Source organism: Manis javanica, chromosome 4, assembly GCF_040802235.1.
Source record: "Manis javanica isolate MJ-LG chromosome 4, MJ_LKY, whole genome shotgun sequence".
Lineage (NCBI taxonomy): Eukaryota > Metazoa > Chordata > Mammalia > Pholidota > Manidae > Manis > Manis javanica.
Window position 1 is genome coordinate 69,000,276 of NC_133159.1, and position 72,089 is coordinate 69,072,364.

The 72,089-nt window shown below is 37.1% G+C and overlaps 1 pseudogene; it reads right to left on the reverse strand.

The window, feature by feature from the left end:
* Positions 1–24,419: 24,419 nt before the first annotated feature.
* Positions 24,420–57,312, reverse strand: LOC108393036 (importin subunit alpha-8-like; annotated as a pseudogene).
* Between the last annotated feature and the right edge of the window lie 14,777 nt (positions 57,313–72,089).

Consider the following 72,089-nt stretch of genomic DNA (forward strand, 5'->3'; position numbering starts at 1 on the left):
GGAGGACGGGTGGGAAGGGAGGGATAAGGGCGGGAAAAAAGAAAGGGGGCATAACGATTACCATGTATAGTGTGGGGAGGGCATGGGGAGGGTTGTGTAACACAGAGAAGACAAGTAGTGATTTTACAGCATCATACTATGTTGATGGACAGTGACTGTGAATGGGTATGTGGGGGGGACTTGGTGAAGGGGGGAGCCTAGTAAACATAATGCCCTTCATGTAATTGTAGATTAATGATACCAAAATAAAACTAATAAAAAGAAAAAGAATGCAGGAGCCCAGTTTGATAAAGACATATGCACCCCTATGTTTATTGCAACACTATTTACAATAGCCAAGAAATGGGAGCAACCTAAGTGTTCACCAGTAGATGAATGGATAAAGAAGAGGTGGTACATATATACAATGGAGTATTATTCAGCCATAAGAAGAAAACAAATCTCACCATTTGCAACAACATGGATGGAGCTAGAGGGTATTATGCTCAGTGAAATAAGTGAGGTGGAGAAAGACAAGTACCAAATGATTTCACTCATCTGTGGAGTATAAGAACTAAGAAAAAAACTGAGGGAACAAAACAGCAGCAGACTCACAGATCCCAAGAATGAACTAACAGTTACCAAAGGGAAGGGGACTGGGGAGGATGGGTGGGAAGGGAGGGATAAGGGAAAAAAGGAGCATTATAATTAGCACACATAATGTGGGGGGGGGGGCACGGGGAAGGCAGTATAGCACAGAGAAGACAAGTAGTGATTGTATAGCATCTTACTATGCTGATGGACAGTGACTGTAATGGGGTATGTGTTGCAGACCTGATAATGGGGGGCATCTAGTAACCACAATGTTGTTCATATAAGTGTGTATTAATGATTCCAAAAAAAAAATCTTAACTTTAGAGAAAGTTTATTATGTAACATAAAAAAATTATAATATAGGATGTCTCCAAAAGTTGAGTAGTTCAGCAACTCAGCATCACCAGAGATTAAGATTCTGTCCATCTTCCCATTGCCACAACTTCCGGGAATTACCTTGGTCCTCAGGCCAGCTGCTCTTACTTTTGTAGTATGGCTATCACAGTTCAGTAGTTATCTCCACATATGTCAACATCTAGAGGAATAAAATGCAGTCTCTTCTTTGTATTTCTATAGGCTTCTCCCCTTACAGTCAGGAGATCCCTGTTTAGACCTCATTGGCCAGAACAGGTCATATGCCCATTTGTAAGACAATTATTATTAAGGAGAATGGTATAAACTTGATAGAGTTAAAATGGATCAAGCTATGCTTCTGAGCTGAGAACAAAATTCTATTTCCTGAGGTATAGTATGTGGATAAAATTGGTGTTTCTTCAGTGAAGAAGAGTGGGAAAATTGTGGGTAGGCAACCATTAATTTCCCTTGAGGAGTTGAATAAAAATCTGAAAGAAAATATTTTTCTTAGAAAAATGGGGTTGTTGAGAGTATGTGTCTACAACACTGGCTTCAGTGGGTGTTGGCTGGAAGAAAAAATGTTATGAGATCATTAGCTTCATAGAAGTTGATTAGTGTTTATTGAATATTAATTGAAGCAATAATGGCTTTATCAGAAATATTAGTTAATTTTGAAAGGCATTATGTTGCAATATATTATGTATTTACCTTGGATAAATCATTTAACTGATTTCCCATTTGTAAAATGTGAATAAAGCAGCTTGCCCTTCCTATCTCACAGAATTCCTTTGGGATCCAAAATGGTCACCTATGTGAAAGTTAATTGTAAATTTTGAAGGATATGGTTTGAAAGTTCTTACTTAATAGGAAGGAGGAAGCTATGCTGTGAAATTTATGAGCTAAGGAAGAGTTGTTTTAGATAACTCAGACATATTTTTCCAAAAGTTAAACAAATTCATGTGATATTTTTTATAGTCTATTTCTCTCAGATTTTAAAGCACTTTATATAGTGGCCTTATTAAATTGATATTCATAGTGTAGTTTACAAGTGCTGTATGTTCCATGTTTAGAAATAAAGCCATTTCAAACTCTTGACTTGCACAGGAAACCTTGCACAGGAAATATATGAGTAAGAAAACTAGAAATAGAATCCTATCTTTTGATATCTGACCCAGTTTTCTTCATAGAATTTGACCACTTTGACATTAAGAATAAATTCTAATAAATTCTATTCCACTATTAAGAATAAGTTTTAATTTTTACCATCTACAACTGTGGTTTCAAAATTTTTTCACTGTGAAAGAAAAGTTAATTTTATATTATAAACCACTGTACATTACACCTTTAATATAAATCATATGAAACACTTTCATATAAATCATATGAAACTTTTAAAAACCATACTTATTCTTCTATGTGCAATTAGTTCTGATATTTTCTATTTTGCTAAGTTTCACTAAAACATTTATTGCAACCTACTACTAAACTGATTTCATGAGCGACCAATAGGTTGTGACCCATAGTTCATAACACACTGTCTACCAAAGCAGTGGAACAGTGGTAAGCAGAGACTTTGGGGCTCTATCCACCCAGAGAGGTCTTACAGAGGTATTTTGTTAGGGCAGGGAAGATTTTTGGTGTTGTTGGCTTATTTTTTTTAGTAGTCTAAGCTTTATCTCAGAATTACTGAATCACAGTATCTAAGGTAAAACCTGGGTATACATATTTTAGAAAATCCTCACAGTTGAGAACATTACTTTTTATTTTTGGGGGGAACAATTGCATCCAATCCCATGATCTTCAACCATCAGTATTCTACTGGACTGGATGTATCCCTCAAACTCAACATATACCAAGTTGAATTTAAGGTCTCCAAACAAACTCATCCAGCCCTCCCTCCCTTATTTCAATGTCCCTACCCCTATAAATACATGTTTTCTTCTGTAACAGTCTCTGGGTTCTACATTTCTACCCCAATGGAGGACATCACCATAATCTCAGTTAGCAATGAGCTGCTCTCCCTTTAACTCATCTCCCCTACACAAGGGCATTACTTAGCATTACACATCATTTCTGCACTCACTGCCCCTGCCTCAGTTCAAGGCCTCTTCATTCTTTACCCAGACTGTTGCATAATCCCTCTTAGCGGGCTTCTTCATCTCTCCTTATTCTCTTCAAATCAGTTCTTAAAGTTATAAGCCACAGAGATTCCCTAGTCTTTGTGGTCTTGAGTGACTGTTTTCCAATAGATAAACTCTAAATTCGTTTTGGCAAAAAAGAACAAGGTCTTTATGACAAGGCTTCTGTTTATTGTTTCCAGTGTATTCACTGCAGTTTCCCATCATGCCTATATCCAATTTGTCACTTTTCCAATATGTACCACAGTACTGTACCACTGTGCATATCTGGGCTACCAACAGGGCTCCCTTATTCTGCCTCTGGCTCTGATATTTTCTTCTTTCAACTCCTATTTTACATATCCTGCCAGATGTTGGGGAGCTACAACTGTATTCTGATTCTGTCTCTGTCCTTTAACCTTTTTTGTGACCTTAAGCAAGTCGCCTCCCTTCCCTTAGTTTGCACCTTTGACTTGCAGGAATCTTGCAAGGTTTAGATTTAATGCACGTAAATTGCACAGCACAATTTCTGGATATCCTCACAGGCATTTTCTAACCCTGTATTTCATGTTTTTAAGGTTAAAGCTAAATATTTTAGGCAGCAAAATTAGCACACTTAAAATTATTTGACTTTGAACAATTAATGTGCTATCTAAAAATACAGGTTTAATTCTGAATTTACTGAACATCTATTTTATGCCAGATCTGGAGTTAAAAAATGAATAAACAATTGGCAGTTGCAATCTGTATCTTTTTGCATCAATGATGCAGACTCTAAAATATGTTTTAGATATTTACTTATTTTTGGTAATGATAATGACCAGCAAAATATTTCATAGCATGATATTTTCTTTTTTCTTCTTTTTTGGGGGTAGCCTCAAAGCCAGCAACTTGAGAACTGGCTTAGTTTTTGCAATCAAACCATCACAATGCTTTAAAATGGCACAAAGTGATCAATTTGGAGAGATAGTAAACTATAGCATTAACTTCACTGACAATGAAAGAAATCTCTAATGATCTATTAGAGGGAGTAAATAACACTTTGATGAAATTTGAAAACAATGCCAATATTTGTAAGAAAAGAAGAGTAATAAAAATGGACCACACTGTCTTGGGATAGAAACAGGGCTTACTGCTAAGTAAGATTTAAGTGTAAAATGGGACAAATAAATCAGACATATAAATGTGCAAAAGGCAGAAATGGCTGCTGGGGTGAAGAGAGATAGCTGCAGGGGCCTGTAAGTAAATCTCTCCCCAGTTTAGCGAGTGCTAGAAGCAGGGTGTCTGAGGGGCAGCACTTTTTTTTGCAAAGATCTTCTGGACATTGTCCTAATCTCACCCTCCTGGGAAAACAGTACTCACAAAACAGTTGGCATGGGGAGATGATGTATATTTCCTAGGGGCAGACTCTCAGGAAAGAAGAAGAACCAGCCCCCAGATTTATCTGGATGAGTAATAGGAACCAGGGAATAATCCAAGGAATATTAGAAGAGTGTAAATAAACATAGCAGAGGAAATGTTTATACAGGGTCTGGGAATTCGAATGAGAAAGGGGGTGAGAAAATGAGCAAAGCCAAATTTCAGTTCTGGTTTTACAGGGAAAAAACCCTGAAGTCTAAGAACTCGTTATTCAGAACTAAACGGCTAAGAAAAGTGGTTGAAAGCTATGACACAGAGAATGCACTCATTTCCAGATGACAAAACCTAAGATGTATTACTCTAGACCGATCCTCTGTCAGAGCAAGATTGAATGGATAACCTATTCGGTCTTTTCCATCTCCAGGATGTTTTTTTTCATTTCCACTTCCATTATTCTATGAATATACAAGAAAGGGAAATACAATGTTGTTAAAACTCAGGTGTGATTTATTAACTTGCTGTATCTTTAAGATAACACATGTACATTGTGTTGTTATGCTTGATAGCACCTTTTTTTCATGAATAGTCGTGAATAGAGTAAACAGACTCATAAAGCCTGTTTAAAGTGTCAGCGCATAAGTTACTGCTCGTGGTGTCTTGGGGCTGCATTAACTTAGACAAGTAATTTTTTTCCCTTCCTCTTCCCTTTCTCCTCCCCTTACTAATTAATAGATTTTTCTCAGTCATGACCATTTAACATAGCCCTGTTTGCTTGAGGCAGTTCCTTTTGGGGGTTTCCCCTTGTGGGTGTAGTAGAAGGACATGGGGGAAATTGTTTGATGAATCATAGTTTGTTGAAGGCAGTTATGGTAGCAGCGATAGAGAAATGGAATATTTGCAAAATGCCAGAGGTAAAGGAATAGGACACACATGATTAAAGTTGCCATAAAATCAAAGCCATCAAAGCAACAAAAGCTGTAAAAAAGAAATATTCTGGCAATGTCAGTCTCCGCACACATCCAGGGGTGCCATGAAGCACATTACTGAAGGAAGTCCGTTAGGAGTAGAGGAAGGAATTTTTCCCATTGACTATGAAAACATTTGATGATCTATGAATGTTCTCTGCCCCAGGAAATTTTAGCTTGAGCACCTGGGGACTGCAACCTTAAAACGCCATTCAGCGAGCAAACACAGGCAGTCCTGCCTGAACGGGCTGTAGCACGGGCCTGCGGGAGGGGAGGATGACCTAGGAACGGGGGATTGAGGAAGGAGGTTCAAAGGCTGAGGTGGACGTTGGGGAGCTGTGGTAGAAGATCTGGAATCCTGCACTGAAAATCACCTGTGGTGTCCTTTCATAAAGACAGCATTCCCATGGAACCAAAAGTATGGAAAATGCCTCCATTTCCTCCCAAGCATCTGCAACTACAGAGCAGGTAGAATCTGCTGAGTGATATGTGAAATGCGTGTTTAGAAAACAAAATGAAATTTATTCCTTAGCCAATGAGATCCAAACTACTGTGGCAGAAGTAGTTGGTTAGAAAGGGAAACAATTTACAAACTTCAGAGTGACGTAAGTACCTAGAGAGGTAGCAGGAAGGGGCTACAGTGATTGCTTTTGACTCCGGGGATGGAAAACTCTGCCTGATTGCCACATAGACTCCTAATGTGAGAGAAGTTCTGACATTATGGCCATGGTTTGAGTGGGAGATTAGAGAAGAAGGAGGGGCTAAAAAAAGGACAGATACGGAGTTCAGCTAAAATAGAAACAAATTGTGTTGTATATCTCCTTGTGTGGGAAATACACACACAATTTTAAAAAATCGCATTTCTGTCAGGCTACTAGTAGAATAATATACATAAAAGTAGAGCAGTTCCCTCTATTCACCGGGAGTATTTTCCAAGACACCTGGTGAATGCCTGAAACCGTGGATAGCATCAAACCCTATATAGCTATGTTTTTCCCTAACATACCTATCAATGATAAAGTTTAATTTATAAATTAGGCACAGTAAGAGATTAACAATACTGAATAATAAAATAGAACAATTTAAAAAATATACTGTTATAAAAGGTATGTGGATGTGGTTACTCTCTCTCCCAAAATATCTTACTGTGCTGTACTCATCTTTCTTCTATTGATGGGAGATGATAAAATGCCTGTGTAATGAGAAGTGAAGTGAATGACTTAGACATCATGACATACGGTAGGGTACTGCTGACCTCCTGAGGACTTGCTAGAAGGAGGATCATCTGCTTCTGGGCTGTGGCTGAACTTAGGTCACTGAAAACAGCAGAAAATGAAACCATGGATAAGGGAGGACTATCGTATTCCTTGGATGCATGTGGAATATGATTGCATGCAAATGGCCTGCTGACCCCATGAATCCATGACCATTTTCCAATGAGGAGCTCATTTTCCTTTCCTACAAAATTTCTGAAATCTCCAGTGGGAGGAGGATGAGGGAGTGGAGTAAAGATGCAAAACTGGAGGAAATTAAAAACCCACTTGTAGTACATGTGCTCTCATCCCTGATGGACATCCCTGAAGACTGCAAAGCAGGAAATACTGTGTTGAAAACCAGATAGCAGAGACACTGAAAAGGCCTCTAAAGATGCTTTATCTTTCATGCTCATCTGTCATGCCTTCTATAATTAAAAAATTAAGCAAATCAACTTCTATAATTAAAAAATTAAGCAAATCTTATCTGTGAAATGGGGATATTAAAATTATCCTTCTCTCTTCTCAGGGTTGTTTGTAAACCAGCCTGTTGCAAACGTTACAATATTATATAATGATAAGGAATCAGCACCAGCACTATTATCTCTGTTTTTAACACTTTCTTGTAAATATGAAAAATCCCACATGGGAACCAGTTCAATTTCTTTGAGTGGATTAAAAGAAAGAAACAAAATGTATTTTAAAATACATTTTGCATGAGTTTGCTTTAATTTTTTTCTTTTTAAGTATCTGACCTCAACTTGCAATGAAATATGCACTTGTGTGATTGGAGTCATTGCCATGGTAGCAGACTGGGGATCACACACAAATGTCTGAGGCTTGACTACAGGTTCAAGTGGCAGGAGAAACTGGTCTGGGACCAAATAAGCTCTTCTTCAAGTAGAAGTGTCAAAAAACTCTGCAAGAGAATACAGAAAATAACTGGGGAAGGAAATTGCTTTTGGAATAAATGTTCTGTTCTTTCAAGTTTTCTCTGGTAGAAAAGTGCCCCTTTGAAGAGACTTAATAGAACCATTAGAAGGACCAAACATGAAATATCTTATGAAATCTTAAAAGGTCTATTTCATAACTATTTTCCTAAAGGTTTATGTGGAGGAAAAAGAAACCAAGGAGATGCAGTTTGTACTGTTACATAAATGCACATGGCTATTTGATGTAGAACAATTACTTATGTCTATGTCTATCCCAAATACGCTGTCTGATCTGTGCTTTGCTATGTTTCTTGTTATTGTTTATGTATGCTGTGCTACCCATATGTCTGGACATCAAACTGAAGTGCTTGATTTTCCCACTACTTGTTCATCCATTGAACTTTTGTGATGACTCCTAGCTCTTTAATTACAGTCAATGAATTTTCTCTTCCATTTTGGTGAAACCTGACATAACTTGTCTTACTTTTATTTATCAGTTATTGAACATCTATGAACTAGATACTGTTCATTCATTTGTTCAACAAATTTGACTTGAGTACATTCCCTGATCACAAATAATTTGTACTTAGGTGGGATTTTAAATCTAGGCCATTTAAATATAATAATGAGGGGCTACCATGTCTGTCTTCTAGGAGGAGCAGCTAATCCTGTGTTGCCTGGAGGAGGGTGTGTCAAGATTGTTAGATGTATTAATAGTTTCACTGAGGCATGAAACACCAGCAAAAATTCACCTGTTTGCTGAAGGGAGCATGGAGGTGATGCAGGAAAGTAGAAGCGGGGTATTTCTAGGCTCAGAAGGGAAGGAGGGTGGCCATAAAAGAATACCACAGACTAAGTGGCTTAAGCAACATGAATTTATTTGTTCACCTCTCTGGAGGCTGCAAGTCCACAATCATGACATCATTAGGGTGGTTTCTATGAGGCCTCTCTCCTTGACTTGCAGATGGTCACCTGCTTGATGGGATCACACACCCTTTCCTCCTCTGTGCATGTGAGCTTCTTGTGTCTCCTCCTCTTCTTATAAGGACATCAGTCCTACTGGTTTCGGGCACTACCCTGATAACCTCATTTCACCTCAGCTATCTTACTGAAGGTCTTATGTACAGTCCCACCAGGACTTCAACATATGGATTTGAGGAGAACATGATTCAGTCTACAACAGAGAATAATGGACTTCTTTCAGCAGTTCATTATCACTTAAGTTTAGTCACTAATATAAAGGAATGGGAAAGATGAAGAAATAATTGTCTGTGGGTCAAGTTAATAAATCTTAGGGCACTGGGGATCCATTGAAAGATTCTGTCTGATGGGCTACAGTGATTAGATTTGCCCTTTGTAAGGATCATTCTGGCTGCAGGGAAAAGGGAGAATGGAGGAGGGGTCAGGGGCAGAATTAAGATCAGATGCAGAAAGACTGGTTAACAGGGTGTGGCAGTTGACCTGCCCAGGGACAATGATGGCCTGAATCAGAAGTGGATAAAGTAGAGAACTTCCAGAGGTAGAATTGATGATTAAAGTGTGAACAGAGATTAAGGAACGGAAAGTGGTTGGAGTTGACTTTGCACTATTTGCAGTAACTAAGTAGATAGTGAGATACGAAATATAGGAAGAAGAGTGGGATTTAGGGGTTAGGCAGGAGATGATGAGGCCAGATTCAACATGGTAAGTTTAAAGCGATACAGATAAGCCTAAATCACAGACAAGAAATCTTGGATGAGATCCATTTGAAATTATTTAGGAATATGGGCAAGTGAAATTAAATTCAATTACCCAGATTAATGTAAAATGAAGAGAGCAAAAAACATCTACAAATAAAAGTTAAGAAGCATTGACACTTAAGTATGAGTAGAGGAAGACAATTCTGTCCCTCTTATTGTGGATATAAGAAATGTAATTAAATAATACCCTAACTGTGAAGTTGATTTAATGTTCTAAATAAGCATCAAATTATATTTGTATTGTGATTACTAAATAAATTGCATTACAAAGGTATTTTTAGGTTTTGCTTAAATATTTGTATTCTCCTTGATTTATAGTCCAGTCTATGATTTGACTTTCAGCTTAAGGTCTTTTAAAATCTAATTATTATTTTGGTTTCAATAATTTCCCAGGTCTTCCTATTAGTACAGGGATTAAAACCTAAATCCATAATGGAATTTTGAAATTTTGAATATTCCAATAATACACTCAAATCTGGGAAAATTTGACCTTCTAAACATTACATTGTTCTGTGCTTCTGATTTCAAGTTGCATAACTTTAACAGCTGTATCTTAAAGCACTATCAGGAGATGCTAATTCATATTTTTGGCTGGGATATTCATCACTGCTACATCCCTTTCATAATAGTCACACACACACACACATAAGCACATATGCACACACATAGACACCGGCATATCTACCTAAGGATATTTACTGTGGTTGTACAGTTGGTTTCAGGAAATTGGCAAGACTATCAGAGGAAGAAAGAGACCCAAACAACTGGAATCCGTGATTCCTAAGCCTTGGCCTATTCACTTTCGGAGCATCTATTTACTCTTATCAGCCAGCGAGCTAGGTACAGTCAATACTCAAAACAACCATGAACAGAATTTACAGGAAATCCTGATCTGTCAGAATTTACAGCATGTCTGTTTTGTGAATGTGCCTGAAAAGGCTGCTATAAAGCCCCTTCCCCTACAATGTACGAATGTGATGGTGCAGCCCTTCTGCTTGCAGTTCTTTATGGAGCAGACCATTATAACTTGACTTTTCAAGTCTGTCATCTGCTTGTTGAAAGCAGCTCTTCTGTCTTACGGATCTTGCCTCAAAACGGTGTAAGTAATGACTTAGACTGAGATCAGCAGCCATGGAATCATTTTTATTGGGCCAATATGGTAGGATTAACAATAGTTCTTGGGTTCTTAGAATCGTTATTGCTTCCAAATCTCTGTTCACGGTTCCACCTCTCCAGTACTCAAGAATACAGGAAGCATTAGCTGAAGCAAGAAGGAAGCACGTGTGAGGTTGATTTTAGTTAATGAAAAGTGATGGCTCTCTGAACCCAGAAAACCCTGGTAAGAATTCCAAGGCATCCATTGCCCCTCGAATGTTTATTTTCACAGATATTTGCACCGTTTTAAAATACTAGACTAACTTAAGGCAAGCAACACTTTTGTACATTACCTAGATTACATGTTTGTCTTTAGGGAAATGTAATGGTGTTGACACACAAAATGCAAAGGACTTTTTAAAATATGGATTTAGTGCTGTAGCTAAGCTATTAAATAACATTTATTGTGCTTCTGCTTGGAGAATTTGGGTAAAGAAAACCCTAGAAAATTTTTCATATTAGTTTTTCTTAATGTGAAAAGAGAACTATTAAGTAAACAATGACCTTAAGAGAAATAAATGTTTTCATTGCCCATTATTTTTCATATTTGCCATGCAATAGATTCAAAAAACACAATTAGAAGATTCAGAAATGTTTAAAACCAGAAATTGATATTATCGTTCTACTGGCTGAAGAACATCATGATTTTTCCTTGGGGGCTCACTTGCATTTCAGTACCTTGATAGATTATGGGTGTTAGGTTATCAGCAAATGCTGACAGAAAAGGCTGTGATTTGAAAGCTTTATTAACAATTCTATCTATAATTTTCGTTAACATTTGACAGAGTTTCATGACATTGGAACCACCAAGTTCATTGAAATTCAACATTGGCTGATTTTCTTGCATATACATCTCATTTAGAGATAACACCTCTGTTTCCTGATACAGAAACTCCAAATGAATATCTCAAGAAGGAGAAAAAAAACAGAAACTACAAAAAAAACTAATTTAAAATAAAATCATATGCAGCAGAACAAGTACCATGTTGGGAAACATTTTAAACGGTGGCAGGGGGGTAGGTAGGGGGGAAGGAGCAGATTTAATTGATAGGAAACAGACTTTTCGTACTCAGGTCCAAACAACTCATCTTTTCTGTCCTGTCCAGACAATACCAAATAAATGTAGAAAGTAAATAGTGATAACTCAAATTGTCCTAGAGCTGTTTTGTCAACCTCAGTTGTTTTTGAATTTATAATTAAAGCTATAGCTATTTCACAAACATTAACCTTTCAATTGCTTTTGCAACTTATTTTAAGATCTATATGTCCAGGAATTTTCCAGTCTATTGACTGTTTCCCCTTCCTATTCCTATGTGGCACATTTATTCAATTTATATAAATAACTACTTTAGGTAAACTTGGAAAATTGATTCAATTTGACAACTATTGATTATGAGCTTATGTACATTTGATGTCAGGCTGAAAAATAATCAGAAACGATCCACCCATTCTCTATGGGGTTTCAGGAGAAACAAAGAAAAAAAATTGAAGATATTTTCTAAATGGGTCACATGACCAGAAAATGGTACACAAATTCACTGGACCAAGGTATGAAGTAGACATTTAATGTGTTTGTTTATTTTTTACAAATTTTATTTTGTTAAATAATACTGGGCAATATTATCCCAAAAAGCAGGAAAATATTAATTTGGTGGAGCTTATGAAGAACAAAACATCAGTAGTTAAACAAAACTCTTTTAATTAGATTCTACCCATTAAAAATGGCTCAGAGCATTTGGAACATTTTAATCAGTAACATTATTTTTTGTATGTACCAAAAAATGACAGGGTTTTCTCTCTTGGGGACACATTAAAATTTATATGAATATGCATTGCATGCCTATTATGTGCCAGTCATTATGCTGTTTTTCCAAATAAAAGTAAAAACTGGACCTAGAGTCTGACACTGGAACCTGGGCACTTCCCATAGTTTTGCATTTCCTGTGTATCATCTGTAATCTCCAACCTCTAAACAGCCAATGAAAAGTTAATTAACTTTCAGGTCACAGTTACTGTGTGATGGTTGTATTCTGACTGCCAAACTTGGAATTTCCATGATGAAAAATGGTTTATGCTATGGAAGCAGAAGGATAGGTCATTTGCAACTGTGACTCTCCTATACAAACTGAAATTTATAGACCCCATGTGGCTGAGCCACCAGGAAGAACGCCCCTTAAATTAGAGTATGTGTGTATATGTAGCAGGTGGGCACACATGTACATACACAGCCCTTTACGATTGTTAGAATTGTAACGAAAAGGCCATTGCACTTTGAAATGTCTCATATGAAAGAGGCCAGTTTCTGGTTTCTGTTTTGCCCTTCTGAGTGTTTTCTAGATAATTTTGAATCCTTGCCTGTAATGGCTGTGCCTTTCTTGCAGCTTAATCTGTGCAACTTTTTTCTAATTAGTTGTTGCCTTCTTAGAGATGAAAGCCCTTTTGCACCTTGAAGGGCAATGTGAACTTAATGAAAATATGCTGATACAAGTTAAAGATGTTTCCTTATATGAATAAGGGCGTTGAAGGTTAACCCTGACCTTCTCAGAGGAAAATTGCTATACTATCTTTCAGTTAAGATTATATATTACTATATTTCTTTCAGTTAAACAAGGCACAGAATTTCAGGGTGAAAAGAGTCACTAAACATGAGTTGGTTTAAATGGAGAGCTTAAAAAATAAATCCTTAGCAACAACAGCAATACTCAGAGAGAATGTGGTACATTATCAGAAGTCACATTGGTGCAGAGGACCCACCTTCCCATTTGTTTTTCTTTGGCTGGGGAAATAATATCCCCTCCAGCAAAAACTTCTGAAGTTTTTATTTATGTATTTTGAAGTATCCATAGTGGGTGGACACTGTGATATGATGCCCAGAAGCCTTTATAAGGATCACTTGTTGGACCAGCAGGTCGTCCTAGACAGGTTTTCAGGAATCCCCCTCTGGGATTGCCTCAATTGGAGATTGGCCCCACCCAGGCCCAGGTTTTACCAGGGCAGCTGCCATCAGATGACTTATAATGTAGGTAGAGGGTCATAAAGGTCTGTTCAACTTACCCCAGTTTAGGGCAGTTGTGAAGGGCCACTGTGGTTTTAGGGTTGCCTGTAACAGGATGAGAGAAAAATATAATCAACAGTCATATGACCATCACTTAAATTCATCCATTTGCCACATTTATCTTTATATGTATGTGTGTGTGTGCATATATACACATATGTTTCTATGTGTATGCATGTGTGTATATGTGTATGTATATACGCACATGTGAAAATTGCAAAATTTTCAATATGTTTTGGGTATTATAGTCCACCACCCTGAAATACATCAGCATTTATTTTCCAAGAATAAGGACATTCTACTACATAGCCATAATATTGTCATTCTCAAGGGATGGAAACATTGATACTATAGAATCATTTGATATACAATCCATATTCTAATTTTCCCCTTGTTCTTATAATGTCATTTATAGCTAGCTCTTTTCTCCACTGAGAATCCCTCAAGGACCACATATTGAATTTATTTGTCTCTGTAGTCTTTAATCTACAACAGCTTCCCCACTTTCTTCTTTTTTTAATCATATGATATTGACATTTTTAAATAGTCCAGAAAAATTGTTTTGTAGACTGTCTCACAGTCTGGGTTTGCCTGATTGTTTCCTCATGAATAAGTTCATATTCAATATTTTTTTGAAATAATACTAAGTATGTGATTCTGTGTCCTCAGTGCACTGCAGCAGAAGGCACATAAGGTAACGTTGCCTCTTTCTAGGCAATGTTAAATCGGTGACTTAGTTAAGGTAGTGTCTGTCACACTTCTTCACTATGACGGTATCTTTTACCCTTTATAATTAATACATGATCTGTATGGAATTCTGTTTCACCAAATCTTGAAGACTTTGGATTTTATGTTTGCAACAACCTTCTCTTAATGCTTTTAGCATCCATTGAACATCCTTGTCTCCATCTGATTTTATGTTGACATTTGCAAAATTGTGGTTTTGTATTTTTCCTTCTGTATCTATTCGCTGAATTCTTCTATAAAGATGAACCTTCCTTTTTACTTTTTCTTTCCTTTTGTGTGTGAGTGTGTTTGTGGTGGAGGAGGGATTCATGTATTTAAAAATTTGGTATGTTATAATTTATTAACATATTTTATTTTTATATGCTTATATTTCCTCAAATTTAGTCAGTGGAAACTTCTTAAATCCTTTAATCGTTTTTGGGCACAAAAGCTATTCCATTTCTTTACTTACATTTGTGATCAGTTATTTCTCCAAACGGTATTTATAAACAGAATGGCTTTTACAAACTGAAGTCTGGTGCAAAAAACAAAAATCATGTGTTCTTAAAGAGACATCCAGCTTCTTCCCATCTTTTTTTCATACTTTCTTCTCTTAGTGAGAAATCTGGTTCCCAAATAATACCAATTTATTTACTCATTTGCCCTATCTTGCTGTGTATCTGTCTGTCTGTCATCCATCTATCTATCTATCTATCTATCTATCTATCTATCTATCTATCTATCTATCTGTCTATCACCTATCATCAACTATCATCTTCCTACATCTATTATCTCTCCATCATCAATCATCTATATCTATCTATCATCTATTTATGTCTATCTCCTCTTTTCTTCTTCTTCCTCCTTCATGATCAACATCATAATAAACTTAAACAAAATTTTCCATATCACACCCCGAGTAAAGATCAAGTTATTTTTGTTATCTTTGTAGTAAGAATATATCCAGGGTATACAGCCAAAATTCTATGGTCAAAGGTATTTAAATTAGTTCTGTTATTCCCATGTATTTATATTGTCCATTTGATGTAGTTTTACTAGTTACTGTGTGTAGTTAATTTTCCTCGTTTTATTATATCCTTATTAATTTATTTTTGAATGTATAAAATGCTTTCATTGCTCAAAATTTATTTTTTCCTTATTTTCTTATTTTCTCCTCTTATTATTTCATGTAAGATTTCTTGGTGGTGGTTCATTTCCAATTTCATTTTCTTCAGGTTACATGATATTCAAGTTTAACTGTAATCACTTTTGAGGAATAATTAACATTGTCCAGAAATATATGTCTATACAAAAAGGATTTTGTGCTTATACTTTTGGGGGAGAAGGAGAGAGTATTCATATTTGAATGAGGACAGCTACATAAAATTTTAGTAAATTTAAAAAAACTATGAAGGTGTAAAATTGTTATTTTTTTACATAGAATTTCACATACATGTAGCAGTGGGCCATGCTAGTTAATAAGCTGTTTTCTCTCATCTCCCAACACCTCAATCCATATTCTTCTCTATGAGGTTGGCACTCTCTAAACTGTAATTCACCCTTGCCACCTATTATTCTGTTAGATTCTCCCATAGGGCATGAGGACTGGAGAAAAGGAGGAGGACTATTTGTTGTTCCTTTCTGAGTTTTACCAGCAGCAACTCTTTACCCAAACAGTGGGAGATCTTCTAGTGACAGTTGTTTCTAGCTCGCAGCTTACAGCTTCCCCTAGTACTTTCAGACTGGCTCTGAGAACCGTATTTCCAGTGGTCTCAGTCCCTCCTTCACGGTAACCCCTCCTCAGAGCTCCCGAGGTTGTGGCATCATCTGGAGAGGGCCCCCGGCTTCAGAGAAATGTGTTCCAACTCTGCAAATTCCCTGCTCCAGTCTTCTTCCTTGTTCTCCCAACCCTTGGATACAGAGTTGCTTCAGGTTGTTACAGTCTCTGTTCCTTTGTGTTCCATGGCTACCTTTTCATTCTTCCAAAATTAATCTGGGCTAGCTCCTAAATTATATTGTCAATATGATCCACGTGGTTTCTGTTTCCTTACTGGATACTAACACACGTGTGTACTAAAAATATTATGAGTCATTCTCTAGCCCATCTATATCTACCCCTGTAGGTAACCATTTTATTTTATATCAGTTTATCCTTTCTGTGCTTCCTTCTGAAAAAATAAAGGTGTTTATAATTAAATCTAAACTTACATGTAGGAAATAACAACATCTTTTCTTAAGGATCATTTTAAAAAGGCATCTGTAGAGAACTCTGGGTTGTGAATTACCATAGTTACTCAATCATTCTCCAATAATTGGGCATTTGGTTGTTTCCAGTGTTCTTTATTACAAATAATGCTTCTCTGAAAAGTCTTGTATAGAAGGCTCCCACACACACACATTATTTTTGGACCTATCTCTTCAAGGAAAAATACTAAGTTAAAAGGTAAGTGTATTTATGGTGTTGCTAGATATGTCAAGTTACCCTTTATAGTGCCTCATTTTACATACTCATCAATAGTATAAAGAGAATATTAAAGTTTACAGAAATAGTGTATTCACAAGCTTTTGAAAATTGTTTTCAATCTGACAGATGAGAAACTGTCTTTATAGTTTTGCTTTCATCAGAATTTCTTTCATTATGCTTGAACACATTCTATACATGTAAGGGCAATTTTGTACCTTTTTCATGAATTAGTTGTTATTCCACTCACTCATTTTTTTTTTGGTTTTGGCCTTTTTCCTCAAGTTTTAGGAATTTCTTATGTATCAGAAAGATTATCGCTTTATTTGCTATACGTATTGAAAATATTCATTCATTGTTAGTCACTTGTTTTCAAATTTGCTTATAATGTTTATTTCCATACAAAATGTTTTAAATAGTGAAAATTATTAACATTTTTCTTCTTTACATCTAGATTTATATATAAAGGAATTCAATCTGTTTTCTTCAAGTTCCTATGTGATTTCAATTTGGGGGGGGTATATTTACATATTGTGGTGGTTAATTATATATGTCAAATTGGCTGAGCCATGATGCCCAGATATTTGGTTAAACATTATTCTGGATGTTACTGTGAAGGTGTTTTTGGAATGAGATTAATATTTCAATCAGTATGTTCGAGTAAAGACTTCCATAATGTGGTGGGCTTTATCCAATCAGTGGAAGGGATTGATAGAACAAAGACTGACCTCTCCTAAATAAGAAGGAATTCTGCTAACAGAGTGCCTTTGGGTTCAAACTGTAACTCTTCCTTGAATCTCCAACCTGCCAGCTTCCCCATCAAATTTTGGACTTACCAATACTCCACAGTGCATGAGTCAATTTCTGAAAATAAATCTCTATGTGCACATATACAGCCTGTTGGTTCTATTTCTCTGGAGAAGCCTGACTAGTTAACACACATATCATATCAATTTGGAATTTATTATATGTATCATAGTATGGGTCCAATTTTATCTATTATGCAAATGATACTAGTTGTGTCAACACCATTAATTAAAATGTCTATCATATCTCAGTGATTTGAGAGGTCACCTTTTTGAAATACCAAACTTTCATCCATACTTGAGTCAATTTCTAGACATCCTATTCTATTCCACTGGTATATGTGTTCTTGCAACAATAGCACCTTACTGTTTAAATTTTAGAGGCATTATAATATGTTTACATTTCTAGTAAAGTTACTGTACTTCACTGTTCTTTTATTTCCCCCACCCCCAAATTTTTTCCTTTTATCATGAAAAAATTTAAAATGTTCAGAAAAGTTGAGCTAATTTTACAGTGAACACCCTTATACACCACCCATATTCTAACATAATTTTCTTCTAAATTTGGCTTACTATGTATTTACACATCTATCCATCCCTTTATCTATCCATCAGTGTATCTTATTCTTTGATGCATTCTAAGATAAATTGAAACATCACTATCATCCTCCCAAATACTTTAGCCTTCATAACATCAAATAGAGTTAAACTTCTTTTTTAATATAAATTTTCATACAATGAAATGTACAAATATTAAATGTACAACTAACAAGTTCTCACAAATTCATACACTTTGAATTCCAGTAAAGTTCTCTCATTCTTTTCTTAGTAAATATCTACTCATACTCCCACTCCAAAGGCAATGACTATTTTGAATTTTTTCCCACCATGAATTCATACTGCTTGTTCTAGGACTTCTATAAATAGAATCACATACTAAGCAAACTTTTGCGTAAAGTGTTTTTCGCTCAGCTGTATGTTTTAATAGTCATCCATGTTGTGTGCATCAGTCAATAATTTCTTTTAATTGCTGAGTAGTATTCCATTGTATAAATACACCTCACTTTATTTATCTTTTACTGATGGACACTTGGATTGTTTCCAGGTTTTGACTATTATGCATTAAGCCATTATGAACATGGTTTAATAACTACATGGGAGGTATGTGTTTTCATTTCTATATAGCAGTAAATAGCAGTAAAACTGGGGAGTTGGGGTAGGTGAATGTTTAGATGTATAAGGAACTGCCATTCCTTTATCTCATGTTTGTAAGGTAAATGAAACCAGACCAGGCAAGTGGCAACAAAGGAGTAAAACAAAATTTATTAGTGCAATCCTGGGTGAGGTTCACTGGTCCGCGCACGGGCCAGGGAAGTCTTGCCCACCAGAAGGTACGACAGTCTTATCAAGGGAGCTGGGAGAGCCATGAGGGTATTGTGAACAGAGCTACTTGGCCAGTGTGGGTGTTGTAATCACCGAGGACTGGTCTTGCTGGGTTGCTGCGGAGAGAGTACCGCGACCTGTGTTCTAGGCAGGACCTGTGGCTAGGGACCTTCCGTTGAATCATTTGAGTTACATTTGCCGTTCTCTTCCTTACTTGGCTCGAGTCGGGTTCCTCGGTTTCCAGAGGTTTAGAGGGTGGCCCTTCCTCCGGTACCTCTGGTCTTACATTCCAGCCTTTTTGTCACCAGGTTGCCGGCTCATTCTAGCTCCTTCCTGCTGAGGAGGGGTGGTGTGGGGAACTTACAGCTGGTATGTGGCTAGGGGTGGTTCGGAGGGAAGGGGCAAGTACTGGTGTAACAGCATCTGATTAACCCTAACTCAGGAGATTTCTGCCAGTTGCTGTTGAAATATCTGAGGAGACAAGGGGCGAGTTTTAAGGCCTCCTTGGATAGGCATGCTGCTGCCACCAGAGTTTTGAGGCAAAGTTGCCATTCCTGGGCAGTGGAGTCTGTCTGGATGGAAAGGCAACTGGTAGGTATGAGGGCCCCACTGGTTGGACTAGAACTCTAGTTGCCACTCCAGCTTTTTATTTAGTGAACAGGATGAAAGGCTTGTGAGGATTGGAAAGCATGAGGGGCAGAAATGAGGAGGGCGGTCCGCAAACCCTCAAAAGCGTGGGCTACCATTGAGGGGGAAGTGAGGGGCCCAGTGGGGGTCTCTTTGGCTGCAGCATATAGTGGTTTAGCAAGTATAGCAAAGTTGGGGACCCAATGTCTGAGGAAGCCAACCAGTCTAAGGAATGACAAGATCTCAGCACCTGAGGTGGGGGGCTGGAGTTCCCTGATGGAGGTGGTGTGGTCCACTGTGAGGTCCTTGGAAGTGGGGGTTAGGGCCACCCCTAGGTAGGTGGCTTGTGTGGTGGAGAGTTGAGCTTTGGAGGGGGAGACCCTAAATCCCCATTGTGCCAGAAAGTTAAGGAAGGAGGCCATATCCTGGAGAGAGATTTTTTTTCGAGGGGCTGCACAGGAGGAGGTCTTCTACATACTGGAGGAGGGTGCTGCACCCAGAGTCATAAAGGGATAGGTCTCTGGCCAATGCTTGGCCAAAAAGGTAGGGGCTATCACAGAATCCCTGGGGCAGAACCATCCAGGTTAACTGTTGGATTTGGTGGGTGTCCAGATCCTCCCAAGTAAAGGCAAAAAGCGGCTGGGAATCGGGATGTAGGGGAATGGTGAAGAAGGTGTCTTTAAGGTCTAGGACTGTGAAATGAGTGGTAGTGGGGGGTATCTGAGATAAAAGAGTATATGGGTTAGGGACCACTGGATGTAGTGGCACTATGACTGAGTTGATTATCATAGACCTTGTACCAGTCAATAAGCACCAGATGGTTTTCTGACTGGGAGTATAGGAGTATTGCAAGGGGAATTGGTGGGAACCAGGAGACGCTGGGCAAGAAGCCGATTGACAATGTGCTAAAGATCCTTGCGGTGAGTGTGTGAAATAGGAAACTGAGGCCAAGAAGGGAAGTAGGAGGGGTCTTTTAGATGAATGAGGACTGGGGTGTGGTGGCTGTGCACTACTGGAGTGAAAGTGTCCTAGACCACTTGGTCTACCTTCTCAGGGGAAATGGGGGAAGTCAGATGAGGGCTCAGGGGAGGAGACAGCCTGGGCGAGGGCGAGGACTGGAGTTGGAGGGGCTTAGTGTGAGGAGAGACAGGTAGATGCCCCAAGCTTATATAAGAGGTCCCTTCCCAACAAGGGGGCTGGACATGATGGAATGACTAAAAATGAGTGAGTGAAGGATTGGCCTTCAAAGAGCCAGGACATCAGGCCTGTTTCCAGAGGTTTAGAGGGTATCCCAGAGACACCCACAACAGAGACCTGGGAATGATGTAAAGGCCCCTGGAAGGAGAGAACAGAATAGGTAGCCCCTGTGTCCACCAAAAGGGAGATGGACTTATCCACTACCCATAGTGTAGCCCTGGGCTTGGCAAAGGTGATCAGGGTACCCGAGTCCAGGTGGCTTCAGTCGTCCAGGAGACCCAGGAGTTCTGAGGAGGGGCCAATTGGGGGATACGGCCCCCTGTGAAACTCTGTCGCTGGAGGATGTTTCGGCCCAAGGGGGCACTCTGACTTCCAGTGACCCTTCTGTCTGCAGACAGCGCAGGGCTGAATTGGTGGCCGGGGGTTGGGGCAATGTTTTGCCCAGTGGCCATCCTGCTCCCAGAGGCATGCAGGTCTCAGATTATTTCCTAAGGTGGGGGCCCTGAGGCCCCTGTTGTGCCGGCTGCAGAGCAGCAAACAGGGCTTGGATTTGAAGGGCTACCTTCTGTTTTAGCCTCTGGGCCTGAATGGCCTTGGCTTCTTCCTCTCAGGCATTATAAACATTAAAGGCCATATTTACCATGTCTCGGAGTGGAGTCTGGGGGTCCTCTTCCAACTTTTTTAGTTTATGCCAGATGTCCAGGGCAAAATTGGTGATAAAGTGGGTAGCTAGGACCGTGGACCCCGGTGGTGAGGAAGGATCCAAATGAGTGTGGAGGGTAAGAGCCTCTGTTAAGTGATTAAGGAAAGAGTCTGGGTTTTCATTAGGCTCTGGAGTGACCTCCCTCAGTTTGTCATAGTTAACAATTTTTTGAGCTGCCTTATCCATACCTGCAATAAGACAGTGGACCATCTGATCCCTCCTAGCCCAACCTGTGGCATTATCTTGATAATTCCATTCTGGGTCTTTGGCAGGCACTGCTATGGCCCTGACCGGTAGAGATTGGTCAGAGTTATGTACCTGGTTGGCATAGTCTCTAGCTGCTGAGATGACACTATTGCGCTCCTTGGGGGTGAGAGTGGAGGTTAGAATCATGTGGAGGTCATTCTATGTGAGTTTATATGCTTGAGTGAGATACTGAAACTTCTTGGTATAGGCAGTCGGATTTGCAGAGTATGAGCCCATGTGTTTTTCTATCTGAGAGAGGTCCCCCAGGGAGAAGGGGACATGTACTAGAACTAATCTCTCAGTGCAAGCCACTTCCCAAAGGGGTGACAACAATTGGGCATGGGATCTAGTGACCGGAGGGCTGGCCCAGTTAGGAGGTGGCATGGGGATATAAGATGGTGGTGGGATGGGGGTAGGAAGTGATGTAGGAGAAGGACAAGACGGCAGTGGTGACAGAAGATGGGGGTATAACTTGTGGGTGGCGGGAGTAAGGCCAGAAATAGAGGAGTTAGATGTGATGTCAGAAGGACCCGAGGCGGGTGGTTGTGTCCCTGTGGTGGGAGCAGAGGCAGGTGTGGGAAGGGAATTGACTGAACTTGGCGGGACTGAAGTGGAAGACAAAGGAGGAATTAAAGATGGCAGTTTGGGTGGGGAGCCTGATAGGGGAGAGGTGAGATGGGATATAACACAGGGGTAGGCACAGCAGAGACCTGAATGGAAGAGGCCTGGGTACCACAGAGTGAATAAGGAGGGGGTTGGGAAAGGGCAGATGGTTGAGGAGAAGGAGACGGGCGAGAAGGAAAAGGAGGGGAAGGGGCTGGAGGGGGGCGGCCGAGGTCCTCTGGGGGATCTGTAAAGGAAGATTCTGGTGCAGTGAGAGGTTGGTTGCCCCTACCAGGGGACTTGGCCAGGAGGACCTGGGCCGAGGAACACCTGACACAGAGGTCTGGGTGGGAGCACAATGCCCAAAAGGCCTGGACATAGGGAACCTCGGACCATTTCCCAGTCCGGTGACAATAGTTGCTGACATCAATGAGCAGACTACAATAAAAAATTCCCTTGGGAGGCCAGCAAGACTGGTTATCCAGAGGATATTGGGGCCAGGCCTGGGAACAAAGGAAGATCAGCTTCTGTATACAGATATCCTCAGATAAGCCCAGAGTAGTGAGATGAGAAGTAAGACACCTCAGTGGGGTCTGTGCCTCAGGTTTTGAGTGCTGGCTTCCCATGAGTATCTCCTTTGTCCCTGGGTCCCTAAACGAGTAGGTCTAGTGTCCTGGAGCTACTCCAGTTAGGGATGGGAAAAACAGGTTTGGTGATCTGGAGATAGGGATGTCTCCACTATTCTGGAGCCAAATAGGCACAGGCTGGAGGGGCATCTGGACGTGGCTGTGATTTTTTGGACTGGGCACCCCACGGAGGGTAGGAGGAGGGAGCAGGGAAGACAAGGGACTCACCAAGTTGTCTGAGGCCCTGGGATCAGGTCCTGTTCTGGAGAGAGGTTCTGGGTTGGGAGAGGAGGGTGGAGCTCACTGGGGCCCTACATCATCCTCCCAGGTTTCAGCACCAAATGTAAGGTAAATGAAACCAGACCAGACGAGCAGCAACAAAGGAGTCAAAAAAAAATTTATTAGCTTAATCCCGGGCGAGGTTCACTGGTCCGCACATGGGCCAAGGAAGTTGCGCCTAGCAGGAGGGGCGACAGGCTTATCAAGGGAGCTGGGAGAGCCCTGAGGGTACTGTGAACAGTACTAATTGGCCAGTGTGGGTGTTGTAATCACTGATGATTGGTCATGCTGGGTTGCTGGGAAGAGAGTACTGTGACTAGTGTTCTAGGCAGGACCTGTGGCTAGGGACCTTCCGTTGAATTATTTGTGTGACATTCACCGTTCTCTTCCTTACTTGGCTTGAGTCGGGTTCCTCCAGTGAGACCCGTCCCTTCTTCCAGTACCTCCAGTCTTACAATGTTGTTTAACCTTTGGTGTAGTTTTAAAATTTTAGCTAACCTAGTGAGAGTGCAGTAGGAGTAGGGTTCTTCTTCGTTAGGTTTTATTTTTACTAGTTTTTCTTGCAATTTTTCCCAAATGAACTTTAGAAAACTTATCTGGTTCCAAAAAATAACTACTGATATATTTCTAGGTCATTTTAAATCTACATTATTTTGGAAAAATAAATTTGAGGTGTTATCCTTTCCAATGACATGGAAAGGCTTCCATTTGCTTAAGTCTACTTTTGTGTTTTTAGAAGTTTCCTCTTTTCCCACATTTTTAAATTGTTTATCCCTAAATTTTTGTGTTGTTATTATAAATGTGTTTTTTTCTTCAGTTGGGTATTTTATAACTATGTGTATGTGTTTGATTTTATGTACTCATACATAATACATTTATTAGTATATATGTTTACATATTAATTTTGGTTTTGTCATCTTAATGAATTCTTTTTTGTGTGTGAGCTAATTTTATCATTAATTCTCTTTGGTTTTCTAGATATACTGTCCTATCATTTGCACAGAGAGATAATTTAAGATTTTTTGTTTCCTCCTTAGTTCTTATACAATTCTAATAATTTTCAGTTCTCTGATTGTATTGGCTCTTTTTCTTTTTTCCCAGAATATAACCTTGTCTATTATGAAAATTGCTAACCTGCCTTCTTTTTGTCTGTTGTTGTTTTTTTTTTTAGGGAAAAGTGTAGAAAATTTTATTTACATTCAGTTTAAAAAGCTTTACATCTGTGGTATACCAAAATAGAGGAGCTTCTGAAGTTACCCTCTAGGATTTGGTTCCTGGTTTGGATGTTGTGGGGCTTTGGGATTTTTTTGTCAAGCACTTTAAGAATTCATGATCTTGGTCCAGGGCTGGTGGTAATATGCCATTTTCTTATTCCTCACAAAAGTGCTTCTCAGTGATGCTCAAAGCACTCAGGCCTACCTGACGGTTCTCATGAAGTTGCAAAGCCTCAATCCAATCAATGCCACCAAGTTCTTCTTTCATAAAGACACAGGTTTTCCTTCTCTGAAAGTTTCTTTGCAGCCTGGAGGATAAAGGAGATGATGTCGAGGAGGATGATAACAATTTTGGTGTCTCGGATAGGGAGCAGGTTCACCTGTGGCTCCAAAACTCCAGAGTGGACAAGCTGGATCAACTGGTCCATGGTGCTCCCCAGTTGTGAAGTTAGCCACTGCCCAGACAGCCTCTTCAGGACTTGGAATTCTCCATTTTTTAGCAGAGCTACCAAGGGAGGCAGGAAGCCGCAAGCAATCAGCTGCTGAATGTGCTGGCAGGGCCCTGCAGCCACATTGCTCAGCTCCCAGGCTGCCTCCTTCTGGATTGGGGGCTTGGGGTACACCGGGAGTTGAGGCAGCACTCTCAGCATGCCTGCATCACTGGCCACTTGGGTCTGGTGATCTATGCCTGTGACGATGTTCCCCACAGTGTGGAGCGAGGGGGTCAAGACATTGAGTTCTGAACTGCTCATGAGCTTGACCAGCCAGGGCAGGACCCCCATGTTGACCACTTGGCCGATGCACTCATTTCAGCCATCGGTCAGGTAGGACAGGGCCCAGCAGGCGTCCTAGAGAACCTCACTGTCTTGGTGCTGCAGAAGGTGGAAGAGGACGGGCAACACCTGCTTTATTGCTTTTTCGCATTTGTGTTGTGTAACTTTCCCTACCATCTTATTTTCAATCTTTTAGAGACTCATATAGTTTTGGATTTGTGTTTTCTAAGCTTTGTTCAGTCTGACTCCTTTTTTTTTTAACAGTATTGTCTAGCCTATCTATATTTATTGAAGTAACAGATTTATTTGGGCTTAGTTCTTTCATAGTCCTGTGTATTATGCTTTCACTTTTTACGGCTTTTTGATTTTTTGTGTGTGTTATTATATGGTATATTTCCCTGTGGCTTTTTCTTGTGTGTAGGTTCCATCTGACAAATTGTAATTTGCACCTTTATTGTCAGTTCTTTTAGTGATTACATTTATACCATAATTTTATACAATGTACTTACTATTCTGTGCTGTTAGGAAGAAACTATTGAATCCTCATTTTGTGCAATAACAAAATTGCTATAATTTCCCAATCTCTTCTCTTTATTTCCACTTTGAAATTACAGATGAATATAATCTTTTTCTTATTTTCTCTACTCTGTATCTTTATATGTTTAAATACAATTGCATTTCTATTATATTTTTATCAGTTTTTAAAAATAATTTATAATCTCTGGCTCTTAAAGATGAGGAAATAAATCGCTTACATTGCTCTCCATCTTTTTTCTTCCTTTTGCCTCCAATTTTTTGTTAATATATTTTTGTGGTTTGTGGCATTTTCTTTTGATTTTATAGCCATAATTATTCAGATGTTTGGTCTTATTTTTGCAGCTGAACGAATTCAATGTTCTAATTGATTGTTTTCCCATAGTTTTTCTACTAATTTGTTCATGGTTCCATTGGTTTTCTTAAGAAGGGCTCGTTGGAAATTGGAATTCCTGCATATATAAAAATGCCTGTCTTGTTCCTTTGTTTGAATCCACAGTTTACTGATTTAAAGTTTTTGTATTATATTTGTTTCCTTGAAGCACTGTGTTTGCCAATTTCCATGATCACTGAGAAAGTCTTGAACAGAGGTCTTTCTAAGGCAAGCCTGAATCTTCACTCAATTGGTGACCCATTCTGATGTGAGGAGGCCCAGCAGAGGTTTTGTTTGTTTTGTTTTGTTTGTTTTAGAAGACCAACAACTCTACTGTCTTATGTTTCACTGTGAATCATTCTGTATCCATTTTTTCCTGGACAGTGTTTACCTTTTGCTCTGTAGGTTAATTTTATATTTCTAGTAAGTATTCTTGAATTACATATTTGAGTATTTTTCATTCCAATTTTTCTACAGCTTTTGAAACTCATTGTTTCTATATAGATTATACATTTTTCTTCAATATGGACCTCCATTTGCTTGTTTTGTCTTTATAGCACAGTTTTCCTTTATGTTGTGATCTGTGAAACTTAAACTGCTGCTGTTTTTTTTTTTTTCATTTTTTCCCTCAACTTCTTGCTTAAGCTCTCTTTGCTTCTATTTCTTTGTACCCACTATATACTTTCCTTAAGCCCTATATATTTTCTTTGAACTCTTCATCTATTTTATTAATTTAAAAAATTTTTGGCTTTGTAGTTTTGGGGTTTTTTGGTCATTGTTTTTAGCCCTCATTTATTACTTTCTAGTATTTTGGGGGCGAGTCTGTACTAGTTTAGTTTGATTGTTTTAAAGAGAGGTGTTATTCCTGGCCTGGCTTTCTGCAGGAAGTTTCTGTAAGAAAGGGATCATGGTAGCCCTGTAAGGTAGTAAGTGGTGTTCATCTCAGCACACAAGGAAACCCAAGTTGCCACACTTCCATATGAGAAGTTTTTTTTAATCATGACTTCTCTAGAACCAATAAAGATCAATAGCTATGGGGAACCCCCAAATCCCAATTTTCCCTCCTCTAATCTGTTTCCAATCTCTCCAGTCATGCCAAACATGTCTGCATGTTTCTTTGTGAAATTCCTGATAAACCATTGTTCTATCAGGCATTTTTCTACCAGCTTGGATGTTCCATTTTCTTTGTTTTAAACAGAAAAGATTATAAGCAAAAAAGATCATTGCTTTTGCTCCTTGGGTACAGACCTTACTTAAGAAACTATGCTCTGCTGGCTTTGCCTGGGGTTCACAGACTTTCTCAATTGATGTTTTCCCACACTTGTCTGTTCTTTGATGCATTTGGCAGTTCTTCAGCAAATATTGAGGTTTCAGATTAGAGTCTCCAGTAATTTCAGAAAGGTGAACTATTTAAAATTCTATGTCCTCAGTTATGTTCATTGTTTTTTAGTGATTTCTAAGAGAGATAGAAGCAGGTCTGTAAGTACTTGGTTCCTTGACTCTCTAATACTGGAGGTCAGAGTAAATGTAATGATTCCTAACTAATACAAGGAATCCAGCGACAAGGATGATGCTGAGACCCTGAAGTATTTGTAGCTTATGAATCTGCTGTAAGACACAGAGGTCCTTAAGGTGTGCAGTAAAGACTATGAGGCATATACTCAGTCTTGGTCTTCTGTGTGAGACATAATTGACATACAAGAAAATTCACCAAGTCTCAGGTTTTTCTTACCTTTGCTTTTTATGATTTTTCTCTATCTCCCTTTTCTCATAATCAGTATTTATTTTTCCTTTCTAGCATGTGTTATACCAAATAGGAAGTTTTGGCCGCAAGTAACAGAAAACCCAACTTAAAATAATTTAAAGCAGTGGTGCTCAAATGTTAAGGGGCCCTCAAGAATACTTGCCTAGAGTTTCTGGTTCAGTAGGTCTGGGATGGAAATGGAGGTTTGCATTTCTGACAAATTCCCAGGTGGTGTGGGTGCCGCTGAGGTGGGGACCATACTTTGGGGATGGCTGTGCAAAGCAATTAGATGAATTATCTTGCAGTCAAGGATGGTAGGCTGATTCATGAAGGATTAATGTTATATTTCAACAGTAATATTATTCTTTCTTCTCAGAATATAGATTATCTTCCCTCATGGAGCAAGCTGGTCATGGCACCCTAGCATGACTGTGTTCAGGGTCAGGGAAAAATAAAAACCTAACCCTTCTCCCACTCAGAGCAGCCTTCCTATGAAACACTCTCACTGGTAAAATTAGGCAACACCACCTTTCCTATGCCCATTTACTAACAAGGAGGCTGGAACCTGTAATTCATGACTAGACTGGACTAAGCAATATGTATCTCCTGGATCTGGCCCCAGTCTACGGAGCTAAATGAGACCATAGCTTCGGCTGAAAGTGGTGGGGGTTTAGTTGCTTAGATGGGGAAAGTGGCAGTGCTATAAATAATTGTATGTACAGGTTTCCTAAGGCCTTTTTACAGTTTGGGCCCAGCCTTTGCCAGTTTATTTTCATCTGTTCTGTAGTTAAAGTCTAAGTGTTAAATGCCACATTAACACTTCCTTGTTAATTAGCAAGAACAACAATGTCTCAATTGATTCTTTTAAAATTCACAAGTTCTATTCTTTCTGTCTTTTTAGAGGAATCAAACTCTGCAGTTTTTATGTCTGTGCAAAACGTCTTCTTAATATTTGCCTTAGTTTCAAATTTTATTTCTTGTTTCTGTAACAAATATATATATGTGTGTATATATTTAGCATTTCTGATTCTTTAATAAACCTGGAGTAACCTTACTTAAGCTGAAATTCTGAGCTGCTATTTTTGTTACTGTTCTGGATAATTCACTGCTTCATTTGCTCATTATTAATTCACAACAACTTATTCTCTTCAGGTAATTATAACTTATTTTATAATGAAGGGACCAGAGAATTTTGTAATGGAATTCAACATACGTGAAATAACTATCATATCTAACATTATTATTTTATGGACATTTTACTGAAGTACACACCCCAACTGTAATTAGGTTGATAAAAGTGAACATACTCATTTAGCCACCAATCAGGTCATGTAACATTACATGAATCCTAAAAGTTCCATACATATGCCCTCCTAACCAACATTCCCTCTCTTCTGCAACAAAGGTGAAATAAATTAGTTTCACCTATTTTTAAACATAACAAAAAGGGAATCTCATAGTATGAGCTATATTATGTCACCCTTCTCTTGTTTGGTTTACGTTTGAAATTGACCCATTTTTTTCATGTGGCAAAGTGGTTGCACAAATGTATACTCCCAATAATATATAGAAGTTCCCGTAGCTTCATGTCAGGGCATATATTATTTTCTGTCTCTTTAACAGTTCTGGTGGTTGTGAATAGTGTTACTTTTGGTTTTAATTTGTATTTTTCTCATGACTACTGAGGCAGTTTTTCATTCCAAGTTTAATGTCTTCAACAGAAGATCTCAGATTTCTTCTTTTTCTCATCAGTTTTGCTATTATGTTTTTATAGTTACCTGTCTTTTCATTCATAGTTTACATACATTTTGGCTTACCATTGCTTATAATAGCTTTGTAATATCCCTTTAATCTCTGTAAATTCTGTATTAATGTCTCTTTTCCAATACTAATATTTATTATTTATGTGTGTTTATTTTTTATTTATATTTTTTGCTCTTTTTGTTAGTGTTTCACTACTCTTATTTATCCTTTCAAAGAACATAAGTTGGATTCATTGGTTTTCTCTTTTGAAGTTTTTCTTTTTCATTTTTTTTACTAAAGTATCAAGTGATATACAGTCTTATGATGATTTCACATATACAAGAGTGACTTAATATTCACCCATATTATCAAGATCTCACCCTCTCCATTTCAGCCACTGTCAATGTAGTAAGATGTTATAAAGTCATTAATTGTATTTTCCATGCTATGCTACCATCCCTGTGACCTACCTATGTTGCAATTGTGAATTATACTGCCCCTTAATCCCCTTCGCCCTCCCTACTCACCCTCCCCAAACCTTCCCCTTTGGTAACCACTAGTTTCTTCTCCATGTCTATGAGTCTACTGCTTTTTTTGTTCCTCTGTTTCACTTTGTTTCTATGAATGAAATCAATTGGTATTTGTCTTTCCCTGCCTGACTTATTTCACTGAACAAATACCCTCTAGCTCCATCCATGTTGTGGCAAATAACAGGATTTATTTTGATTTTATAGCTGCATAATATATTCCATTGTGTATATGTACCACCTCTTCTTTATCAATTCATCTACTGATGGACACTTAAGTTGCTTCCATTATCTTGGCTATTGTAAATAGTGCTGAGATTAACATAGGGGAGCATTTGTCTTTTCGAATCAGTGATCTTGTTTTCTTTGGGTAAATTCCTGGGAGTGGAATGACTGGGTCAAATGGTATTTCGATTTTTAGTTTTTTCAGGAGCCTCCATATTGCTTTCCACAATGGTTGATCCAATTTACATTCCTAAACAGTCTAGGAGGGCTCCCCTTTCTCTGCTTCCTCACCGGCATTTGTTGCCTCTTGTCTTTTGTAAAGTGGCCATCCTAACTGGAGTGACATCTCACGGTAGTTTTGATTTACATTTCCCTGATAATTAGGGATGTGGAACATCTTTTCATGTGCCTGTTGGTTATCTGTAATTGTTCTTTGGAAAAGTGACTGTTCAGGTCCTCCATCCATTTTTTAATACGGTTATTTGTTTTTTGGGTGTTAAGGCATATGAATTCTTTGTATATTTTGTGTGTTCACCCCTTATCGGATAAGTCATTGACAAATATATTATGCCATACTGTAGGATGCCTTTCTGTCTTGCTGATGGTGTCCTTTTGTCTTGCTGATGCTATACAGAAGCTCTGTAGTTTGATGTAGTCCCACTTGTACATTTTTTATTTTGTTTCGCTTGCCCAGGGAGATGTGTTCAGGAAAAAGTTGCTCCTGTTTATATTCAAGAGATTTTTTCCATTGTTTTCTTCTATGATTTTTATGCTTTCATGACTTACATTCAGGGCTTTGTTCCATTTCAAGTTTACTTTTGGGTATGGGGTTAGACAGTAATCCAGTTTCTTTCTCTTCCATGTAGCTGTCCAGTTTTCCCAACACCAGTTGTTAAAGAGGCTGTCTTTTCCCCATTGTATACTCATGGCTCCTTTATTGTATATTAATTGACCATATACTTGTGGGTTTATATCTGGGCTCTCTATTCTATTTCATTGATCTATGGGTCTGTTCTTGTGCCAGTACCAAATTATTTGAAGTTTTTATTTTTCTATTTAATTTCTACTTTTTTTCTCTTTGTTTCCTTCTTTTTTACTTTTTCTGGGGTTTAACGAACTGTTTTTTTCCCAGCTTCTTCAGATGTTTACATAAATAATTTTTTTATCAACCTATTCTCCTCTTTCAATATGTGTATGTAAGGTTTAAATAAGTTTTCATTTTTTTTTTGGTTAAAAATATTTCTATTTTCCTTCATGATTTCTTCTTTACCTCTGAATTATTTAGAAACATAGTGCTTAATTTCCAAACATTTGGAGTTTTCTAATTATCCTTCTGTTAATATCTAGCTTGATTCTGTTGTATTTCAAAAGCATTATTTCAACCCTTTGAAATTTATGGAACCTGATTTATGTCCCTGCATATGATCAATTTTGGAAATGCTCTGCAGTTGTAGGATGTAATGTTCTACATACAACAGTTACATCACTTGTGAATCATGTTTTGCGGCTTTCTGTATCGTTACTGATTTTTGTGTTTGTCTTATCAGGTATTGAGAGAGTTGTACTAAAATTTCTTTTTGGTTATGTATTTTTTATTTCTTCTTTCATTTATGTTAAAATTTGCCTATATTTTTAGGTTATGCTTTTAGGTGAACACAAATTAATATCTTATATCTCCTTGGTAAATGTAATCTTTTGTTATTAACAACATCCTATTATTACATTTATTATAAAAATTTTCATTCTGCAAACCAAATAATTAGACTATAAACCACTTTCAAAATGTATAATTTGAGTGATATTCACAATTTCCAGGATTACATATAAAGAGTTTGTTGTGTTCCATGTCTCTGGTAATATTTAGTTGCTTGCTGGCCTTTGTATTTATAAAAGTACTTTAGATCTTTATTTTGGTAAAAACTTTATGGTGAACATTTGTCTTTGGGACTTCCAATTTCAATTCACACTTGTCATCTCATAAGTATCTGTCTTAGTCTACTTGGGCTGTCATAACCAAATACCACAGACTGGGTGGCTTAAATTTGTTACCCAGTGGTAATTTACTTTCTCATAGTTCTGGAGGCTGGAAGTCCAAGATAAAGGTGTCAGCTGAGTTGTTTTCTCCTGAGACCACTGTCCTTGGATTAAGGATGGCCTGTATACAGATATCCCTGGTCTTTCTTTGTGTGCCCAAATTTCCATTTATAAAGACATGAGGGAGGTTGGATTAGGCTCATTTTTACTAAATCAAATCCTTAAAAGCTCTATCTCCAAATACTGTTACATTCTGAGGTACTGGATTTAGGGCTTCAAAATATGAATTTTGGGGAGCACAGGTCAGCCCTCAGCAGCAAAATTGGACACCACACCCACTGTTAAAAACAGTAAAGGAATTTCACTATGTGCTTTCTTGGTAGTTAGATATCTTACAAACTGGTTTATTTTATATCCTTTCTTATGTAATACTTTTATGTAAATAAGAACTTCCTTCTGTATTTCAGGTACATTTAAAAATTTTACAATATCTTATATCTGGATAGCTCATGACACTTACTCTTTAATATGTAGCAACAAATATTCTTTCAGCAATTAACACGTTTAAAATTTACAAAGAGAAATGGCTATTTAGAAAGGTTATATATAAAAAAGTAAAGTATTGAAATAGTCCCCTGTATCAAGACATTCAGACAGACTTTGATAATTTGAATATTTTCTTAAATTTTTGAATCCAACTAATAACCCATTTTGACTTAGGTCTACTTGATAAAAAAAATGAAAACTTTGGTGTTCCCTTATAAGGTTGATAAGTGAATTCTAAATAGGATGAATACCATGATTAATAATATAGACATGACTTTTGATCTCTTAATCTTGATGTTATGTTTAACAAAAGTTGAGTGTATAAATTCCAGCCCAAGCAAACATCTTAGATGATATGGAAGATTGCTATGAGTTTTTAAAAACAGCATTTTTCTTTTTTTCCATCCTTCTTTTTAATAGGATAAGGCCTATGTGATTGACATCTGGTTAATGGAATTTAGGCAAAAATGATGGATATTACTTCCAGGCCTAGCCAATTAAAACCTCCTATGGTAATTCTCCTCTCTTTCTTTTCCTGTTCTTTTGCTGATTAGAGAGTGCCCTATGGATCCAGAGGAGGGCAAAACTACAATATATAAGAAGTTTGAGTCCGTGATTGGCAATATGGAAGACTGTTCATTGATCAGGAACATGTAATTTATGTGAATGCAAAATACGCTTTATTGGCTTATATTGGCAATATGGAAGGCTATTCATTGATCAGGAACATGTAATTTATGTGAATGCAAAATAAGCCCCTTATATTTGGGGATTTGCTTGTCATAAGAGCAAATATTTATTTAACAGGTACATATGGTCAAAGTGCAACACAATACAACTCACATAACATTCACTGCTGAAAAGGTTAATTTTTTAATATCTTATTATAAAGCACTTTGGAGCACTTTTCCATATATTTTTTTTCAACTTGATTTAAATTCCATCCATATTCTATGTGATGTTCATAAAAAACTAGAAATTTCTCCAACTGCTTCTTCTCTAATCTTAACGTTCTCTACTTCATTTCACACGATTTTGCCTCTAGTATGACTAACTTGGCATTTATTATTTCTTAAACATTTAAATAATTCCCTCCTGTATTTATTTTCTTTCCTGATATGCTTTCTTCCATTTGCTTATTTAAGCATTGCACTACCTATGAAGCCTTTGTTATTGTCTTAATCTTCAATGAGTTCCTATGATACTTATTTTCAAAATACATTATTTTGGCACTTAGCAAATTGATGCATGGTGTTAGAAGAAAGAAATCTAGCCTTTATCTCATACATTTAATATACTGCCAAGTTTTTAAAATGTTTTAAATGGATACAATCAATTAAGTGCTCACCATTTGTCAGTTGCCTCATAAATAAACTTTCCTTTAACCATCAGAATAACCTTATGAAGTAGATGTCTTTCACTCCCATTTTATAGAGAACAAAACTGAGGGACTAAAGAGGTCAAGAAATTTACAACCCAGCTGGGATTTAAGTTCAAAAATCAAGCTTTCCTCATTTCATCCCATGCTACCTATCTTTCATGAAGTTTGTTTCTTTAATTAAATATAAAACATCATTTTTTTGTAGTCAGAAAGTATGCTGTGCACTAAAATTGCTCCTACATATTTGGTAACGAGTATGTACATTTGAGTTCATTTCAGAGCAGGTCTTAATTTCATGAAAACGTGCTTAGATTTAACCCTGTGCTTGATTGACATCTGGATCTGCTAACGTCAGTATCAGTGTTACAATGTATAACAGCATCATTCTTTAGTCTGGTCTCTGGTATTCCAACCAGGAATTTTCCTATATTGTAACCCAAATTCCAGGCAAGGTGTTGAATGATCAGAATTTCTTGGGGTTATTCCATTTTTAAAATAAAGATGTCAGTGTGCACCCTGAGCATATCTCGACCAGGACTATTCTGTTAACATTGATTGAAGTTCAAAGTTTACATGTTCACCTGCAGGAATCCATTTTGATATTCCATCCCTTATGAAATAACCAACACCCAGAATTTCTCTAGTTGATTATAACCTTACACCAATTTCTAATTTATATTTTTTTATAAAAGAGAATCAGAAGATGTTTAAATGAGGATCAAAATGAGGAGAATCTAATTAAGGCTACATCCAATTACAATCCTACTTTACTGACTTAACATTATTTGAAAGCTTATCTCATATATTTTGGCCTCTGAAAAGTACTGAATTATTTTAATTCTTAATAATATGATTATACTGACAATCTGTTTTCAGGTTTTCATGAATTTTACATATATTTATTATTTTATGACAATTTATATATTTTATGCATTCCAGTTTTCAGCAGAAAAATGGTTTGTAAATAAAGTAGGATAATTGCTAATATATATTCCATGACTTTAATGGCTTTTCCTTCCCTGTGGACTATTATTAGTTTTATCCTAAAACCCCTTTTAATTAGCCAAAAGAAAATGGGAGCTTTCCATTAATATCTGAGCATCTTTTTACCTTAATTTGTTCTGTAGTGTATATGTGTCATGAATTGTGGGCCTCTGGACAGAAAGGAAAAAAAGGAAACCTGTTTTCTTACATAGGTAAAAGATAGCCTCTTCATGATCTGATAGATTATAATGGTGTTATTGATCTTTCTTGTGGTAAAATATGTCTATCCAGGCTTCTTTACTCTTTGTGTATGACAGCCCCTGGGAACAGGATGTTCATAAATGTGACAGTATCAGATTCACTGGCAGATTTTTCAAAATTATCTGAACCAAAGTCAAATAGTTTGAAAGTTTCATTTGGGTGTAAAGAAGAAAGTAAGCATGTGACACCAAGAACTGCACTTTACAGTGTACACTCAGCCAGCGGGACTACAAATAAAAAGATATATATTCATTAACTTGTAGATTTCAAGAAGAAAACAATAAGTGGTCTCTGGGGGGTTTACTTCATGGGAAACATACTTTCTTTAAAATTAAACCCTTCTCTTGATTCCAGGAATTACAATGATGATATAAGGAATATTTTGAGATACTTGAGCCTATTGAGGAGCCAAATGAAATAGCTGCACTTAATATGGCTTTTTTGTCTTTCTGGTTTTAATTTGTATAGTTCCCAAAATGTGAGAGAGATTATCACTTAAAAATATGAATGTTCAGGTGGAACAAAACCCCAAGTGAGGGGAGGTCATGGGAACTTCAGGAGAACAGAGTTCATTGTCACTGGGTATTGTGTAACCCACAAACGAAATTACCGCAATGTGTCTTATATCCCAAACTGAATTCACTGGGATAGCAGAAGACAAGTGATATAGTCTTTCTGATTTCCTGACTGGAAAGATGAGTGTGAGTCTGTACCTGGAATCTAATTACAGGCAAGCCACTAATAAAACCACAAGATACTTGACAATATGAGAGGGAAAATTGTACAAACAGAAAATTTATGACAGTGATCCACAGCAGCGTTGCAATAAAGGATTCTAGTTTGAGTGACACTTCCTGAATAGTAATAAAAAATTAGAAGCTCATTCAACCACCCGGGATATTATCAATATTTACTTCTTCTCTGGTTGTCAGTTTCATGTCATGCCCCCAAACCTCCTTTAAGGGAAAGAAAAGAAATACAGGTTCTCCTCCCTTCATAAATTTATAGCATAAGTCTTTAGCCTTTAGGACTTTTTTTTTTTGTATTTTTCTGCAGGCAAATGCAAGGGATTTGCTTTTGTCGCTCTTGAGAAAAGCTACTCACTAGTTAAGATTTCAGTTTTAGAGCCAGACAAGCATGGATTTTGATTCCAGTTTTTCCATATGCTAGAAGAATGAGCTCCGACTTGTTTATGTATTGATTTTCTCATTTTAAAAATGAGGTTGATAATAATTACTCGAGAGGTACTCTGAGATTTAAATTAGATAGTAAATTAGCTGTAAAATGCAATGCCTTAAAAATAGTAAACACTCCATGCATGGTAGCTAAGAGAGTGAGAGGAAGAAAGAAAGAAAAAGAGGAGTGAGAGAGAATAATTTAATTCTAGCTCTGCAGCAACTTTCCAAACAACAGAGTCCAAGTATTATCCAAAAGATCTGGTTTATTTAAAGCAGAAGTAATGGATTACTTTCTGAAAAGCTATATGTAAAATGATTATTTTTCTACATAGAATTCTAATTCACCACTGACTTAACTGCAGTTTTAATTTAACAACTCAGTAATTGAAGATTGAACTTTGTTATTGAGCATTAATTGATGAGATTCCTAAGAACATTTTCTAACTCTCATGGTAACATATAAAAACAAAAAGTTAAATACACTAATTGGACTACCATGTTATGTATGGTTTCATATATTGTACGCAATGAATAATCGTTTATTTTAGAGCTGTTTATCATTGGTTACTGTTTTATTTCTTTTGTGACCAGGAATTTTTCTCCCCAAGTAGATTTATAAATTTGTATCTTTCCCCATTCTTGGCCAAAGATTGAGACCAAAATCAAACTGCTTTAAGGAAACAACACGCACAATACGGGTCTGGAACATTCCCATCATTTTAGGTACTAAGAGAATTTCAGAGGCCTTTATTGATGTTGTCAATTTGGAGAAGTATCATTTTTGTTAACTGAATTTCAGGATGCTTTACTGACTACTAATAAGGGGTGTGTAAAAAGGGCAAAGTTTACCTCTGGTTAGCAGCAAAAATCTAGAAAGTTGTAAAGTAGTCTGATTCTGCAGGCTGAGGCAAAGGCATTTCCTGGCATACATGGCATTTAGCATCTGAAAGCTAAAATAAAACAAAAACAAAGCTATAGAAGTTAGATACCATGCTTTACATAAAGATAAAAGCCATTCTTAAGAACTTTCATAAGACATGATAGGTAGATAGTAGATATATATAATCAAGTAATAAGTAATCACAACTTCTTTTTCCTTCTATATTCATTATGCTTGATTAAGAGAAGGAGAGAAATAAAAAGAGGGAGGAAAGACTTTAAAAAAAAGGACAACAAAAATTCATAATTCCACTTTCTTGCTTTTTCTTCTTTTTCATTGGTGGATCAAAGTTGGGGCCCCACAAAATCTATCACGTAAGGAATCTAGCCAAGACCTGACTTAATTTTCAATTGTCAGATATGAAACTAGTTATAGAGCTCTATCTCTAAAGCACTATTTTCCTCACTATCATCCTTGGGACCCTGGTTAGGCCACTGTCTGGAAAAATAAAATAGTAAGTCATGTATTTAGTTATTTTACCAAATTACTTGCAATTCCATACATTATCATTCCAAAAGAAATTGGGCTATTTACTAATAAAGTACTGAATGTTTAGGAGTTACCAAAATTTGATATATTTAAACAAAAGCCCCATGTTACTAGTATCTCCTTGATAACTTTGTAAAGCTCCTACTGTGTACACGTGCCTGAAACTCTTGCAGTGCTGGGGAAGGTTGCTTCATTTTCACAGCATTTTAATTTGGTGATGATTTCAGCTGCTGATTTTAACACCACTGCTTTAAAATTTCTTATTTTTCTTTTTAATGCTAGAGGGAAGTAAGTTTCACAGTTGTAAACTGAATAAACCAATCCCATATGGAGAAATTCTGCCCCTGGAAATCTAATCCCTAATGAGATTTACTCAGACCAGATCACCGAAGATGGAGCAGTTCTGACCTTGCCATACCAGGCCCAGCTGACTGTGCTGGGTAGAAATCTGACCAAGCTGAACCAATCAGATTTAATCAAGAAGACATTTGGAATTAGGATTTATGTACATTTGTTAGGCTCCGCTAGTGCTTGTTCAAAAACATGGTCTTTGATGATCCAGAAAGAGGGGTAGCAAAGTATTTTTCATTAGAGCATGTTTTCTTTGCCTTGTTTTTATCAAGTTAGAGAAAATAATCCCAAGAGTTTGGGAAGTATTTACACTTTGGTAAGAGTTCCAAAGTTCTTGAATATATAAAATATGGTGATCAGCAAATGGGTCCATATTCCACATAACAGCTATGACGTGTGAACACTGAAAATGGCTAATGTCAGTTCATGGGAAAAGTATGATCACTCAAGTGAAAAACCAGAGTTCTATTTCTACTTGTCTTAAGGGCAATGTTTATTCAAGAATGATATATTTTGCTTTTTTTCGTAACTTTCATAGCTGAAATTACCTGTTCAAAAACATGCTTTTATTTACAAATGGTTAGTAGTGGTATAAAAAAGTCAGATAAATGCTTCTAAGTTAGGGAGAAAATCCCCAAAAGCTTACTTGAGAAACTTTGCTTGGTTATGCCCAGTATCCATGGATGTGGATATTAACTTAACTCTGGTCCATGAATTTGATAATTATTCAAGACATTTGCCTTTGTCTTGAATACAGCATGAACTGATATAAACTCTGATAAAGCATAAATACAATAATAGCATAATAGCATAATTATATATCATACATATACACATGCATATAGATAATACAGAAAAGATGCTTCTAAATTATGTCCACTTAAAGATATAAGAATTCAAGATTGCCATGTTCTCTTTATTCATAAAATAGTATTTGGGAAATCTCTAGGGTAAAGCAACAGAATATGAAACATGCTATCCTCCTGTTTTAAGAAATAACAAGTAAAAACACCATAAGACAAGCTCTCTGCCACAGCCTGATTCAAACTGACTTAAACAGATTCCTTTGAACGGGTCACGATGTACAACTAAAGAAAATGAAGATGGCCCAACATTGTGTTTTCTTCAAAACTAGTAAAGGATACCTATCTCCCCACCTCAACACCTTTTAAAAACATGACATTTGAAAAAACTAAGCCTGGTGACAGGTTGTTAAAACTCACCAGTGGAATTCAAGGAGGTGAAAGAAAAACATAAAGAAGAAATGGGAGCCACGAAGTGGAATTCTCTGGGGAAAGCTGCCTTGCTGAGGTTGCTGACAGAACCTGAAGGTTCTCTTCTGAGTGTGGGGCTGACGATTGCCAGTCCACTCAATCCCACCTTAATGCACCACTGCTGGCTTGGACCTAGAGCAACATAGATTTTTCTGTACCCCCTGCCAAGAGTCTAATAATTCACATCCTTTCTTTTGAAGGGTAGAAATCTCAGTAGGATTGGAAACAAGTCACGGAAAAGGTACCAGCAGGGGGTTTGTTCATTATAATAACAAACCAGCTCCTGTTCAAAGAGAAATCACAGTCAATTCCTGGCTGTCTTGTCCTAGTTGATTCTTTTTTTATCCTAAATATTTACCTTAATCCCTTTTAACCAAGGTCCTCCCAAAGGCATAGCTGCACTTCCTTCCATGTCTGGAGACTACTCCCTTTTGTGGGATGCCTTTAGTTGTTGCTATAGGTTTACTCTTCTCCCCAGAGAGGTTTTTGTTGCTTCTTAATTTCCTGGCTCTATGTTTGATTTTCATTCTAAACTGTTAACTTGAATTTGCTTTTCTGTGTCACTTGGGCCTTTTTCATGGCCTGAACATGGAATCTTTTAGATACAGACAATCTGAGATAGCAAAGTAGGGAAAATACCTATGTAGGTTGTGGTCAAACCCAGAGAGAATAAGACATTCATACTGGTTCTGCTTACAGCATCCTTGATTCAGCCACAGAATCATTGTCATCTTCTTGATAATCAAGTAGCCCCTGATTCTAGCAGCTCTGAATATATAGCATTCCTTTGGGGATGCTGACTAGATCAAATTGCCCTTCTCTGAAGATGGAGTGGATTCTGCCTTGCTTTAGTGTCTCCAGCTTATTGAGCTGGGTAGGCATCTGACCCAGGCTGAGCCAATCAGATTTTATTGGGAGGACCTGGACTTGGGATCAGAGATGCTAGTTAGGCTCTAGTAGAATTTGAGCAGAATGGGAAGGCTACCACTGTGAATAGCTATGTGCTGTCCCTGGTGAAGCAGTGAGAACTTACCTGAAGGGAAAGAAAAATAAGGCTAACCTTCAGGAACTAGCAGGCATAAAGAATGCAGGGACTCCTCAGAGACACAGAAGAAATCATTACAAACTTGTTAGAGAGACCATTAATAGTCCCAGTTCCTGGTCAAGCCCCTGCACTTCTTTACCTTGGGATCTGAGAGATAGCCCTATGTTCCTATACTAAATCTACCTTGTTAATTATGCTTGCTTGATTGGGTTTCTGTTATGTGAAACAGCAATGCCTATGAATAAGACAGTTGAATTCATAATGGTCATGGAATCATGCTATCTCTAAAGTAGATTGCATTGTAGGTATCTGATTCAATGCACTCATTTAACACATGAGAAAACTGAGTCCTATAAATAGAATAAAATGCTCCTGGTTGAAAATATAATGGAAGACCAAAACTAGAAGGACAGATGGATGGTAAAAAGAGCTGGAAATTTCCAACGCATGTGGAAGAGCATGAGTGAGACAGGGGCCTGGAGCTGAGGTCAGAATGAGAACACTAGGAGAGACTCACTAGCTGTGTAACCTTGACTCTAAGGATGAAGCTTTGGGTTTTTATCTGTTAATGAGGAAGTTGGGACACAAATCCTATTTAATCATTTTTAACTCTAAAATCATGATTCTAAGTAGTGTCTCCAAACACAGAGTGAATTGGGCATCGGGAGTATTATCTAGAATATATGAATAGGGTGTGGTTGCATGGGGAGGGAGTAAGCCAGTTCATACAGGGTGAGTGTCCAGGTGTAAAAGCAGAAACACTATTTTATACTTCAAAACTTCCTACTGAAGTCAATCGGAGTTCCCCAAAGTGTTAGTTTTACTTTGGGGGTTTTTCATATCAAATTAAGTAGTAAACTGATTCTGTGTGCGGACAGTAGGATTGCATTGCGAGTCTGTTTGGAAAGCATTCAGAATCAGATGCATGCTCAAACTATATTTCTTCTTCCAGATAGTAGGAATATTGAAAGGTTAACTGTGAATTGATTTGGGCTTCTTGCTCTTTGAAAAAATAGAATGAAAAATGAACCAGTCTCTCTCTCTCATTTGCTCTCACCTTTCCTTCCCTTTTTTATTTCTCTTTTTTCTAATGATGTTTGTAGAATGAATGAATGTGAATATGAGAGTTTTTCTCGTTTTTACTTATGAAAGATAAAAAACAAAGGGATTGTCAGTGAGGGAGAATTCCACATTTCCAAACCTTAAGCTCCTGACAACACATGAAATACATGCTCATCAGCACATACATGGGGCCTGGAGCAGCACACAGACACTCCCATCCCATTCCCTCTGCTGGCCCATGGAGACAATTTCCCAGAGGGTCACACCTCTGCCACGTTTCCTTTAGCTGCCCCTTCCTGAGGCCTTTCTCCTGTCTCGTGCTTTGACCATTTTACTGAATTGTCTCGTCGGTCTGAGTTGCCACCTTCAGTAACCTTTTCCCAGACTGAATTGTCCTCACCACTTTTGCCAGTTTGGCACATTTGCCTCTCTTCCTTCTTAGAACCCTTCAGCTTGCATGTGTCTGCAATTTCATGACTCAGGTCCTGACAACCCTCCTTTCTGTCTTCACTGCTTTGTCTTCCTCTTCTCCCTTCCTACACTGGCCATTCTTCAAAGCGTTCCCTTGCTCTTCTCTATCCCTATTAAGCTCTTTGGACGTTTCCTCAATTCCTGTGATTTATCCTGAACTGTCACCCAGTGGTGCATGGAGACTAGGTGTGCAGGGAAGAGGAGGTGTGGTGAAAGAGATTTCTGGTGGTCAAATCTCTCACTCTTGCATTTAAAGTCTTTCAAAATCTTTCTTTGCCTATCCTTAAATCGTATGTCCTATTACCTTTACCTATTCCCTGTTTTAGAAATTTTATCTCTGTTTTTCATTCTTCTAATAGGTCATGTGTTTTTACACATATTCCCCCTTCTTGGAGTCCTCCCTTATCATCCATCTCTCATTGTAGAAGTCCTACCCACTCTTTTAGATCCAAGAAAACGGATTCTGCATTCATTCTACAAACTTTTTTTTTAATGTTTACCATGTTCTTGACTGTGCAGAATGATGAGGAAGCTAATGGCATTGGCCTACTAAAATAGAAATATGCTATGTGAAATAATATATAATACATATAGTTGTATATTATATACATAGTATAACATAGTATGATAAAGAACTACAGTAGCACATATCTCAATGTAGTCGGGGGTAGTCTTCTGGAATGGGTACAGAAGGAGCAGTAGAAGTCCACCAGGCAAAAAAAAGACATTGGGGATCAGGGATTGTTCCATTCAAAGAGACAACATATCTATTAGAATACATGGATTGTATGAGAGAGCAGAGAGTTCTGAGAGTATATAAAGCAGTTTGCTATAGGCAGAAATGATCCCTTCCCTTTCCAAAGTATTATTTATACTACACGTAAGGCATTTTTAATGTGCTCCTCACATTTTAGTTTGTTTCCCTGTAATTCTCATAAAAGGCAGGCATTATGTCATATGTTATTATGCACATTTCTTTACCCAGCAAAGCAGTGTATACTTAGTAGATGTTTGATATGTAATAAATAATAGTTGAATGAATAAAATGTGTATGTTAGTTCATTCACAAGTTTGGTTTTCCCACTAGTTTCCTATACTGAGGAAAATAAAAAACTGACCTTTCCAGGGGGCACCGTGTCACTCAAACAAAAGTGTGAGACTGCAAGCAAACTTCATAAAAAGAAAGGTGGAAGTTTTTGATAGATTTTTTACTCAAAGGGCAGATCAGAATCCTGTTCTGTAGATTTTGTATGAAGCATTTTGCTATTTTCAGTACAGGAAATTTAAAACTTATGCAGAAATTTAAAAGTTATTGTGACTGGTGTCTTGAAAGAGAATGATACATCCAGGATTCTCTTAAGTGTGGGAACATTATAATAAAATGTCTATTACTGGAATGCTATGTAAAGGTTAGGAAATTCATACAGAATGCTGGTCAACTCCCTTAAGTCTGGCCATTTGGCTACTGTTTGAATTACTTATAACCCACCTTTGGAGAAGTCAGTGCCTATAGAGTTTGTTTTTGTGTGTTATGAAAGTGAACTGAGGTCCTCCTGATGTATTGTTTTGTTATGTGTCTGACATTTTCTCTTCAGACCAGAGAACAAAATATGGTGAAAGCGAACAAAAATGGACATTTTATTGTGTTCACATTTTCTTCAATTCTGCAACCTACAACTCTTCACCACAATCCTGTTGAAGCCTGAAGCCAAGATCAACCCAGGTCCCAGCCTCAGAGAGGCAGGATGATGTCCATCAGCACCACCATTCTGACTCACTCCTTGCATAGGCTAAATTATGATCCCTCAGTTCCATCTATCTTCTTTGCCAGAATCTCTCCAAACAAGCTCCCAGCTTGTTACCATATCTGCCTCAACATTTTTTTCCCCAGATGTTATTTCTCAATACAATGTCTCCATATCTCTTAATGATGCCATAATTTTCCCTGCTATCAGGCTAGAAAACATGGACTATGACTTACACTACATTTATATTCTACATCTTCAATGTCTGGCAAGTTTAACTGCTCATTTCTACATCTGGTTATGAATGACCTTTTGCTCATCCAGATCACTGTGATACTCTTTCAGCAGCTTTGTCTGACTCTTCTCTGCATTTTTCCATTGACCATACTCTTTGTAGACTGTTCCTCAGGTCCAGATTGGGTAAGACATTCTGCTATTCAATATTCTTCAATAGCTCTCTATTTCTTCACAAATTACACAGAAATTCTTCTCTCAGGCATTCAAGGCCATCTATTCATCTATCTATACTGCTCCCTGGGCAGTGTAGATATAGGGGGGATGGCCTCTAGACAGAGATATGTGGGCTCAAGTTCGGACTGTACGTCTTACTAGTTGAGTGATTTAAGTTACTCCACATGCCAGTGCTTCAGTTCCCTCATCTATACAAGGCTAACGGGGCATGTGCAGAGATTTGTTGTGATGATTAAATGACTTAGTAACATAAAGTGTGTTGAATAAGGCTTTGGACATGTTAAGCACTGACTGAGTGGTTGATAGTATTATTAGTATCTCCCTTATTAAATTTCTTATATTATTTAAGTTACATAACAAATAATCTGAAAAACTGAAATCTTTGAACTGTATGAAAGATCTTAAGGTTTCATTTCAATAATGATGAAAGTGAAGTCCAGAGAGGCTAAATATCTTGCTTGAGTTCACACCACTTAATGGCAGGATGAGGACCCTATTTTTTTCTTCTGACCAGTGTTTTTAAGGCTTTCAGGGTCTTAAGGCTCCTAGTTATTGGTAATTGGTGGTAATTAACCTTGAAATCAGTAATTAATTTACCAGAAGAAATATAAATTAAAGATTGATAAACCCATGAAGTATTAGACTACACTCCAAAGAGTCAAAGAAAGGTATAAATGGAAATCAAATTCCATAAATGAAAATCTTAGACTATTTTCCTCATATACATTTAGAATCTGAGAAGCTGATGATATGACAACTGCAGGCTTCAACTCAAAGTGTGTAAGAATCTGAGCATGTATAATGCTATTGTAGAGTGTATCTGCTTTTCAACAGCATAGAGCAAGTTTTATTGTTGTTTACTTTAAAAAAAATATTATCCACATATCTCCTGCTCTGCATTTGCAGTTAACCAAGAGTTAATTGTATTGGATTTTTGATGATTCATTAAGTTTCTCTGTTCTGTGGCATCAATTAACAGTAGCACTTGTAAGTCTGTCAGTTTTACTTGCATCTAATTTGTATTCCAAGTCCAGGTGTGCACTGACCTGTTGCCATCACTGTAACTTCTCAGCTAAGCTAAGTTGTCAAGGTACTACTGTGTTATTCCATGATTCACAATCTCTAAAATGCTCTGATTATCTTAGACTGAAGTTTAAGGAGGGCCCTGCCCTTTCCATTCCAGGTTGCTAACTATGGGGACCTAACTATTCAACTCAGACTTCCTAAATTCTTGGCACATTACAATGTTTCCCTCTATTTATTATTTAAAAATAAGTTCTCACTGATCACATTGAAGCTTTTATTATAATAAGGTTATTTATAACTGGCTAAAATGCAAAATAACATTATTACTTATCTTCTCTGTTTTTTTAAATAAATAATATTCATGAAAAAGAGAGATGAAAAAGAGAGAAAAGAAAGGAAAACCCCCAAATGACAAAGGAAAATTATGAAAGTTTAGAGAGAATAATTTTCTTTAATTATTAAAAGAAAATAGAAAAAATAATAGACCTTGCAAGTGACTACTATGTGTCATCTAGTCCATCTCTAATCCTGCAGCAACCCTGCAAATTCAAGGATTATTAAGACTATGCTAGAGACAAATCAGGCTGAAGGGTTAGTGGTTGGCAAACCGTTAGGGATTAGAGCTGAGATATGCCAGAATCTCCATTTTTTTCAGGTATCTCTGACTCTAAATTGCTCTCTCTCCCCACCATGCTGTACAATCTCCACATGGCTCATGTTCTGTAAAAAAAGGCCTCAGTAGTAATTTTTGATTCTACCAAGTTGGGTTAAGGACATATTAACTTAAACATTTCTTTCTACCATTTGCATGATTGCTGTTAACAAACACACAAAATTTTTACCTCTCTTTATTTATTTAGAATGCTCCTTCTTTCTTTTGAGAGTATTTAACTGTTCCAAGTAAAAAATAACAAATTATGCAGAAAGGAAACTTCAAATATCCCTTGTGTATGTGGCAAGGCAAACTGTCCCCAGACAGAAGTTATTAAAAAAGGACTAAATAATTTTATAAAATCATCAACACAATGGCATACCCCTGCAGGTAACATAAGATATTGCATTAAGTTAATTTTGCAATATGAAAAAGCTGAAAAATAGTAAGTATTGGAGTAATCCACAGGAAATGAAAATACCCATTACTAAAGCAAGGATAAAGAGCCTTTAAACTTTACAATCTGTAGTCTAGGTGTTCAGAACCTTAATCAGTGTAATCATTAAGAATAAGATTTTACAACCTCTTAACTATATAAGTACCTTTAAATTTCTTAAATTAATTTTTCATTAGTAAAAGCAAATGGTGCCCAGAAGGAAGAAATAAGAGGAAAAGGAAACTTTGTCCTGTGCCTTGTATTGGGTTCAGTAAACTTATTACAAAGCCCTGTGTAATGGAGCTATGCTACTCTTGGTATGTTTAGAGATCAAGGGCAAGCTTTTGACAGCATATCATTATGAGGCAACGACCCAATTTACCTAAATTAGATTTCTTTTTCACAATCAGACATTTTCAGAAGAGTTTTATGGCATCCTCAGGAAATGTCATCAACTATACTCAGTGGCAAGAGGTCTTAAGCTAAAGAAGGAAAAGTTATTTAAATTATTCTCTTGTTTCTGAGCTTAGCACAGAGCCTAGTGACAGAGTAGGTGCTCCATAAATATGGACTGAATGAATTAATGAAGGAGCATCTATTATGTGTATGTAGGAATTGAGACAAATGAGAAAGACACTGACTTCAAAGAGCTATCAGTCCACTCCAGGGAACAAAAATAAACCATAAAATATAATGTAATGAGCAATTTGATTAAATCATTCATAGGACACTAATAAAAGAAGACATTCAAGTAACCCAACTTGCAAAGGGGATCTTGGAATAGTTCCTCTATGTTCAAGTTGGGTCTTAGAAAATGTGTAGGAGTTAACAAAAGGGAAGAAATAGGAGAAAGGCTTTTTAGGTGGAGACAAGAATGATGAGAGTATTTTTGTATGACTGAACCATAGGTACATATTAATAAATGATCAAAGATGAACTAGAGAGGCAGTCAGTATTTATATCACAAAATAATTTGTGTGTTAAAATTATTCTCTATATGATTGGAAAGAATTGAAAGGTGTGAATTCAGAGATCATAAACAGATTTATGTCATAATAGGTCATTCTCATGGCAGTTTGTAGTGTACGAGTTTAAGACTTTAGAGAGGGACTTTTGAAATCACCTAAGGGAAAAATCATGGGAATCTTCTACACCAAGGTAGTGGAAAAACTAAAGAGGAAGTGCTGTATTTTCCCTCTTATAAGGAACATGAAAATCTTTATGTTGTTATTTATTTAGATTTTGGGGGAAGTTTGCTATTCAGTTTAAACTAACACATCCTGAATGCTTCAGAAATTGGCATGAGGAGTGAGGTGCTACTGAAATAAATTAAAAAATTAAATATGTGGGATTAGTTTAATGTGGGGAGCAGTTTGCAGGTGGCAAAGAAACTCATATTATGGGCCAGAAGAAAGACGATCCATGTTTTGAGGTGATGGAACTTTGGTAAGATGTTGCTAGGATTACAAGGAAAGAAGATAGTATTCCTAATGAGTTTGTAGCTTTAGGGAAAATAATTGGACCTTAGAATGTTAATAGGATATACTGACTGCTCTTGAGACCATTTGACAAGATAATACAAGAAGGAGACAAGCTTAGTAAATAATTGGTCAATTTGCAAGTAGGAATAAAAGATAGAGAGTCCAGAAATTAGGAAAGGCAACTCTTTCTAAACTCCAAATAGTAAATGCTAAAATTTTTAAATGTTTTTTGCTTCAATGACTTATTAAAACTCATCCTAGAAACAAAGATAAAATCAAGGACATGATAGTCACATCTATTACTAAAACTTCTAAAAGGATTAAGGAGTGGCTAATAAATCTTTTTAGTTCAAAGAAAAATCATTCAAGGACAGGAGCAGGAAAATAGGATATGGCTCTATCACCAAGTCATATAACCCTTAGATTTGTGTAACTAAGTCAAGAGAGAATGGGACAATGTTTTGAAGAAAATTGTTTGTGCAGCTATTGGCACATGGGGCCACTGAACTAAAATGAAAAGGCAACAATTAAGAAGAAATCAGAACCTGAATTAACAGATTTTTGTGACTGTATGATACTAAAAATGACCCCAGGGCTTCCAATTTTCAGTAGTCAGGAAGTAGATTGGATACGATGCTCAGCCTACGAGGATGGCCTATTCACCAATCCCATTTTTAAATTTCCAGAGAGCATAATTGCCAAGATCAGATGTAAAGGCCACAGAAAATCCTTGACTAGAGAACCTTTCCCACATGATAGAATTAGGGCTAATCAAAGAAACATCTCCTACTCCAGGGTAGAGAGCTGTGGATCAACATCTACTGTATGTCTCTCCCTCTGCCCCTTTCTGAATAGGAGTGTTTATTGCAGTTATCTTGTTCCTGTCGCACCATTTCATATTGGTTGTGGAAGAGGCAGATAATTTGTCTTTTTCATTTATAGTTCTTCAGATAAACAGAAGACCAGCCTGGGTGTGATATGCATACTGATGTTTATAGCCTCAGTGTAGAAACTACCATGCATAGCCCAGAGCTTGATGCCATGAGTATATGGAATTTTGAAATTTTCTCCTTTGAGGTAAAGACGAACATATTTTCCATGCAGAAAGGAGGATGATCCAAATATTGGATGATCCAGAAGGGCAGATGTAGTGGACGTTGGTGATATTTGTTAAATGTTTCAGGTTCACTTTTCTTTTATGTACCTCCTGGGTCCCTTGTGGTTGCATTGGGCCATGTGACAGATTCTGGCCAATCAGTTGTGAATGAAAGAGTGACATATCATTTTAAGAGTGGAGATTCTTCCAAACACATTTTTTTGCCATCTTAGTGAATGGGAGTATCCAAGATGGTCTCTATTTTGTCAGCCTGGATCCCAAAAAAAGAGGTATAGAGCAAAGTCCTTTGTTGTGGTCCAATTTTAGCATGAATGTGATATGAAGTTTTGTTTTTCCAAGTTACTGAGATTTAGGCATACTTTGACACTACAGCACAACTTGTTTTGTCATCCTAAGTAGATATTTAGTCAACAATGCACGCGTTGATTACAGTTCTCTCACTGAGCACATAGAAGAAAACCAACAAATACTTATTGAAAGAATGAATGAATGACGACACAGTTGTGCTAACATTTTCTTTAATTCAGAAGCTTGATATTTTTCTGTGGAATTGTGTTTAGAATTACTGATTTTTTTAAAAAAGAGAAATGTTTCTTTTAGCTGTGAAGTCCTCTTTAAAAGTAGGAAATTGACCAATTTTTAGGTTATTATTTGACATTTTGTTTCTTGTTTGAATAACAATTGTTCTCTTTTCTTCCCTTCCCAGTACATCTGATTGATGGAGCCTCTGACACATCTAGCACACTGGCTGAAAGGGAAAGGGGAATGTGATTTTAGCTGGCTCAGTATGGAAGGTGCACCAAAGGGAGGCTACAGCAGAGCTCAGCAAGACAGGCGGCTCCTTGACAAGGTGAAAAGGCACAGGGTGGCTGAGAACTGTGCAGCTGAAGGGAAGAGGGAAGAGGATTGGTGAGGATGAGATGGAGAAGTAACAGGGATTACGTGGGCTAAGGAGTTTCCTGTTTTTCTAGAGGGCAACAGGAGTCACTAAAAGATTTTAAGTGAGGGTGGAGGGCTGTGGCATGCATGTTTCAGATTTGCAATTTAGAAAGTCCCTGCTCACATTTTGCATATTTAGCATCTTCTTTACCTTCCCAGCTCCACCTCCTCAATTCTATTTAACACTATTAACAAAGTGCCAACCTCCTGGAGAAAGAGTGAAGAGAATTAGCTCTGAATCTGCTTCTTCAGATGTAATATCCATTAGAAATGCTACTGTAAGTCTCAATCTGGATTTTAATGGCAGCTCTACCATGATTCAAAGTCACAGTTCAACAACTTGAGATTTTATTTCCTCTAATTTGTCAGTGTCTGAGCTATCTGCAGCTAACCCTTGCAAGCAAAATCGTTCCTTTATTTTGTGTAGTCATGACACTGATTTTGACCCAGTAAAGGCTAGTTTACAAGAAAAATGGATTCTGAGGGGCAGGGTCAAGGATGTTCCAGCAATGTGTTGCTTCTTCATCATGATATAATGTGGAAGCAGAATGTTACAAACTCATTGCAAATCCTGCATTTTTGGACTGACCTGTTATGATCATCCAGAAATTTACAATTCAAGGTTGTGGTTTGCTTTCAATAAAACATAAAACTTGCCAGAAACCTCTTCTACATGCCAAATTAATTTGACAATGCATTTAAAAAACAATTAGTAGAATCTAGACTAGTGATTTGAAGATTTGTTCATAGAAATGACATTTAAATACAATGCCATCGATAATTTGGATACTGGTTCTTGGCACATGGAAACTTTGACTTGGTGACTTTTGAACCCAAACCCCCCAAAAGTGGAGTAGAGTGGGCTGTATGTTTATATGGCCCCAAATTCACATGTTGAAACCTAACCCCCAGTGTATTTGGATGTGGGGCCTTTGGGAGGTGATTAAATCATGAAACCCATGAATGGGATTAATGCCTTTACAAGAGAACCAGATTGCTCCCTGTCCTCTTCTGGCCCAATGAGAAAACAGCTGTCTGTGAACCAGGAAGCAGGCCCTCACCAGACACCAGACATCTGCTGGGCCTTAATCTTGGAGTTCTTAATCTTCCTATTCTCTAGAGCTGTAAGAAATAAACATCTGTTGTTTATAAGCCACCCAGTCTATGTTAATTTGTTATAACAGCCTGAATAGACTAAGACGGTATTGATTATACTCCCTTGTACACATGGCAGAAAGAAAGAAAGAAGGAAAGAAAGAAAGAAAGAGAGAGAGAGAGAGAGAGAGAGAGAGAGAGAGAGAGAGAGAGAGAGAGAGATGGAGGGAGAAAAGGGGAGGGAGGAAATAGTATATCTATGTTGCATAGTGTTAAATCATTTAAAGCTATGTTGTTTGTCAGAATGGATTAGAAGGACAGTGTTGATTGGGGCAGACTTGAAGAACCAAGAGTATCTGGGGAACTATTTTGGATAAAGAAAATTGTGCATATGCTGTTGACAAATAAGTTCTCATTAATAAGAACAGTCAATTTCTACAAACTAGTGTCTGGGAAACTCTTACTGTGAATCTAATATATATGGAGTTACTGGATGAGTTCAAAAAAGACCCATTTATGACCTAAGCCCAGAGGTCCAGTGCAAGGATTAGAGCTTCTGCCACCACCGAAAGGACCCTGGACAAGAGACAGGACCTGTGTTCCAGTCTTGCCTCTGCCTATCTCACTAGCGTATAAATTTGAGAAAAATGTCAACCAGCCTGGACCCTAGGATACCAGTCTGTACTCTCAGGAGGGGTTAGCATGGTGAAGATGAACAAATCGCCTTTTCTCCTCATTTTTACAGTCCTCACCTTAGGCAAGTCTCCTCCTACTGTTTTTTACCTTAAACTGACATCACCAGTGCCCAGCACCAGAGTAGTTTAAAGATACAACACATCTCTTCCTACTTCACTTAGTGCTGTCAGTACAGAAGTTCAGATCTCGCTGTCCCTTGCACAGTTGCTGGTGCCATTAGCACAGCACAGCGTAAAGATTACAAGTCCCTGTTCTGCTCCAAGTGCCAGTGATTTAATCAGCCTCTTCAGGTGAAATGTAAAACCACAGATTCAGTGGCAGACGGTGGTGGCGGGGGGAATGCACCCATTGATTTCCACTTATAAAAATAGTTTTCTTTGGAGAGTGACTCCTTAATTACCCTTTGCCAATGTCTAGTAGGCCAGCTTCCTCATGACAGATTAAATTTACCACATTCTGTTTCGATACCAAGTGAAGATTTCTGAGTCATTCTGATTATCTTTCTCCTTTTTTCTGCTGTGGCCCTTCATCACCCCCCACGGCCTTTCCTTCTGTTCTGTTTGCAGGTGCTTCAACTCTCTTTTCCTACAATTTCCAATTATACTCCCACTCTTTTATTTTCTGACAGAAAGATACAGATGTTGCCCACTAATTTCTCTGAAAGTCTGAAAGGACAAAAAAAGACAAGTTCATTGAAATAATCTCTGTAAAACACTTAAAGTTCACAAACTCAGATGACTCTATCCTTGGACAACTTTTAAAATAGTAAAGAAACACAAGTTGGGACAGAGCTGTTAGGTTGTGGATAGTAATTTAATACCTATTTAACTGGAGAAAGAAGAGCTTCAGAAAATTATATTTTATGAATGTTAAGTATACTGCAGGCTGACTCTGGCCACCTCATTTCCATTTCTTTTTCCCTTTTGGACTCTACATACACAAAGCAACTTCATGTGACCTCTGGCTTGGTCCCAGGTAGGACTTGGGGAGCTCATGAAACCTTTCTGGGCCTCATTTGACTAGCTTATAAATTGAGAAAGTTGAAATAAACTATTTCTAGCATGTCTCACAGCAGAAGCCTTCTCTGATTCTATGAAATCTTTAGAGTTGAAGGGATGTCCAGATCACAGACAGGGGTTTGTCCCAAGAGCCCCTAGTTGGCCATGACATGGAAGATTTTGATATAGACAAGCCTTGATGTAAAAGTAATTATTTCTTTAACAACAGATCAACAATAGTAAAGGTATATAAGATTTTAATAATACTTTTTCCTTCTTGAATTCATTGAACTATGTGCTGAGTAACTTTTGCTGAATAACTTTTGAATTGTTTCTCATTTCATTCCACTTTCATGCAACAGCAAGCTCTTGTAAATAGCACATTATTTGACTTGCTCTCCAGTAATTTATCACATTGGGGAAAACTGCATCTAGCCTCAACAAATTAAGCCAAATTTGATTTAATCATTTTCATTTTAACAGAGGCCATTAGCATGGCAGGATTAAGAATTAATTCTTTGTTTTGATTATTTGTGTTGAATAAATTTATTGGATAGCTTACCAAATTACTCTTCACATTCTTTTGCCACTTTGGCCCTGATTTGTTTATTAATGATTGAGGTCACTACCCAATTTATGAACAAAAGCATCTGTCCTATTCACAATACCACTCATGAAAATTCCTGGTGTTTATTACCTTGCAATGAAACTATTGATGGTGATTAGTGTTAAGCCAGGCACTAAAAATGTATAGGTTTGTTATAGATTTGATTCATAAAAGTATCTGTAGTGCAGATTTTGTGTAATTTGAGCTCTTGTAAGTGTGCTAGTTATGTTTTTCATTATAGCTATTGTCTGAAGCTAGTTGGGGTATATTGGAATGTGGAATGGATCTAGAGTGGGTATCAATACTTAACATGCATTGAGCACTTACTATGTGTTATGCATTGTTCTAAATGCTATAGGTATGTTGGGTATTGGTCATCTCAGTAATTCCATGAGGTATGCATTTTTCATAGGCCACATATATAAATGAGGAAGCTGAGATAGGTTTCTTGTACAAGGTGGGTTAACTTGTACAAGGTCCAAGAGTTAATAAACAAAAGCCAGAATGGACTGCCGGGCAATCTGGTAGTCGAGTACTCACTCTAAACATTCCACTCTGCTGCTTCTGGCCTAAATAAAAATCCTAGTGGCACCATTACATGCCAGGAAGTCTTCAAAGTATTTAAAAAATATCACCACTCTTAATGCGACAACCCTAAAAGGGAGACACTGTTATTACCTCTGTTCTATAGATAAAGAAACTGAGGCATGGCAAATTTTGTTAACTTGCCCAAGGTCACACAGTAAATGACGAGCCAGAATTGGCTGCATCTAGATTTGATTCATCTTCTGAGCCTGTGTTCTTAAATGATATCTTAAACTTTTCATATGATACAGGTGTTTTATAATTCACTAGTTTTGTGTAATTGTGAAAACTGTTATTTACATATGAAGAGGGTCATAAATACTTGCTTCACAAGATTATGAAGATCATTAAACCAGCACTGATACATTAAAGGATTTTGGAAAGGATGGAATAAAAAAGTGGACTTGGAGATGCCTTGGTTCCAATCCTGGCACACCCTCTTCCTCGCAGAAGCCCACAATGAGGTCTCGAGCCCACCCTTGCAGGTCTCAGTGGTTTTCTAGTGTTAGCACTTTCTTTTTAAATATTTCTCTGTCATCTCCAGTCCCTTGGCTTTAAATACCATGTGTACATTGATGACTCAGTGTATAGTTTTTGCTTGGATCTTTACTCAGAACTCTCTAACACAACACCTCTACTGAGATACCTAACGGTCATTTCAAACTGAACGTTTCCAGTACTGAGTTCATGACCCAGTGTGGCTTGTTCACCCCTCACTGCCCCTCCCTCTACCATCATCTTACACCTGCCCCTTTCCCAACAATTCCCATTTAATAAATGGCAACTTTACTTATTCAGTGGTTCAGGTCAAAACACCCAGAAGTCAATCTTGACTCCTTTGTTTCCCACATCCCCAGTACTGATGAGCAAATTCTCTTCCACTCCCCTTCAGCATACACACTACATGCAAGACCATCATCTCCAATACAACCACTCTTGTCTAAGCCTCCATCCTCTTGCACGTAGGCTACCCAGGTAGCTACTTTCTGTTACCACCATTGACTTTCTTGAAAATGTCAAATGAGGATGTCACTTCCTTGCTGAAACTTGGAGCAAACTCTTTATTTACATGGCCTTACATGATCGGAATCCTGCCTCTCTCTTAAACCTCATCTATCACCCCTGCCTTGCTCATTCTGTTCTAGCCCCACTGGTCTTGTTGTTGGTTGCTAAAAAAAGAAGTTTGTTAATTTTTCACAGTTTTCCTCCTTTTGTTTCTCTTCCCCTTGATATTTGCAGGGCTGGTTTCTTAATTTCATTCATATCTATGCTCAGATGTCCCTAACTCAGAGAAATTCTCCCTGAAATGTTCACTTTCCAAGGCCCGAAGCTTCCCATCCCATCATTTTTAAGTTTTCTTCTTAGCACAATCATTGAACACTATTTCTTATATTTATTTTTCCATTATTTGCCTCCTACACCAGCACATGAGTTTTCTGAGGACAGGACCTTTGTCTCGTTCATTGCTGTGTGTCAGTATCTAGAACATAGAAAATTAGGATATATTTGTTAACTTGTATGAATTACTTGTAAGGTTTAGTATAATAACTCAATGCATTTGGTGCATTGTAATTGCATAGTCCATAGGCTGTCTAGGAAAAAAAGGCCATCGCATATCTCCATTGCTCCTCAACTGCTCTATCATTTGCCCACATACTCTCAAGCCTCATTTCTCATCAGTAATTCTGGTTCCACTTACAGAGTGGCTATCTTCCTCACTTCCTGTTTCTGACTGTTTTCTGGCTTCACTCCCAACTGCCCATTCATTCATGACATCTCTATGGCCCCAGACCTCCTACCAGAGTACTGATTGCTCTCACAGGCAGTTCTACCCAGCAATTGTCAGCACTTCTGCATATCTTGAATGGCTAATCTTTTGACTTCTAGTATAGAGAGAGGGTCTCATAAATCTCAGTCATTTTTTTCTCTTAAGAAAAAAATCTAAATATCTTTCTAAGTGGTGGATACACCTGTCAGTCTTCATCTGCTTCATGTCTGAAGTCTTTTTGCCTGAAGTCTCTCTCCTAACCAATCCTTGCATCTCTGAAAATAAAGTATCGTATTTTATTAGAATCTGTAGTTCCAGCAGCATGTGTGCTGTTACCTTCCACTGGTACCTAAAAAGATTGTATTTTTTGCTACTTATTTATATGGCCTAGGGCAGATCACCTAATGTCAGTTTTCTCATCTGTAAAACTGTGGTTAAAAATATTTACCTGTAAAAATTATTGCAAAGACTAAATTATAATTGATATATTAAGATATTTATGAAAGTCATGGACTGTGAACTCAGAAAGATCAGTTTTAATGCCAGTTCTGTCTCTTAGTAGCTGTATGAGTAGCTAATCAGTTTTATAAGGATATTACTTCCTTCTCCCTGATATTGTGAGAACTGAATAAGAATATCAGAATGATCATCAAACTTTAGCTTTCATCCCTTATGTCCATGCTGAGGCCCTATTTATGATTTTCATTCAAAACCCCTGGGAAACCTCCCCAGACAACTTGCTAGGCCCTTGCCTTTCCCTTTCCCGGGGAGTTAGACCTTGCTCATGTATCGGGAGCTGACTCTTGGATCTCTCTTTAATTCAATCACCTGGGCTGCCTTATAACTTAGCAAGAATTTTCTTTGTCCTTAAATTCCTACTTTTGACTTCTTTCACAACACTGAACTCATATGTCATTGTTCACTCAGTTCATTCTGAAGTTAGCTGTATCTCTCGAACTTTGTGGTTTTGAATATTCCTCACATTTCTCTGTAGCCACAAGGAAAAGTTCATGTATCAGGTTCTTTCATGACAACCAGTGAAGCCCCGTATGCAATTTGGGTGTACCTATAAGAGGCATGATAATAGCCAGAAATTCAGAAGATACCCAGGAGAGGTATACAAGTAACTATTTCAGTTTGAATTTTGCTTAAGTTGTTGTTCCTTTTGGCATTTGCCCACATTTTTTAGTTGTGCCCACATACATTTGAGAATACAATTCTTCTCTGACCTTGTAAAGGGAACCTATTGGTAATTAATCCCTTTGGGTAAGAAACCTGAGACAATTAATTGGTTAATCACTTTCTTTAAAAACCTAAGATTGCTTTAATCATGTACTTACCTTTACTGGAGCAAGAAGGTCAAAGGGCTGCCTTGGAACCACCTCCATGGATGCTACTGTTCACACCTGATTTTTCCAAGTTATGATCTCTTTGTGGCTCTAAGGTTGGAATTGTTTGAAAATTTTGTCACTGTCAATGACATACATACCTTATTGTGGTTAGTCTGCAGAAAAGGAATAGAAGACTGTGAGAATGGAGTGTTTCTACATAAGTATTTTATTTAAAAGTTAGACTAGAAGGTGTTTACAGTCCATGGGGATGGACAACTGAATAGGCTGCTTTGGGGGTTTAGAAATATAGGTAAAAACTTATACTTTCACTGAAGATATTTTATTTTTCTTTCTTATTCTCTCTCTGTGTTTTTTAGTACCTTTGATTTTAGGTATTTGGTAAATAATATTGATCAAGAGGTAGTCTTAAAAAGTACTCAAAAGAACTTAAATATACTTTTCAGAGAAAAACTGTGCAGAGAACCTTTATTATTTTATTATATTTAGGTATTTAAATTCCCATTTTCATAATTTGTCCTTGTCAATCCTAAAATCACTACCCAATTTTGGGATACAGCTTGAAAAACAAAAACAAAAAAAACCTTGTCAATTACTTGAAAGAATACCTTAAAGTAAATATCAAAATTGGATGAGGCTTGCTTGGGATTGTGATTGTGAGTTTATAATCTCATTGGTACAATTCACCAATGACAAAATGTGAATTTAAATCTTGTGTAAAAAATTTCTGCCGCACTTTAATTTGATGAGTTCAGAAACTAAATTTTATTAGAACCTTAAAGAATTGGATGTGTATTTTTATCTATAGTTAATCACAAAATAACAAAATATAGGAACAAAGTAAATTAATTTGTTTTGTGGAGAGCATTTTAAGCATTTAAAAGAAATTACTGAGCATTGCTTTTAAAATTCTCATGGGAATTATAAATCTTAGTGAATTGCTCTTTTGAGACACTATCATTAAAACATTGCAAAGACAGTATCTTCATCTTGCAGAGTAGATAATATACAGGATAAAATACATGTACCTCTTAATGAATAAGTTAGTTAAATTAGCTTCTTATAATTATAAGAATCTCCCTTAATTTTTTTCCTTGGACCGTAGTTTTACTAGTGCTACTTACTTTCATCAGTAGATAATCTTGTCTTCCTAATGATGAGTAGATTATTTTGCATTTACATCATTCCTTTCATCTGAACATCTTAAAGTCTGTTTAATTACCCCATTTTACAGATGGAGAATCTAAATGACTTGCCCAGGCTCACAGAGAGTCAGTGACAGTCAGCTGAAGAATCAAGAATGTCTGGAAGTCTGTTGCTTTGCTACCAACACAAGATATTGCTAAAGCATTTCAATAAGCTCAAATTTCATGTAATATTCTTAATAGGGCAAAATGACCCATTGTGTTTGATAAACTGCAGTGCACATATAATCAGCATTCATTCACAAAAATTATTTGGTTGTCAGTGGAATGCTATTGTGTTTACATCTGCCAGAACCACAGCTGTAACATATGTGTGAAACAATTAAAACTTGAATCAAGCTGTATCTCAGAGGACTACAGATCTAGTATCATTAGGTGAACAAAAAAGTAAAAAGGAACATATTTTTTAGGACTGAAATGCTCCCACTGGAGATTCTGAAAGTTTTCTGTAATCTCTGTTTAGCTAAGGTGGTGTAATAACCTAATTGGCAACTGTGTTTCCTTTCTTCTCTCCAGAGAATCTTTATATGCTCATGTAACTCAGATCAATTGCCCGTGGTCCCCTTCCTTCTTTCCTTTCTTTCTTCTTTTCTTTCTTTATCTTTTTATTTACTCTGTCTCTCAATTTCTTAATTCTGTCAGTGTTTCTGGAAGTGGCTAAATTACTTCCATAATCCTAATTTTTGAGGCAGTGGCTTCTTCTTGCCGGGCCTTTGCTCAATGTGCTCTTGCACAAAGTGGCCACGGCAGCAGGTACGAGGTTGGATATAGGATCGAAAACATAGACTTTCTTTCACTGCTGCTGATGTGGTTACCATCCCTGTCTAGAGACTAAGTTGCCTAATGTCAAGACCAGCACTGAGCCCTTTATATAGCCCCAATCCCAAGACGATCAGTTTGCTTGATATAGGTTGTTTAATTAGTTTTTTCCATCATGGAAAGGGTAGCCATTTGATGTAGCGGGAATAAAAACTTTCCCGGATATGGATTTGCCTGCTGCGCACACTCCTTCTGATGACACCATCATCTTTTTATTGTTGGAATGTCTTATTCACAATCATGGTATTTTGCCCAATATTACTTCAGACCAAGAAATTTATTTTACATTAAAGGAAGGATAGTAGTAAGCTATAGACAGAAGGGGAATGGACAGGGAAAAAGCAAACAAAAGACTGCAAAAGAAGAAGTTACTATATGTTAAAAATATGCATATCAAAGCAAGGAGGAAATGCTCATCTATTACAGTCCTCACTGATGGCATTTATGACCTTCCTTTTCTTCTTCAGATTTCCTTTGACCTTAGCAAGCACCTCAGCCAGTCATGGTTCTTTGCCTGTTAGGTGACTCAAAACTTCAATTTTGAGTAGTCTGTGACATCAGTATTCCTACCTGAATTCCTATGTGTTGCAGAAGTTTTGTATTAACTTTTTTCATAGGACATTGGAGAAGTGCCCCAAATGTCCTGCATTCAGTCCTATTCCCCCCTGCCTTCATTATGAAGAAGCAATACAATATTCTATTAATAGGACCAATAACCAGATCCAGCACTAACACCCTTTTTACCTTTGGTTCACTAACATCAGGAGCCTAAGGTTTCCAGTTTAATGCAACCTCTGTTATATGCCTTGTGGAAACTTATCACTCTTGAAAACTAAGACTTCTAAAGCAAACAGAGCTGTAAGCTGCAAAATGAGAAATACAGAACTCATTAATGGATAATTAAGACTAATAGTGGAAAGTGTTACTCCCATTTATATATTCTTTGATTCCCAGACCTAGGATTCTTAAGTATGAGAGAAATTCATACTTTGGTTACTGATTCAGAGTATAGCCCACATCCTGGAGAATGTTATCCTAGCTCAGCAAGGTGTTATCATCCAGTTGGTGCTGCAACTAATTATTCAAGTGGCCATTCCATCATTCTGTCAGGTTGGCTGCTTCAGGGTGTTGGGAAACATGGCAAGACCAGTGAATTTCATGAAAATGAGTCGCTGCTACACTTCATTTGCTATAAAATGAGTTTCCTGTTGAGAATCAATGCTGGGTAGAATCCCCAAATGGTGAATGAAGCATTCTGTAAGTCTGCAGTGGTGGTTTTGGAAAAAGTGTTGCAGGCAGGGAATGCAGATCTTTATCTAGAGTAAGTATCTATGGCAGAGAGAATAAAGTTCTGTTTCTTCTGTGATGGAAGTAGTCAAATGCAATCAGCCTGACACTACGTTAAGAGCTTGGAGATCTCTACCATGTGAGCAATGTACATATGAAGTCTTGGTGTTGGTCTCTGCTGTCAGCCAGGTAGACACTTGGCAGTGGCTATAGTCAGATTGACCTTGATAAGTGAAAGTTCATGTTTCTGAGATAATGTGTGCCCCCATCCCTGCCACCATGAGTGCTTTGTTTGTACTCGTGTTGAGCAAGAACAAGGATGGTGGGGAGGATGAATTACTGATATTCAGATTATTTTGTTTATTTGAGTATTAACACCCACCTCTGCTATGGGTGCTTTTTGGTGCATCTTCATATGGAACATAAATATCTTATATTCTGTGACCAGTCACAGAAATCTATGCTCATACTTACTCATGAGTCACTGTAGATTCATACCTCTGGCAATCTCTCCTTTCAAGCACAAGGAACAGTCAGCATACCCCCTAAAGTTCTGCTGACTGGTGGATTTTCTTTCACTGTTCTCCTTCAAATAGACCCCTGAGTGGGGCTATTGTGCTGCGGTCATCCACTTTAAGGTATTGCCAGCATATTGTTCAGAACCAGACCTGAATTTTCTTTCCTTCATTATTTGGTTACATGAAACTACATGAAGTCATAGATGTGGGTTGAAAGAGAAGAAACAATGGAGTTGTTAGGTACAGTGGAAATCTAAGCCACCTCATGTAACTTTATTATGCTTTTTTTTATTATGCTTTTGAGAGTTGCTCAAGCTCAGTCTTGCACAGACACTTCTACCTGATGATGGGGGCGACTGCCCAAATAACTGGTTGGGTGACACAGCACTGAGTTTGTGATGGGAAAGTTAGATTGCACCATAACTTGGTGTCCTGTGACAAAGTGTTGAGTTCCTACTGGGTCTCAGTAGGAAACCAGAAACTGTTTCTCAAAGAGGAATAAGTAAGTGCACAGTGTAACTTTGCTTCGAAATCCTAAACTTGTGAACTGTGATTCACCAATAGAAGGCATGCCAAAGGCTCAGTACCTTATCAGTTTTTGCCATAGACACTTCATGCACCTTCTGATCTGCTGGATCATATGTGGGATTCAGAAATATATAAAAAAGCCCTTGCTAGCCACACAGAAAGAGCCACATGGAGAGAGATACATAGATAGAGATAGAAAAGGGAATGAGATCTCAGTTTGCCATCCATTCCACAGCACCAGACATATAGTGAAGCCAGCTTGGATGTTTTATCCCCACCTATCAACTGATTATAACCTCGTGAGTGACTGCAGCTAATACCATGTGGGACCAAAGGCCTGCCTGAATTCCTGACCCATAGAACTGTGACAAAATAAGGGTTGTTTTAAGCTATGAAGTGGTAGCGCAAAAATAAAGGACTTTAATTAAGTTACTTTTAGGCATATTGACGGATCCCATATCCATAAAACAAACCCCTCATAAAAAATTTTACCTGTGTGGAGTCAACAAAGTCCTGGCTTTTCCTATTTAGTCCTGCTTTCAAAAAGTCTCACTCACTGGGCAGAGCGTATGTCATCCTGTTGCCCTGTCTTGACATGCCTTTCAGAATACACACTCCCCATTAAACCTAATTTTGAATGACCTAACAAGATAGCAAAAGGTAACCTCTTAGCTGATCACTTTAAAATGAAATTGATAGTTTAAAAATGTCCCAAGTGTTATATTTTTATTTGCTTAAATAAAGCAAATTTGCTTTATTTAAATAAAGCAATATAGTAATATGTTAATTCAAAGATCAATTCATAACTTCTTAAGTATATAGGGGGAAAAATCACTCAAATTCCCTTTGCTTTAAAGTTCAGAGATCTTTATTTCTTCATCTTTACATAGGTATAGATTGTTCTCTTCCCAATCAGGTGTCCTAAGTCTTCTAAGCATATATTACTTTTTTTTGTTTGAAAGTAGCTAAAAGAAGCTTCAGTTAAGCAGAGTTGCACACTCAATAAAATAAACTTCATCAAAAGCATTATTATAAGACTATGGCCTGTTCATATGAAGTTAACTTATATGGAATTTCTTCATGTTCAATTCACCTAGTTGCACCTATTTTGCTGTGTTGCATCAGATAAAGTCTTTATTTTAAAATAACAATGCTATAGTGTTCTTTGGTAAAATTATACGTGCTTATGATTATTAAAATACCAAAAATTGTGAAGACATTAAAAATTGTTTGCATTCCTCCCAGGGAGAGGTAGCTACTGTTAACATTTCTAAAATTACATTTTTTACACCTCTCTTTGTGCATATGGAATGCATGTGTGCACACATATACCATTTTACATGCTATATCTGCTGTTCTATAACTGTTATTCTCACATGGCAATTTAGTAAGAACCTTTTCTTTGTCAGTGACTGAAAATATACTTTTTCTTTTTAATGGTTGGACAGTATTTCATTGATTTGATGGACTACATTTTATTGGTTGGTTCCTTACCAGTGATATATAGGATAATTTCAAATTTTTTGTTATAAACTTGTTTCAGTGAATGTTGATATAAACATACACACAAACATGTGGAAAATACATAAATAGATGTGTCTATTTGTTCAATTATCATCTCAGGATATATTTCAAAAAAGATAACAATAGCTATATACATTTAAATATTGACAATGTTCCCAAATTCCTTGTCAAATGCCAGTGGCCAGTTTACATCTGATGGAAAGTTCCTGAGAATGGTGTTCTTTTTAGAGTAAGACATTTATTTAAATCAAAAGGATATTAAAATGGAAGGCCTGTCAAACTTTCTAAGAACTGGTTTGCTCAGCTTCCTTCTTTCTTCTATTTAAATTAAGAATTTCTTTTAAGTGTGGAAAGATAATAAATAAGCTTATTCCCCACAGGCTTTGACATGTGGCTGTAACTGAGATAGATTGAACATGCTTCAGACATTTTATTTTTAATACTTTTCTATTTTTTGGTACTCTATGGGGATTAACAAAACTTTTTTATATATATAACTGTTAGGTTTCTTTTCTTGGAGAAAGAATTATACTCCAATTTTCTAGTAAATATCTGAAGCTTATCCATCTATTCCACATCATTTAGTAATACTCCGAGGAACTCTTATCCATAGATATGATGGAATTGGATTTTTAAGTCAGCAGTAGGGAACCTTTGAGATTAACTTCTTTTCCTAGAGATGAAACCTGAAAAAAAAAATGTCAACAACTGTGATGGTGTATAAATACTGTAGAGGGAAATAAAGGTAGGTAGAGAGTAAAATCATATGGAGGAAGCACCCCAAAATTGTCAAGAGTTAGCAAGAAGGAAGAGGCTTAGGGAAAAAAAGTCACCTTTCAAACTAATCCACAATGTTTGTTTTATAAAACAGTGAATTTACTTGAAGATGTAGTGAGGGAGGTGAACACATTTTCTTGGGCAAGTCTAAGGACTGCATGTTTTTCGAATTTGGGATCATTTACTCATTCATGACCAGGCTGCTAAGGCTATTTGGCCAACTCCTATTATTACAATTTCCATGGTTTTCTCCTTCTTTTTAGGATTTTGGAGACACGAATAATATTCTCAAACCACTGGTCTCTTACACAGGATAATATTTGTTACTTTTAGCTTAAAAGATCCTTATTTTAACAGGAACATTTTATATTGACAAAAATCGGTCCCATCTGAGTGGTCTCAGCAGACTGTATAAGTCCTTTCCTGGCCTCTGTTGCTGGGGCTCCATCTCCTGAGAACCCAGATATCCTCCTGCCTGCCTAAAAACGATCCCCAGTACTGGTGCAGGGTGGTGAGGTAATCTGTGCTTCTGTAATCTCTATCTTTGATAATTCTGTTTGTTTATCTTGGCTTTATATTTTCTAGGAGGCTGTCACTCCAAATGGTACACATTTTGAAATACTTAAACCCAAGCATAGAAAATGGGAAAAGCTTGGATGATAAAGCAAGCTCTCTCTGGCTAAGACTGCCTACTTCTTGTCTTTGTTTCTCTCTGCTCATTATTTTCTGTTTATTCTCTTTTTTTGGTATCTTGGCTTCCTCTTACTTTTCTATCTTAGCTCTCTTTCCCCCAACTTTATTTGCATCTCTAATTTTTACTCTATGTAACCTTTCAGCTCCTAAGAACAGACTACATACAGTCAGTATCTGTAACTCTACATTCATTTTTCTCAAGAGAGGACTCTGATTGGGCTGACTTCCAAAGTAGAAACTTCCCTGTTGCTGAAAGAATTCTAGCAGAGACAGGTTGGTCATCCGTCAATGTATTAGAAACAGTTCTAGCTTGAGCATGGATGATGAACCAGATGACCCCAAATCCTTTCAGCTCTAGGATTTAAGTAATATATCTTTGCTTAAAATGCTCTCCCTAGAAAATATTTTCCAAAATAAACATCTACATCATTACTCTTTCTTCAATCTCTGTCAGAAGATTTGCTACTGTCATCATTGAAAAACGATGTAGAACATTCCAGCAATTTCAGTTCTTCAAAATGCCAGATGTTATATTACTAATCATATATGCATAAGCATATATGCATAAATATATATATGAATGTACATATGTGTAGTATGAGACATGCATGCTGTACAGTGCTAAGTTCTTTTGAAGGATGAACTTTTTTAGTGTGAAACATTCCATTAAATATAATAAAATCCTACATGTAGTCCACAAGTAATAATCTAGGCAATTTAGCATTCAGTCTCTGTGTGGCTGCTACCATGTTTGAATTGTGTCTGCATATATATGGGTAGCATTGAAGTAAACCATTCCCTTGGTATCCATGAGTGATTAACAAGCTTTGTCTTGCTTTTGTCAGACTTAAAGATACTATGTATTTTAGATAGGATAAGCATGAAATAGTTAAAAAAACAGAAGAAAATAAAACCCCAAATACTTTCATTTTCAAATAACTCCCCTTTGATATATAGGTCAGTGTAAAAGTTTAAGCAAAAATTTAACAAAGCTGCTGTATGTGAAGCTTCTGTCCACTTACCTATAATCAACACAAATTGATTAGACTTGTTCTGTTTTGTTTCAGAGAAAAGTGATTCTACTATTTTTATTCTACTCTGTCTCTAGAGGTAAAGGGATGGTGTCAAACAGTGTACAATTTTCTTGGGAGAAAAAGGTAGTGTCCTCTTCAGAGTCTTCTTTTCTTCTTTTTCTAATCTAAGACTCTGGAAACTGCTGCTATAAAGCATTAAAATGTCTTTTCAAGATACTATGCCCCCTGTCTTTTTTCTCTTGAGGGCTAATTTATAAACAGTAAAATGCAGGGACCTTAAAAATTCAGGTTGATGCATTTTGAAAAGTGAATATACCTTTGTAACTGGCACCCCAAACAAGATATAGAATGTTTCTTTCACCCTGGAAAGTTCCCTCATTCCTCTTCTGGACAGTTCACTCCCGTTGCTCCTCAAGGTAATCACCTTGTGGTTTATATCACTATAGATCAAAGACTGCCCCCTGGCTTCACCTACAATTTTTTGACTATACAATGGCGCAAAAATGATAGACATTCAGTTGAAATCCAACTTTGGATTTCAAATTTTTATCCTTTCCTGGGTTAGTGACGTGCGGTACAATGCTCTGGTTATTCTAGGCAGCAAACCAGAGCTCAGTCAGCTGCATGATCACAACGGTTAACAAACAATACATTTACAGCCACTCTGTTTTTCACTTTCAGTGCAGTATTCAGTAAGTTACTCAAAATAGTCAACACTTTATTATAAAATAGTCTTTGTGTTATATGTTTTTGCTTAACTGTAGTTCAATGTAAGTGTTCTGAGCACATATATCATTTATGTTAGGTTAGACTAAACTATGATGTTTGGTAGGTTAGGGCATTAAATGCATTTTCAACTTAAAATATTTTCAATTTACAATGTGTTTATTGGGATGTAACAAAGACCATGGTTAAGTCAAGGAAGATCTGTAGTTTGCCTGTTGCTGGACTTCACATAAATCTAATCATTCAGTAAGTGCTTTGTTCGCTTTCATTAAACATGTTTTTGAGATTCATCCATGTTATTACATGTATCAATAGTACATTGCTTTATATTGTTCAATAATATTCCACATTGCAGAATATACTCCAAGATTTTATCCATTCCCCTGCAGATGGGCATTTAGATCTTTCTAGATATGGCTACTCTGAGTAAGGCTGCCATGGAAATTCTTATACTAATCTTCTCAGCTTATTGTTTCCTTTCTTTGGGGTATTAAACTAGAGGTGAAATTGCTAGTTTAAAGGTTAGGTGTAGATCTAATTTTAGAAGACATTGATTAACAGTTCACCACAGTGATTTTATCATTGTTCACTCTCACTAATAATGTGGGAGTGTTCCAATTGTTACACATTTTCATCAACTTTTGATATTGTCAGACTTTTTGATCTAAGATTTTCTAATGGGCGTGCAATGATTTGTAATTGAAATTTTAATTTGTTTTTTCTGTATAACAAATAATGTCAAGCACCATTTTATTTGCTTATTGGTTATTCATATTTCTTCTTTTTGTGTAGTATCTGTTTACATTTTTAGCCTACTTTTTATTGTGTTTCTTTATTATTTTGTTGCTGTCAATTTAAAATAATTTTTTATGTATTCCTGATATTAATCCTCTATCAGAAAAAGGTTTTATGAGAATCCCCCCTTCCCCCTCCGCAAGCTGTGGCATGATTATTCATTTTCTTGATGGTGTCTGTGGGATTGATTTTATGTGTTGCCTTGTTTAGACAATAGTACCTAGTTATTTAATTGAACACTTATCTAGTTGATTGTATTTGTGAATGTAAGTACACACCTGTGTATACCTGTGTGGTATTTCATAAATATGGTTGATACCCATAATCAGTAACTTTACGTCACTATAATCAGTTGACTTTAACTAAAGGAGATTACCCTGTATTATGGGGGTGGGCCTCATCTAGTAAGTTGAAAGCCTTAAGAGCAAACAACTGAGGTCTCCCCAATGAGTAATTTTGCCTCAAGACTGCAACATAAAACCCTGCCTCAGTTTCCAACTGCCCCAGAAATTTAAATTTTTTTTAAAATGAAAAACATTTATGATTAGTGTTTTTGTGACTTCTCTAATAAATCTTTGCCTAACACACGGTTGCCAAATTATTTTATTTTTCTTCAAAAAGCTTCTGGTTCTAACTCAGCAATGTTTTATAATTTTTAGTCATGTGCATATTCTGCTAGATTTGTTTCTAACTACGTGGTATTTTTATGTAATCTTCTCAATAGTTAAAAAAAATTATTTCCTGATTGTCCATTGTTACTCTATGACAATGAATTTGCTTATCATACATTGTTCTTGAATTATGGGACTTTTTGTTAAATTTTCTATTAGTTTCCTATTGTTGCTATAACAAATTACCACAAACTTAGTGACTTAAAACATTTTAAATTTATTCTCTTTTAGTTTTGGGGTCAGAAGTCTTAAAATGAGTTGTTAGAGGGTTATTTTTTGGAAGGTTTGGTGAAGAATCCCTTTTCTTGACTTTTCTGGCTTCTACAGGCCCCCTTAATTCCTTGGTCTGCCTCCCTTGGAAGCCCGGTCTCCTGTGTTCAAGGCCAGCTTTACAGTACCTTCCAGCTTCTCTCTCTTTCTGCCTGCTTTCAGCTGTGTGTTTGCCACCTTCCTTAATTTATAATCTCTTGTGATTATATTGAGACTACCTAGGAAATACAGAATAATTTTCCAAACTCAAGATTCTTACTTAATCCCATCTGCAAAGTCTCTTTCTTTATGTAAGGTAATATTTTCACAGGTTCCAGTAATTAAGATGTGAATATCTCAGGTCTAGGTATTATTCTGTCCATCATATTTGCTTAATTCTAGTAAGTTTTATCTGATTATTCATAGAGCTACCCCAGCTTTCATATGCTTAGTGCTTGCATGGTGTATCTTTCCTCATTCTTTGTATTTCAGCTGAGTTTTGTCTTAATATTTAAAGTGTATACCTTGCAAGTAGCATATACATTGATACATTGATTTTGCTTTAAAAATTTTAACCTAATAGTCTCTGCCCTTCAATTGGAGTGTCCCTTGCATTTACATTTATTATAATTATTGACATAGCTGGATTTAAGTGAAAACTATCAGTATTTATTTTCTATTGCTCCCATTGTTCTTTCTGGTTTTTTTCCCTGCCATTACTTAAGTATATCAAGGTTTTTTTTCAGTGTTTCCTTTTTCTCTTATATTATTTTTTGCTACACTTACTAATTATTTTCAGTGATTCTGTAGAGATTTGAATATGAACCTTACCTTAGCACGGAATACCTTCAGACAGTATTTTATTATTTCACAAACAAGGTAAGAACTTTATATTCATACACTTCCTCCCCAGACACCCATTTTTTCCCTTTGTTGTCATATATTTTGCTTACATACACAGTTATTATTTTTACTTGAATTGGCCAATAATCTTTTAAACAAAGGTCTTATTTTTGCCCATATATTTAGTTTTACTGTTGCTCTAAGTTTTTCTTAAAGACCTGATCTTTCCTCTGGTATCAACTTCCCTCAGCCTGGAAAACTCCTTTAACATTCCTCAGAAGGCAAGTCAGCTGGGCATTAATTTTCTCAGCTTCTTTCTAAATATTTTTAAATACCTCCATTTTGCCTTCATAACTGATGGATATTTATTGCTGGATCTATAACTTTAGGGTAATTTTTTTTCCTTCTGCTCTTTTAATATGTTGTTTAACTTTCTTCTGGTCTCATTTTTTTTGATAATGTAGCCATCACTCTTCTTTGTTGCTTCTCAATATATAATATCTTTATTTTTTGGCTGAATTTTTAATTTTCTCTTTTTCTTTGACTTTCATAATTTTGATGATGTGTGCTTGACCCTATGTGTGCTTTCCTTTAAATTTATCCTGCTTGGTATTCACTTTGCTTTTTGATGTCTTCAGTCAATTGAGAAAATCTCAGTCAAATATTCTCCTGTTTCATTTTTCTTTCTCCTCTTATCTAAGATTTTGATTATACATACTTTAGACTACTTAATATTTTAATATTGTCCCACAGATCTTGTATGCTCAGTTCTGCTTCTCATTTATGTTTTTCCTCTGTATTCCAGATTTGAATAATTTTACAGACCTGTATTCAAATTCATGGATAATTTCCACTGCTGGTTCTAGTCTTATGCTAAGTCCATTGAATATATTGTTCATTTCTGATAATATTTTTTGTATTTCTATTTGTATTTTGTTGCTATTGTTCTTTTCTCTTTGCTCAAGTTATCCAACAGTTCATGCATGTTGTTGACCTTTCCTCCAAGTTTCTTTAGCATATTTGAATATAAGAACAAAGGATTCAAAATCTCTGTCTCATAATTACAACATCTATGTCATTTCTGGATCCACTTCTATCATATCATATCTATTAATTATATGTGACTTTTTCTTGATTCTTTGGATCTCTCATAATTTTTACATATATAGCATACAGTGTGTGTATCAGAACACTAGAGACTGAAGTAGGTGAAATTGATTTCCCAGACAAAGGCAAACTCCCCTATATCAGACTGCTGGAGTATCCTGTGGTGTCAGTCTAATCAGCCAGTTGAGCTGGGTTTGGGCTCTGTTGCAGCTTTAAGTAGTCGCAAATCACCACTAGCTTCAAATGTTTGATGGACTCTGGAGCTTTCTTTGTGCTTTAGAGTCCCAAGTTGTGGGTGGTCCCTCTCACAGTTACACCCAGCTGTTCATTGTGTTAGTCACTGATGAGTTCTGATCTCACTCCGGGTCCACCCCTGGCTTCCGGTGCCTCAGGTGTACTCTTTCCACGCTGCCTTCGAGCACCAACCTTTGGAAGACCTCTGCATTGCACTGGGTCAAGGCTCAGAGTGTCTTGGAAGAACTTTTTTTCTTTTTTTCCTCTGGACTTTTTTTAGATCTTTTGCCACCATTGACTTCACTGGATGACAAAGTGCCCAGATGGATTCCCCTCTGCTCTTCTGCATAACCTTGCCCCTGGCTTACAGTGTTAGGAGAAGACCCAACAGACCACAGGGGAAATGTCTCTCTCAGAATCCCTGGTCCACCCCAGCCTTTGGCGTGATACACCTATACATCTGGTGCAGCATCATAAAGAGCTAGCGAGTAGATGCAGACTCACACTCTATGGTGCTTAGTGATTCTCACCCATCACACCAGCCCACATGTTGTCACCACAAGTTTGGTGAAAGTTTAGCCTGGTTACCTGTCCCAATTCCTCTGCCACCCAAGTAACCTTGAAAGTAGCTGTGGTTCTTTTCCAGAAAATTCATCCCTTTTGAAGTTTAGTTTATTTTTGCTTCATCAGCTTTGTGGTAGTTTAAAAGCCATGATTTGGTAGTTGAACTGGCTCATGTTAGGGTGTGAAAGATTGGATCTTGGTACTTTCTATATCCTAACCCAAACTGGATGTTCTCTTTAGTGCCTTTTTGATGTCATTTAAAAAATACGACTAGTTATTTGAGACTATGAGTGACCATGACATGTATATTGTAATTTCATTTCTTCTCTGCATTCCCTAGCTGTGGATATTATGAGTTTTAAAATTAAAATGGCATACAGTTGGGTGATCAGGTGCTTTATGTGTCTCATGTACCTCTGTTGGTGAATGTTCAGCCTTTAAAAGTGATTTTCTATATGGTAACTCAAACAAACAAACAAAAATAACTTCTTAAAACATAACAAACACACCTAATAAAATAAAAATAGAGCAATTCTTTAGGAAAAAATTTAACTGTAAGCATGGGGCTCTTGTCCCCAGTGATTCTTGTACATTGTCTGTCATATGTTGTCACCTGTGCTACTATGCACAGCATAAGAAGTCAGCTGTAGAGATGCTGCTTGAATTTTGCTCATTAGTGAAATAAGATATCATGACAACTCCAGAATGACCCTCTCAAAGGAGCATCTTCTCCTTATGTGAATTAAGAAAAACAGAGAGCATAGGTCAAGGTTTATGAATAATAACAACACCTAAAATCTGTGGTTTCTGTAACATAAAAAGGACAAGGCACTAATGTTGCAGCTCAAAAAATTAGGGGAATGCAAAAAAGGGTTGGGTCACCAGCAATCATTACGCTGGCATGCAGGAATAAAAGAAGTGATATTTATCAGTGTACACGGGAGGCCACAGAGCTTTGCACATGTAGAAGAGTGTGTATAACATGGGTCATTTCTTATAGGCACAGCTTTGGGGAGATTGGAGATGACTCACTTTTCAACAAAAGGGCTAAAATTTCCAATAGCAAATGGCTTAAATCAGTGAGCAAAAGCTGTGTGTGGAGCCCATGGTAACAAGTCAGAGAATATGCTTGAATCAAATGAGATGCTTGCAGACCTTTAACTATAACAGTGCTAGCAAGGCCTCTATAATACTTAACACATAAAACAAATTATAACAATATCCGTAAGATTACCACACAAG